The sequence below is a fragment of the Eublepharis macularius genome, chromosome 1 (genome assembly GCF_028583425.1).
Source record: "Eublepharis macularius isolate TG4126 chromosome 1, MPM_Emac_v1.0, whole genome shotgun sequence".
NCBI lineage: Eukaryota > Metazoa > Chordata > Lepidosauria > Squamata > Eublepharidae > Eublepharis > Eublepharis macularius.
Window position 1 is genome coordinate 83,639,603 of NC_072790.1, and position 63,242 is coordinate 83,702,844.

Sequence of the window (63,242 nt, forward strand, 5' to 3'; positions counted from 1 at the left end):
GGTGGTGCAACAGGCACAGTTTGGACAAGGGAGCAACTTTCATTGCCAGTCTTTTGGGTTGGGGAGCCCTTTCAGTGCAATCCTATGGAGAGTTACTGCAGTCTAAGGCCATTGACTTCAATGGGCTTAGACTGCATTGCAAGTCTGGTAAGCTGTCCCTGGGGAAGTGGATGTTGAAGGAATGGGACTGCAGCATCAGTTGGCTGGAGCTGCACACAATCAGATTGGAACAGCTAGCCTTCAAGCACTGAACAATTGGTAGGAACCTCCTAGTCGAGACAATGTCACTGCGAAAGTGCACCAACTAACAAGGTAGAAAATGATCTTGCACCCTACAGATGGAGGTGTGTCGACTCTTGAATTGGCAGAAAAACAACTTGCAGGCATTCAGTCTCAGCCTCTCCAGGGCACCTCAAACATACAAACTGACTGGCTGAGCAGGATAGACCCAAAGAAGTGGTCACTGAATCCATCTTCAGAGAGGTGGTGCATTGCTTTGGGAATGCTTGCAGAGTTCTTTTCATGACTGCAAAAAACAGCAATGTTCCCAGGTTCCCACTTCAATTCAAAACCTTTCAGGCAGTAGTATATGTTCTAACTCACCATGAACGGCCACTAATTCTCCTGTACAACTTTCTACTCTTTCCACTGACTGGCAAGCTTCTCAACAGAGTTCAGAGGGAGGGACTCTCATCTCCCCCCTTTCCTGGCACATTGTTTTATGGTCTAGACAGTATGGGAGTAATTTGGCATTGGAGGCTTCCCCCATCACTGAACCTACTACAACAGGATCCTTTTTCGCACCAGAATCCAAATGGCTACAACTAGCTGTGTGGAAATTGAAAGGAGAAAGAGATCACAGGCTTCCCCCAGGAAGTAGCGGTCACTTTCCCCAAAAGGTATTCCACCTACATTTACGAGATCACCTGGAAGACATTCCAGAGGTGGTGTAGAAGGAAGGACCTGGATCTTTCTCTGAGAAAGACACAATCCTCTTTCTTCATGATCGAGTGTCTCAGGGCTTCTGTCCAAAAGTACTGAAGAGATTATTATCAGCCTCATCATCTGATCTTAAGCTGAACAGTGACAAAAATTCTGTCTTCCAACAGCTTTATCAGACACTTTATGCAAGGAGTGACTCATTTATCTTCTTCTATTTGCAACAGGTTTCTGACTTGTAGCTTGAACATGGCACTGAAGACACTAGCTCAAGCTTCCTTTAAAGCTATAGGGAAAATAGAACTAAAGTTGTCTTCCTAGAAGCAATTATGTCAGCTAGAAGACTTTCAGAACCACCAGCAAGGGAAGAGTTATGTACCTTTCAGCAGGATACAGATATTCTCCCCTAGACCCAAACTTCATTCCTAAGATCAGCTCTGCTTTCTGTGTTAGCCAGCAGGTCAGATTGCCCTCATTTTGTCCAAATCTGGTACACGAAAAAGGAAAATTGTGGCATAAACTAGATATTCACAGTGCCCTATGCTGTCAAGAGGATGGCCCCTCTTTGACATTCAGATGCCTTGCTCATTTTTCACAGTACTCATGCATTGGGAAGGGAGTAAGACACTTGCCTCTTGGATTTGGCTGTGTTTTTTCAAGGCACATGAAGCATTGCACCTACATTTGATCACAGCAACATTGGCGGCTTTTAAAATCTTGTGCACCTGTTGATATAATATGCAGGACAGCCACCTTTTGATCCTTGTTAAGCATTATGAAATTGACCAGGCAGCCTTGGTTTAGGCTCCTTTCAGGTGCAGAGTACTCCCAACAGATGGTAGACTGTTGATCCTGAGTTCCTTCCCTACCAACATGGCTTAGCTCTGGTACATCCAAGAGAAGAATGACTTCCCCCACTGAAGGAGACTGACACATTGGACTTACCATGAAGGTTTCTTCTCTTCTGTGAAGTAATCTTCACCCACCCGGATTGGGACTGCTCAGGATTCTTTCTTCTGATCTTGTTGTATATAGCTCAGTCCCAGTGCCATAATCTTACAAATGACTTCCATAGGACGTCTGGCATGCCCAGTTGTCTAGTTTTTTCTAGTGTTCCAGTTTTCCCTTGTTGAGCTCAGCTTTGGAAGGACTAGGGAAGGCCCACCCCTACTAGTCCTCTTAAGGATAATCTTAATTAGCAAAAGCCCTGCCTTAGTAAGAGGCATTACCTATTAAGAGGCATTACCCACTGAAGAGAACACTTTTACAATAAGACCAACATTCATTCAGAATGTATTTTCTGTACCTATCAAATTTTAATTTTGAAAAAATGCTAACAATGTTCTCATTATTTTTTCCAAAAGGGGTGCAATTATGCCACAACCAGGCAAATTTCTTTATATCTTTCAATATAGTGGGAGAGAAGATAGCCAGTGTCCTTCCACCCAGTCCTATTCCCACCTCCCTCCCTCATGTGTTGTACTTCAAAAACACTGCTTGCTATAGACTGGAGGAGTGTACAATAGGACTGGGAGGGGGGCATGAAGCAGGTGGGTGAAGCCACAGCTTTATTTTCTCTCCTGTAACGTCATGAGATTTAAAAGAATGTATCTGTATTTCAAGGTGGAAACCCTAAGATAGAGAAGGGCCAATTTTAAAAATTCTCTCCTGTAGGTTAAGATTCCCATTTTACTTTATCAATCTTTAAGGCCAGTTTGTTCATATGACCTGGGTAGACTGTTTAGCGTATTATCCGTGTTTCCTTGGGCACCCAAAATAAAGAAAATGCGGATTATTTTTTCAAAAAAAATGAATGTAACTTTACAGAATTTCAGTTGAAGGACAAAGTTATCAAACACTAGGCCAAGTGATCATGACATCAGCTTAGATTTCCATTGCATTTAATGTGGGAGATGGAACTATTCAAAGGGAGAATGCATTGTTCAGACACCATCACCTCTTGAGCCTGGTGGAAGGAAGAATCCCAAGAAATGACTTGTTCCTGCCAATGGACTGATGTGGGAGAAGAACAAAAAACTTTCTAAAATGGAAGATTTCTACATTGCTCTTATTGCGTTAACATGATCTTTACAGGTTAGCAGCCACTTAGTCACTTTTTTAAGGCTAGCCATCACACAAGGGCATGCAAACAGCCAGAGTTCATTGCATTTTGCTTTATGTTTAGTGCTGCTGATCATTCTGGTTGCTGCTCTTACCTTTCTCAAACAACTCAATGTTCACCCAAATAAAAAAGATACTGAACTGATGCCGGAAGAGCAGCAGGTAAGTCTACACATTCAGCACACACCAATAAGGAAACACTCAGGAGTTGTCATATGATAGGATAATTTAAAAAAAAGAAAGAAAAGTTTTCTGTGCATCATTGTCAATTTGAAGTCCCACTGAATCATGATGTCCCTTGGCGTTTTTGTTGCTGATTTCGGATGACTTCTAATTGTTTTTTGCATTGCTGGTAGTACGTGGAAAGGCTTTTGTTTTCATCTAAAAGCTTTTTATGTTCTTGCACCAGACGTGATGTGTTTTGCTGGTCTTTTTCATCCTGGTCCAGTTCTGCTATTAGTTCTTGCCTGAAACACAAGTGGTTGAAATTAGAAGTTCAGAGAGAAAAATTCCTGTACATATTTAAAAAATTACTCATTAATGTAATGCATCACACTTCAAGCACACACGAAGTGGACACCAGGAGACCCTGGCTAGGGGAATCACAATATTTGCTGAATAATCAGTGATCTAGCTGGCAGATCCATGTAATCCGTATATATCTTATACAGCAGTCCATGCTTCTTTTGTGACTGCCTGAATGATCCCCAGAATGGAACCATTAGCTGACACCATCCATCATAATATGCTTAAGAGCCCTGACTGTAAGATAATTGCAGTGTGGCAACCTATGCATGTGCTTATAAGCCATAAAGAAGAATTAGTGTTAAGTATCTTATTCGAGCCAAAGTGACACTGGTTGCCAGTAAGAACCACCTTGCCATGTGCCTTCCTGCTACAGAAACATCATGTAGCGTGTTCCTCATCTCTTACAGCAACATCCAAGAAGTGGTGAAGGGGAGAGGAAACACAAGGCCTGACACGATGTATAAGAAACTGCATCTTATAGGGACAAAGAGCAATGGTGAGGTTTTCTGTCACATGGTGAGGTCTGCCGCAATATTAACTTGGTGCCGAAACAACTAGTCACATCTAATTTATACAATGGCATACAACGATCTACAGAAATGTAACTCTCTTCTGAGAATCACGTGGACAAACCTTTGCTTTCACCATACCACTACCACTTTTCTACAGCTCTTTTTTTAGAAGACCAGCTAAACATAGACTGAGAAGATTTTTCTGGCTCACAATGTTGCAGATTATTTAAGTTTCACCATTTTTACTCTATTCTCAAAATAGCTTGTCTTCTATGTTGAGATGAACTCTTGTTAAAATAGCAGAGACAAGAGTCACAGACTATTTTGTCCTCAACGGTCATTTCATTTAATTGATGAAGTAAGCATTCAAAACACTTGCAGCCTCTAATTTTAGATGACTGAATATCCCAAGCAGGCTTGCAATGAATTATTATTCATATGGGCCCAAAAGAACTCAATTAATTACTAGGCACAGACTGATTTACTTCTACAGTCCAGCTGACTCAAATACTCCATTGCAATCTACTAGTGAAGAAACAATGGGACCGCTTAATTTCAGTCTGCAGAGTTAATTCCTTCCCTTCTCCAACTCCTGAATAAAGTAGGAAATTGCAGAAGATGCTGCTGCTATAATCAGGGGAACTACTGCTTGACACCTGGAAAGTTCCAGCTACTTGAGCTATTGTGGAAGGCAAAGGCATTATGGAAGTCACTGAGAAGAGGTAGGTACCATCAGGTTGATAGGAAGCCTGAATGTAGAACTGCAATAGTCTCACTGGAAAATGAACACTAGACCACTGATAAAAGGAATAATACACCAGAGTCTGAGTGAAGAAACTAATCACTGTCCCAGTAGGTTGGAAATCCTTCCCTTGGGATTTTTTTGAAATAGCATCCCACATAAAGCGACATTGCCTGCATGATGTATGCATGAGATGAATTGTGATTTCCTTTTGTGGTAACTGCCCAGAAGGAGGACAACAGAAACAGGATGGAAACACTAGTATCCCTGTTGCAGTTAAACCTCACCTATGGAATATCTCCTCCTTTGAACTTGATGGACATTTCCCTTTGAATTTTGTATATTCAATTCTTCTCTTGTACATTACTTGTAACTTGAGGCACTGTCGCTCTATATTTATAAGCACTGGTCACTTTCTTACCTATATTTATTGATACTTATTGCAGATTAGCATATTGTACCTTATTATTGTACTTGAATATTGCAGTATCATTGAAAGTTTGTGACCTCTATTGTTGAATGTTGAGCCTCTGAGTTCTTTGTGGCAGTCATGTTATATGGTTCAATGAATACATGAGACTGAAGACTTTTTTCAATATTATTATTTTATTTTGACTTTTGTTTAGGTTTTTTATGGCTAGTTAGTCACGGTGCCTGTGCTGCGTTCCTTTGTGGTCTCTTCCATGATTCTCTCTTCTTTTCTCATTGAACATCAGTGAGCAGCCAGGCCTGGGTGAATCATGTAAGTCATGTGGTATCAAGTCACCTAGTTGTCTGCTGCCAGACCTGGCTCTGATGAGTCCTCCCTCAAAAGTCAAAACAGCCCTGGAAAGGGCCCTGCCTTTCCCTGATAGAAACCAAGGGTTGAAGGTCGGCAATACTGATGTGTTTGATTAGCAAAGGCCACTGATGGCATTTGTTTCTTAAACCTACAGACATTCCTTTATTTTGTGAAGTTTTAACACGCCCCCCCCCGCCAATGTATTTGTTTCTACATTATGTTCTGCGAATCGGGTGCTTTCCTCAGGTTTATAGAAAAATCTGTATTTTCTGTCCATGGCCCCATTTTAAGTATTCACAGATGGGGCTGTACTGAGAATTAAAAATATTGATAATATTCAGTCATCATGGATTCCAGAAGGACAGTCACTTCTTTGTAAAATTATAGTTGTGTGGCATGTTTTACTGTGTAGTGAAATTCACTTATGCCATTTATTTCCAAGTTAAAAAATCTTGGGTTAGGCTTTTGAGACTTTCTGCCTTTTTTGGAGACTAGGGCTGGCCGGCACTGTCTATTCCGGCCAGATAAGAGGCTTTGAGCCACAGGAGCACACCAGAAACAGCTTTTAAGGACAAACCTTCATAAAGTTTGGTACCTGCCTCCTGGCTGGTTAGTGCACAGCCTTATGGGGGTGGGGTGATTGAGTTCTTTCCCCCTTCCCTTACCTGTGAAGACAGGCCAAGGCCAAGCCTATCTTATTGGCTGAGAGTTTAGGTCAGCTGCAGACGGCTGGTCTTGAAAAAAAGAGTTGTTTCTTCAGCCTCTTAGATCAGGGGGAAGACACTTTTGCTCCTGTTCCTGCATTCTACGCATAGCCACCTTTGTGCTTTTGTCTTTGGGACGTCTGGACTTAAGAGCTAAAGATCCCTTTTGGACTCTGAAACTTGCTGAGAGTAACCTCTGGAACAAGTTCAGGGGCTTCTAGTGAATAAAGCCTAGCTTAAATAGCCTGTTGCTGTCTTGTGCTTCTCCACATCCTTCTGTGTTATTGTGTTTGCTTTTGCAGTTTTCTTTAATAAATTCCTGCTCTTGATTTGGTGTGGAGTTATTGAGAGTTGTGGCTTCAATTCAAATCCAGTTCTTTGGCCATTTTGCCACATGCTTCCCTGTTAGTTTTATTTCTGGACTCAATCTGCCAAGTGCCTACCTCACAGGGTTGACTTCCTGTTTAAAACCTAGTAGGGTTGGGAACTTGCCTCTCAGTCCCACAGCTGAAGGTTTAGAGAGGCTGGTGGCGGCTTTCTATCCTGGCAGTGAAGCTTCACTTGCCTGTTCTTTTGGAATTTTGTCATCAGCAGGTGATGGGCTGCCCCACAGGAATCCAGGCAGGCTTGCCAGAAACTGCTACATACTGAACACGGGTTATACAGCTTAAAAGCTACCCACTTATGAGAACAAAAAGAAACACATCTTACTTACTTTCTCTGCAACAGCAGTGCAATTTCTGTCTGAACTTTCATGTATTCTTGTGCCATTTTACAATGTTGTTCAAACACAGCCATAGATTCTTTTGAGTTTGGGCATGGTGCTAGAGGCTGAAATTATTATAAGACGTGTTAGAAACCAGTCTCTCAGTATGTAGGCTGTCAAAATTTGTCTGCAATATTTTTATATCAGCTTTCAGAAACATGTTATCCTATCCCCTTGAAGACATGATAGCATACTGATTCAAGCCCAACATTAGCCTACCTTGCTGAAATAAAATCTTTGTCACAAAGAATGAATTTCAGCTAATTCTAGATAATCTGCAGAACAAACACAGAAAAATAAGAGTAACTGGGATCCTTCTTCCCTGAGCAAAGCATTTAAAGATGGGCACCCTCACTTTCCCAGGCCTCTGTAATGACCCATGCAGGAGTTAATGCCAAGGGATTGGTAGCTGCTATTTCTTCAGTGCTAAGCAAGGAATAGGAGGCCCACAAAAAAGATGTATTTCTGCAGATATGCTAGAGAACTACCATGACTTTCTGAGTTGCTATATCAGAACAGCTAATGATATCATTAGGTCAACATTCAGATATAAATGCCAGGGACTACAATTTCTAGATCTTGTTATTACAAACAACAATCAATTTAAAACCACCTTTCAGGACAACTTAATGCCCACTCAGAGTGGTTTACAAAGTGTGTTATTATTATCCTCACAACAATCACCCTGTGAGTTGGGTATGGCTGAGTGAGTTCTGAGAGAGCTGTGTGTCACCCAAGCTGGCTTCAAGTGGAGGAGTGGGGAATCAAACTCAGCTCTTCAGATTAGAATCCTGCTGCTCTTAAACACTACACCAAGCTGGGTTAGTCAGAATATCTTCTTCTATCTCACATGCACTCACAAAAAATAGTAAGTGTAACAGACAAACCAATACCTCCTTCAAAGAGAGAACAAAAATATCATAATATACTGCACAGCATATTGAGATCTATGTATAAAAAAAGCATACAATTATTTACCTGCAACTGGTGGTCTAATGTAAGATATGCCATTGGGATGGAGTTGTCAGAACCATTGGTATCTGTTATGAAAATAGATATTCTGAGTTTCAACTGTTCAAAGTGATCTTACATATGGTGTATCCTTGCAACACTTCAACAACGATTTCATTAGGAGGCCGCAAAGAATAGTTTGAGATGATTAACTATTGTGTGACTCATTTATCTCTTACTACACCGTCGTGAGAAAGCCGAAGCTCAGGGAGGTGTAGTGAAATTGTAACAGATATATACTGTGTGCAATATTATATTGTTATTCAAAATCGATATATGCATACAGGGTGTTTGAATTTAACCCCGGTTCCACCTCCCTGAGCTTCGGCTTTCTCACGACGATATCAGGAGGTTTCCCTCTTTAGCTTGAGCTCTCTCTTACTACATACATATGGGAAAAGCTAGTTGTCTGTGCTAACTGGTCAAGGGTGAAGAAGTTTATAGCTGATTGTAACTATACAAAACTGTTAGGTTGTGGAAATGTAGTTATGTCGGTTGGTTATGTGAATGGTCTCTGTAGATTTATTTTAGTAACTGTCTGAGGATACTGAATATTAATATCTGAAGTGGTTTTGCAGCCCGTATGCTGCTAATGCTGGATACTGTGTTGTGCTCTGGTTTTACTGCTGCTTCTTGCTATATTGTAGGCTGCCCTGAGAGTTCTGTGGAGTCATGCAGAAGGATACTAACCCTAATGAATTAAACAAATCAAACAACTGCATTTGTTGGACCATGTATGCATGCTTTACAACAGCCCATGTGCTACTGTGGTGTAAACTGATTCCCTAGGGCAGCTTGTTTCTATGTCTAATTCTCCAATTCCATTTACAAAACAGTTACCCAATACAGGGCATTTATTCTGCTCAGTGATGATCATGAATTTAGAGTTATATATACTGCATACGTACAGTTTTTTAAAATTATAACACATTGTACACAAGTGTATATTACTATTATATGTTACTGACTAATGGGAAAAAATCAAGGCAGGCTAGTGGAATGGAGGATCTCTGCTTCATTCTGGTCAGTTTCTATCAGATGATTCAAACGATAAAGCCTTTTCAAGCTGCCCTCATAGTCTCACAAATTCTACCCTGATGTAGACCAATATCAGCAATTGTTATAGTGAGTAGTATTGTCCCTTCAGGTCTGAAGGTCATACAAAGGCCTCTTAGTTGTCATATACCCATTGCATACTGTTTTATATTCAACTATTTTGCAAAACACCTAAATGTATTGATGTCTTATTCCAAGTACTTGCTTTGTAACAAAACTGACACTCTGATGTCTAACATCATCTGCTTCAGATTTTTAAGGAGCATTGGCAAGAACTGTGCAATAGGTACCTTTGAGGTAAGCGTATTCCCTTCACCACTGAGTGCCTATCTTATACTCTGGCCTCAAACGAAGGAGGGAGAGAAAGCAATGGAGCACATGACATATCTGCTGCTGTCTGCTTGCCCCCAACTATGGCTGCTGTTGATGCTGACTCATGTTCTGGAGAGCGGGCAGGCAAGCAAGCAAGCAAGCAAGCAAGAGGCACTGGAGTTTATGTGTAAGTTTCTGATCTTTGACTTACACATACCATCAAGTTATTGATGAAAAAACGCGTCATCATCAATAACTTACCTGCAGAGTCATCGGGTGTCCATGGAAGACTACGAGTTGGTTTTTCAGAGGTTGGTCCCGAGGTAGTGATCATTCTCACACTAGGACTAGATGATCTACTGCTGTTTCTGCTTTCCTGTAAGAATAAGTTTTCAGACCAGCTGGCATGTGGATGATGCCTCCATTACCTCCCCTCAATAGGTCCTTATTTTCAGAGTACATTTTAAAGTGTACTGGTACAGTCATTTAATATAACCATTTTATATAAAGCTGTTCATCTCAAATGCTTGAAATTAGATATTCCATCCTTTTAAACGATTCCACTTTTCTATAAGACACTGCATTTAAGGAGTAGAATGCTCCCAGTGTGCCTAACCATGGGTACCCATTGGCCTTTTTGTCCTTCTTATATCAGAACATTATTTACCAGGTTGTTTCTAACAATCTAGTTAAAGCGACAGTCTCTAGGCTGATCACGGCCATTAGCCATTTTTCTTGTAGCCATAATGGGCCTGAAGTTAACAGTGGGGATTTCCAACCGAAAGAGTAAGAATGTTAATTGAAGATGTTCTTAAGAGCAGTACTTAATCATGAAGCTAAACTTTGATAAAGAAAAAAAGCATTCTAGTAGATTTATATTTCCTGCGACTGCAAAAGTCCATCAGAAATCAGTCTAGGTTGCTACAGTTCCAGATCAGCCTTGGTTCAGTTTTTAACACAGGAAAAAGGTAATGTAAACACAAAAGAAATCTAGACAGATAATTCCATATTTCAAGAGAAATAACTGAGAGGATTCTGAATTCTTGCAGCAACAAATAAGGTTAATCAAATAAACAATGAAAAAAAATCATTTGCTCCTCCAAAGAAATTAACAGTGGATACTCAATAATCAGCATAAAAGGAAATTTAAGATTACTAGTAAAGGTAACAGAACAGATACCCAACTCAATGATAGTCATCACTACACTCTGCTCAGACTCATTTTATTTATTATCCCTTTCCACCCTGTGTGGAACTTTTCTTTTGGGCACACTGAACACCTGGTATGGACAAACTCAAAAACAGGGACAGAAGAACATATTCTGCCACAATGCTATGTAGTTCAATCATCAATTTATCCTTGCCAGCAACATGGGCTGACCTCTAACAATCTCAGAGGACCTGAGCAGACATGATTGGAACAGAATCAGAGGTGGAGATCACAAAACAGTACAGGATCTGTGAAATTCGGCCAAAAAGAAGTGTACTTGAAGAAAAGAATGAGCCGAGCACAAAGCAACTCATAGCAAAATGTACATGCCCTGTTGAACAGAGAATTTATACCTGCTTGTGGGATACTATATATTGGGAAGCTTCCTCTGCCATCCCAGCCCCTACTTGCCAAGTTGTAATGATGAATAAGAGATTTCAGACCTGTTCCTTATGCTAAAAAATGTGGAGCAATGACTAGAGAAACCTGCTACAGAGTAATGACTACAGAGAAACTTGCTCTCTACACAGCACAACTTACATGCTATAGATTTAAAAAGGTACATCTAGATGTATATACCAATTTATGACTGTTTACAGTTGCATGGGAGAAATGAAGGTGATATATCATTAATGCAAAAACAGGCTGGCTACTGAAGGAAAGAGGCACTCTCGTCTACCTTGCTGATGCCCTTTTTTCAAGTGGTTGGACACAGGACCTGAAGACAATGGACTGGACTCTACAATTGCCTTACACTGTGAGAGGCCCAGGCAGCATAGCAATAAGAGTATTAGACTAAGCTCCTGGGAAGGAGATCCAGATTGAAATCCCTACTCAGGCATGAAACTCTCTTGGTGATCATAAGCCAATTAAACTCAGCGTGCTTCACAAAGCTGTTGTGAGACAAAATGTGAACCACATATGCCATCCTGAGCTTCTTGGAAGAAAGGTGGGAGAAAATATACTAAGCCTGAGCCTCTGACGCTAAGCAATTGGTTCCAGGATCTCCCCATAGATATTGATTCTGGACCACTGGATCAAGGTCTATTCTCCCAGCCTCCTCGAAGCTTGAAGGAAATTTCTCAGGCCCCCATGGATGAGAGGATTCAAGCTTCTGCTCCCCCATATTGGAGAAGACGTGCGCTGGTAATTGGAGATTCCCTACTGAGAAGGGTAGAAGGTAAAGTGTGCCGACCGGACTTGTCATCTTGAGAGGTATGCTGTCTACCAGGTGCACGCATCCAGGAGTGACAGAAAGAGTAGGAAGACTCATCAAACCCACAGATTATTATCCTTTCTTGCCAATCCATGTGGGAACAAATGATACTGCCTGGCACAGACCAGAATGCATTAAAAGAGACTATGTGACTCTGGGTAAAAAGGTGAAGGACCTGGGAGTGCAGGTAGTGTTTTTGTCAGTTCATCCTGTCAAAGGTCATGGTTTAGGAAAGGAAAAAAAGAATGCTGGAAATAAATTACTGGTTATGTAGATGTCATCAGGAAAGGTTTGTTTTTTTGGACCATGGCTTATTCTTTCAAGATGAAGCTCTTCTATTGAGAGATGGTTCGGACCTCACGGGGGTAGGAAGAAATGTTTGGTAAGAACGTTGCAAACTTGATAAGGAGGGCTTTAAATTAAATCTTATGGGGGATAGATACAAGAATTCAAAGCCTGTAACTGGAGATAAGGACACTAAAGATTTGAGGGGAGTGGCACATATGCTAGGAAGCATTAACTCACAGATAAGTACAGAAACAAAAACCTCAGGGCACATAACTCATGGATTCCGATGACTCTACACAAATGTGCAGAGTATGAGAAACAAGCAGGAAGAACTTGAAGTCCTAAGACAATGACTTATGATGACCTAATAAGGGGACTATGACCTAATAAGCATTACTGAAACTTGGTGGGATGACACTGACAATTGGAATACTAGAACTGAGGGATACAACTTGTTCAAAAGGGATAGACAAATAAGAAAGGGGGAGGAGTAGCATTATATTTAAAGGAGATATATGTGAGGAAATAGATGTATCTGAGCTTGGAAGTTCAGTTGAGAGTATCTAGGTAAAACATAAAAGGAGTAAGAAATAATAGTGATATTATGGTGGGGGTCTGCCAGGCAGAGGACTTGGAGGCAATCCTAGAACAAATTACAAAGTTCACAAAGAGCTGGGACACAATGATCATGGGAGATTTCAATTATGCAGGTATCTGCTGGAAATCTAACTCTGCTAAAAATGAAAGGTCAAATAAATTCCTGACTTGTCTTGCTGACTTCATTTTTCAGAAAGTGGAGAGGGAAACAAGAGAATCTTCCATCTTGGACTTGATTCTCACCAACAGGGAAGAGCTGGTTGATGAGATGGAAGTAGTAGGCACTCTGGGTAGCAGGGGCCATGTAATTTTGGAATTTACAGTCTTGGAGAAGGGAAAAGCTGTAGGTAGTCAGACATATTAGGCTGGACTTCAGGAAAGCAAATGTTAACAAATTTAAAATTATGCTGGGTAGAATCCCACGGTCAGAAATACTTAAGGTAAAGGGAGTTCAAGAGGGCTGGGAGTTTCTTAAAAGAAAAATATTGAAGGCACAATTGCAAATGATTCCTATAAGAAGGAAGAATTGGAAGAGCTTAAAGAAGCCAAGGTGGCTCCATAAACAGCTTTTTAAAGATATGAGAAATAAAAAAAGACTCATTTAGGAAATGGAAGGAGGGCCTTATAACCAAGGATGAATATAAACAAATAACCAGTGTTTGTAAGGAGAGTGTTAGAAAAGCTAAAGCTCAATATGACCTTAGGCTAGCAAGAGATGCTAAAAATAACAAAAAAAGGTTCTTTGCTTATGTTCAAAGTAAGAAAAAGAGCAAGGACATGGTAAGCTCATTGCAGGGACAGGAAAGTGAAATTGTAACAGGCGATAAAGAGAGGACAGAACTACTCAATTCCTACTCTTCCCTTGTGAGGGAAATAGTGCTCAACATGGCATAAACAGAACACATGATGAGGAAAGGGAGTTACATCCTAGAATCGGCATAGGGATAGTACATAAACACCTAGTTTCTTTAAATGAAACAAAGTCCTCAGGGCTGAATTGCATCCAGATGAATTGCATCCAAAGGTATTAAAAGAACTTCTGATGTAATTGCTGAGCCTCTGTCCATTATTTTTGAGAATTCTTGAAGAACAGGCCAGGTACCAGAAGATTGGAGGTGGACAAATGTTTTCCCCATCTTCAAGGGGAAAAAGGAAGATCTGGTAAGTACTGACATCTGTATCTGGAAAAGTTTTAGAACAAATCAGTCAGTTCTTGAGCATTTAGAAAGAATGGCTGTGATTACTAAGAGCCAGCATGGATTTCTCAAGAACAAGTCATGTCAGACTAACCTTATCTCTTTTTTTGAGAAAGTTACTACTTTGCTGGATCAGGGGAATGCTGCAGACATAGTTTATCTTGATTCAGTAAGGCTTTTGATATAACTTGAACTTAATAGAATATCCTTGTTGACAAGTTGGTAAAATGTGGTTTGGATCTTATTACAGTTATGTGGATCTGTAACTGGCTGACAGATCGCAACCAAAGAGTGCTTGTTAATGGTTTCTCATCCTCTTGGAGAAGAGTAACAAGTGGAGAGCCTCAGGGATCGATCACTATTTTAGGGTCAGGAAGCAATTTTCTCCAGGCCAGTTTAGCTAGGGATCTTGAAGATGTTTTGCTATCTTCTGGTCACTGGGAGTGTGGGGGGAAGGTAGTTGTGAATTTCCGGCATTGTGCAGGGGGCTGGACTAGATGACCCTATAGGTCCCTTCCAACTCTATGATTCTATGATATATACAAACAGGCAGAAACATTTCTCCAACAGAACAAGGCTTCTTCTGGTAGATCAATGATTCTCCCTCAGTGGAAGAGAAGTGTAGGTCTATGGGTGCTTCTGTATTAAAAGTCCAGTGTGATCAAGAGACTGAAATGGCCAGTGGGCTTCATGATTCACGTTTCAACATAAAATACTTTACTGGATATACATATTAAGTTGCTGACTGAGCTACAATTTTAACAGGGTTTCCTACATTTACTTGTGATATTACTGTATCCCGAATAATGTTGTGATCCACTTTGTACATAAGACACTAAAAAGGATAGGGAAAGAGTGAAGAAAACCAATATTGGTTACATCAGCCTCACAGACCGTATGATGACTAGTTCTCTTCTTTAACAGGTAACTGGTACATTTAGCTAAGCTCTTTGAAGGATTGTTTTCTAACATACAACTTATATTGCCTGTAAGTGCTTGTGGCAAAAATATGTTGGAGCAGTAATACTATTGCACTCATGGTACACCATCAACAAGATGGGCAGCTGGGGCATGCATGGCAAGGGAGAAATAGGGGCTGTCAGAATTTCACACTAGCTGACAAACTAGGTGGTTAAGTAAAAACATTCTGATGAGAGCCAAAAAAGAACTCTAGACAACTGTCCCAACTCTTCTTCCTGCTCACTCAATAGGAATCTCAACTCTTCAACTCAGGCTGTGGAGACCACAAACAGGATCTACAACAACCACAGCCACCAGCTGTTCTTATCTGTAGTAGATGCTGCTGCCCTCCCATGGTCCTATACCTTTCGAAAGTGGAACACAGATGAGCGTAGCAACATATGTGACCATCCTTAACGAAAACACAGTGATAGGGAAAGCTATGCATGTTAATTCTTGTAGCTGTTAAAGACACAGGAATTCTGCAGGAAAAGAAGGTAATCTCCACCCCCATATGGTCACAATTCAGTCTACAATAGATGCTGCAATTGTGTGTATAATTGTGTGATAGACCTTCAGCTAGTCTTCTCAATTACTTTATGTCATTCATGCCAGTTTTATCTTACACCTCTCCTTTCCCATCTCACCCTAATAACCCTCTGAGGGAGGTTAGGCTGACAGAGATTGACCAGGCCAAGATATGCTAACATGGCCAAGTGGGTATTTGACACCCAAGTCTCTCAGGATCTAGTCTGACATTCTAACCACTGTAATATATTTACTATCTCCTTCATATGTCCTCACAAGTTGAAAGGACACAATGGGTTTTCTATCAAAATAGCCAAACAGTGATGAGAATCTGCATTTTACCCATCTCTCTGCCATTAGCTTGCTAGCAAAGGGGAAGGGGAAGGTTCCAAGCCGGTCACAGTCCTCCTTAGTGCCCCACTCCCACTGCTGGAATGACAAACCAAACAGTGCTGCCAACCTGAAGTGATGAGGAACTAAGGTTTACTGGGAAAATAACCCAAACCACTAATCAACCAAATGGACAGGCATAAATGTTATGAAGGCTATGGAACATGGAAGGCATGTTAGGGCAGGAATACATCAGTTACATGAATGAAGCCATGTGCCAGCCACCTGGCTCAATTACTGCATTGCACATGCCTTATTTTTCCCAGCCTCCTTTTCCAAGACCTGTAGCTATGGGCTAAACAAAGGATTGAACCTGGGATCTGTGTATGCCAATTCTGTGGCTTTTCCATTGTTCAATAATTTATACAGATCCCTTTCATACACGTTTACATGATATGCAGATAGGAGGGCTCAAGTAAAGGGGTTGCATTATTGGTTGGGCTTCTGGGATACTACCAAACATACTGTCCATTCTGTCTTTTCCAACATGTAAGGTATGTAAGGTGCTGTTCTATGGAGGCGGCTGCTTAGGTTCTTCTACTGCTGCCTTTCCCTTCCCCATCTAAATTTACTGTTGCCAGAAGAATACCCAAAATGTAGGCTTTCCTTAAGGGACTTATCCATCTCCCATAGGTCAGATCCACACCCATACCTCTTTTTCCATTACACTGGTGCTTCCCACCAAGGCAACGCTTATTTCATGAGGCTGACTCCTCTTACCTTGCTGTTATAGTGAGCATTCTTTCTTAGCTGTCTCCCTCAAAAACTCATCTTTCATGGATACATAGATACAAACTTACTGTGTGAATCAGTCTGTGAATTCTTTGGTACCAGATCTGGGTTTTTTTGTTGTTGTTGCCTAAGGTTTTACATGCAAGCTTTGTAACTACTAGGCTATGGAGATGGTTGATTAGAACTAGAATTGCATTTCTTCCTTCCTTGTTGAGCCCAAATGTTTCCCCTCAAGGGAGCTATTTGCAGGCTGTGCCTAGATTTGCCAGGAGGTTTAGAAAAATTATCTGAACAAAGCTACTGAGCTTGTGAATGCTGGTGTCAGTTGCTATCTCTTGTGCACTAGTCTAAGGGGCATTCTGACATACTGTGAGCTTTACCTGGCAGCCTGTTTATGGCTTGTGTATATGGGAAGGATTCTGTGAACTGAACTACTGTGGCATGCTGACTGGTGCCTTCTGTTCCTGCATAATGTGGGTACATAAGCAGCATGTGTGACTGGTGGGCAGCAACAGAGTTGCTACGGTCTCTGTGGAATTGTGCTAGTGCCACTTTCTGACACTTGCTTCTGCAGCAAGTACTGTGCTTTAAACTTTGCTGCTGGAGCAGTTATAGAATCAGCCTTTTAGCACTTGAAGGGAGTTAACTCTTACTTCCCCAAAATTACAATATGACAATTGCCTGAAGGTCAACATGAAGACTAATTCCCAGTCTCTGCTGAGCCGACTGAACAGTAGTACTGAAATATCTTCTGTAGGATCATTGTGAGTTTTGAAGGCTGCATTCAAGAGTTTCACAAAGCCTCAAAGCACATTTACATGTCTGCTGCTATTCAGAGTCTGACCCAGCAAAGCACTAAACATTCTAAAAAAATAAGATGTATCAATTAAAAGGTCATTTTATAGAAACAGAATTCTAAGGTATCTAAACTGCTGTTCCAGAGAGACAGAAAACTTAACAGCACCCATCTCCTCAAAACTTCTCTAGGACCTGTAATCTGCATGCTGATATAATGGCTTTTATATGTCTGTACTTTTCAAAAATATCACTTTAGACAGCGAAGTGAAAGTCTGCATAAATACAAGTGTCTATCTGTATCCTGGCAGCTGAATTTGCTAAACACAATTTTTGGAAAAACAGAAGTTCAGAAAAAGTGCAGAAAACAGAAGTTCAGAAAAAATGAAGTTGGCATTTAACCAAGGAAGCAAAAATCAAGCTAAGATTTAGTATCATATGGCTGGCCTGAGAAGTTTAATTTTAATTATTTAAGACTTTGGCAGCACACTACTGCATATGTACCTGACATTTAATAAATATTTCAAAAGAGTAGTCTCAACAAAATTTGCAGTCTGACGTTATGCCTGGTTAACTTGGAATTAATTTCTACCCAAGTCAATTTTATTTATTTATAGTCCACCTCTGTTACTGAGACTCAAGGCGGATAACACAATGTACATTAACAATGATATATCTAATAAAAATGAATAAGATTAGAATTGTAGAGATTTGAAATAAAGCTGGGACTGCTCCCAGATAAATGTGCATAGGATTGTAGTTTTAGCAAACCATGACAAAAGATAAGCAAAAGAAAAAAACAGCAGAAAATCAATATACAAGGTTGAGGGGTTTTTTTCTTAATGCAATATAGAGCTATGAAAGAGAATATTCAGTTTCCCATCACACTTTCACAGATATTTCTTGTATCTGGATTAAGAACACTTAAGAACTTTAAAAACTTTTAAATTCAATTTTGTGATATCACATTTGAGGAGTTTAATACATCATCTTATAAAATGAAGAGCATCAATGAATGATGACAATGTTGCTCAGAACACTTTATGAGTTATAAAAAATGGGAAAGATTCTTACCTGGTTGGATTCTGTTCCAGCAACACTAAGATCCTGAATGGATCTCCGCCTCTGTTGTCCGTTGCCTGCTGACAAGGGAAAGGAAAAATGCTGAAATGCAGTCAGAGTAAGAAGGGTGCGACTATCGCAGAAACAGCTTGGAATTTGTACAGATCCAGAGAAAGACAGAGAGAGAGAGAGAAAGAGAGAGAGTGTTTGAATATGGGCAGGAGGGGGACAGCAGAGGGACAGCTGCAAAGTTTTAAGTAAAAAAAACCCACGCTGTCGTGTCAACAGAAAGTGTATCCTAATACAATAACCACTCCTACCCCATGAATAGCTTCTGCACTTTCCTTCACCATCTTCTGTCACGTGTGCTTTAACAGGCTTAATGCTTGGGGGCTGGCACTGATGACGACATCTATTTCAAGGAGGTTACGTTATGGGGATTTCTAGAGAAGGTTACTAAGATAGGATACTGCCAGCAATCTCCATTCTTTATACTGCTCAATGAAATTAGTAATCAGTATCATTTTTTTAAAAAGCCTTTCCTTCCCACCTGTCATAGCAAACACAATCCCCAAATAGTACTCAGGTAGCAATTCTCCAAATTTTCTGTTGAGAATCAAACACTTCTTCCATTATAACAAAAACTTTTTCTCTCCCAAGTTTAAAAATGACCAACCATTGATAAAGATTTAAGAATAAAACACACATCTGTAGAAGCTGCAAATCACTCAATCAAAACACTTAAAAAAGAAAACAACGTTTGGTGTGCACAATTCTGTCACTACAGTAACTTTTTTTTATACTGGTCCTGAGAAGTCAGCTCAACTACCCAAAGGGAAACACCAACACATTAGGATTAACAGCTGACAAAATACTCAGAATTCTTGGTCTTTGAAGGTTGTATTACATAACTTTAAAAAAAAAACCAAGACCAGCAGTAGCACTTACAGCAAGCATTCCAACAATGACAAGTACATGCATAAACTTCCCAGAGTCCCTCAATTCATCATTCTGTGTTTGTACCATGCAGCTTGCTTTTTATGAATGTTTCAAATTTAGCTTTACATTTGTTCAAAGCTTAGTAAAAGTTACCCACTGATTTTAAAAATGTAGGGTCTTTTTATTTTGTACATACATTTAATGGGATAAAAGGGAGAGAATGGAGACCAATCTACACAGCATAAAAAATGAATTACGCTCACCAATTCTTCTGAATACTGTTTGGTTAGTATCTTGGATTAGATCCAGTACAGGATTTCCAAGAATTCAAGGACTTCTGCGGAAACCATGACTTTCTCAGCAGTCCCTCTCAGGGCAGACCAAAAGGAGAGGAGGTCCCCAAGGAATAGGATTTCAAGGGCCTTTGGGGGTTTCTGCCAAAGGGTGGGGCTGAGGTCTTTGCTCTCACAGAAACACTGCACTGGATCTGACCCACAGTATTTTCCCTGGATTTAAGCAATCAGAAGTAGTGAGTTCATCGACATCTTCACCAATTTCTCACAAAGAATTTTATTTAGTAAGTTTAAAAAAGTATTTAAGAGAAATAAGTTAGAAGTTTTAGACAGTAAGCAAAATTTGAGAAGGGACTGTATTGTCTAGGAGGGCTGCATGCAAACCCTACTCCAACTAGACCCATAGCACACACAGCACTATTCCTGGGGGCAGGTTTTCAGGAACACCGTTGGATGCAAGCACTCTAGTGGAAGTAGCAAAGTTCTATTCCTCTCTCCATGCTTTGTTCTTGTCACTTGACATCTAAGCCTCAGCCCTGCTGCTGATATTCTGGCATGCAACACAATTCAGAATTTCTATTAAAGATACATTTACAAAGTACTGAGAGAGGCAAGTTCTCATTTCCTAAGATCTCCTACAATGGCTTCAAAGGGCTGCCCAAGTGGTCCTTCAGTTTATTACACGTAAAGTAGTTTGCAATAATAGCTGAGAATCATTAAAGTTTTTCCACTGAAGACAACAATGTAGTTGTTCAACCCAATTGTTCATTCATTGCAACATTTAAATGGCTAATGAACTTGTTCCTTACTAGCATCACTGATATAACAATGTACACATTTTATTCAACAGCTTCATTCTAAAATTAGCTCAGCTGAAATAAACTTGTAAAAATATCTGGAACACTCATTCTCATTTCAGATTAGCAACATTTGTTAATCTAAAGAATTTAGCACATATGTGACTAAAATACTGTATCACAACCACCATTTTTAAAAATAATCAGTCTGAGGTAGAATTAAATGTGAATAATTTTTCCCCCATTCAGGAAGGTTATGCTCAGTAGCATTGTAGAGATTAAACTTTTAAAATTCAGAAACCTTCAAATTAGCAACGCAAGGCAAAAGCAAGCTATTAGTTAAAACATTTTCAGCGTTGTTTACTCTTGCAGGCATTTAGCAAGCAGCTCAAATACAGCCAAAGAAGCAGAATAAATACTTGTTGCTCCTGTATTAACATGAATACGTAATCCGGAATTCAGCCATAGAACAACACACTGTAAACTGTTATTCCTTCTCACTATATTTTTACAAGCACTTTTAAAATGTCTCTCTTAACTTTATGAAAAATCCCATGTCATTAAAATACTACAGAATATCCTGTTGCACAAACGATAAAGGCTGCCATCAAGTTCCAGTAATTCTGTAATATTGGGTAACACCAGAGGGAGAGGCAATTGAAAGAAATCAAACCTTAATTGTTTGTGACATACGATAAAACATACAGATGTTCATCACAGCTGAAAGAAAAACAAGAACTAAATGAAACTCGACAAGTGGCCTAAAATCTTATACATGGAATGCAATTTTTGGTACAGTAGCCTACTTACAACTTAAACCATGGCAGTTCCAGGGAATGCACTGCTAAAAAGTATTGATAGTATCTGTGGAGGCTTTTTAGAAGGTTATTCAGAAGTTCTTAGAGTGGGCAACACTCTGGAGTTTTAATAGAAACTGTTTTTACTGATTTGCCGGTTTTGACTTCCGGTCATGGTTTGTATTGCGCTTATTTTATTTTCTCTCGTTACCAAGTTTGGGCCACAAATTGTCGATTCCATAAGTATTTAAAATAAATACGTCACACAAGGAAACCAGAGAATATTTGGTACATCTAAGCCCCATTGAAATCAATGAGACCTACCAAAGCATCTGACTGACAGAGATCAGATGCACCTGACTTTCTCTGAACTGCACCCAAGGGTAAGCAAAATTATGTCCCTTATGGATAATCTTATTCTTGACACTCTTCAGAGCTTAACAATGCTACAAAACAAGGGCAAAGGCGCTTAAATCTTATAAACTTCACTGCAATGGAAAACTGCTTATTAGTGTTCTTTTAAGATATACATAGAAAATAAAGTACTGGATTATGAAAGAATGCTATGAAAAACGGCATAACATTAGAATGCATTAAAAACAACAATTTAAAGATACAATATCTAGAAACCTGCATAGAATCTGAGCCCACTGCTCTCAGGAACACTTCCCTTGTTATATAAAGAAACATGTCTTCCCTATTTTTTCCCACTGGTTAAAATGCAATGTTGAAAAAATTATGCTACTAAGAGACTATTTTCAAGGTTAAAAACAGTAAATACTGCCAAATGGTCATGTGAAGATTTCCATGCATGAGGCAGCATTTATGAGATCCTACTTCTAAAAACAATCCCTCTTGCCAGAAAGGCTGCTCCTAGAATTCCAGAAATGACATACAACACAAAACAATAACGCCTCTTTAGAAAGGCAGGAAACACATATGTGCATCTCTGTGATGTGCATACACATAGGTCTTGTGGGTATTTACAGTGGTATTTGGATTCTGCATTGGTTACAATGCAATCCAAATTAAAAAATGGGCACTAACCTTTTTTCAGTAGAACTTTAGTTGTTCAAGTCCGCAATACTAACCAAGAATAAGAAGTTCATATTTTATTATGTGCCTGATGAAGTATGACCCAGCCTACAAAAATTTAATAACGCAGCTGTCACTCATTAAAAGGTGATAGTATTTTTCATGGTTTCAGAAACACTGCTGTTACTGGAGACACTATCTTTTGATAGGATGTAAAAAAAAAAACCTCTGACCCTCTTATCACCTGAGATTCCTTAATGCACGGCCAGCTTTGTATCCTGGCCATGGTATACGGTAGCCATTACATCTTGCCTATTTGAAATTTCTTTCAGTGTCCTTTGCTAAGCCCTAACACACCGCATAAGATTTTTTCATTGTTTTCTTATGATATGGTGAAAATTCTATGTTCTGTGGAGGGGCTGTACATAAAATGTATTAAGTTTCAATCTAGAAATTACAACTAGCTGAAACATATGCATTAGTTGTGTTTTGGATGACAAATCTACAGAAACAAAGTGATAATTTTATCTATTTTGTAGCTCACTTTTAATCATTCCACACATTCCAATTTAATGAAAAGTATAACATATGGCCTAAAAAATGAGCCTGTGCACCTTCTGGTTATTCCATAATACCAACAATTATTTAACACACTTCAAAAAAGATATTTTAAAGGAAATTGTTACACTGCCATTTTTCTATACAATAAAAAATGAACACACTTTGAAATGTCTGAAGAACTATCACTGCAATGTTTGAATTATTATATTATTTTATTGTCCAATTTGACTACTTTCTATTCATTACAAAGTTACCAAGAAAGTGCTGGGAATCGTCTTGTAAAGGCTCATCAAAACAGCCAAGCAATATTCATTACTGAATATAAATGCTATGTATACTTGTTGGTAATATTAAGAGGAACACTATTTTCCCTACAATGAATAAACTGTGCTTTCTGCGAGGCAGGTAAGACAAGCCTGTTTAGTCCCTTGACTCAGAAAAATCTTTTAGCCAAGCTAGGCCAGAATACATAATGCTTGATTTCTGTCCTGGGCAGGCACCCAGAACGTTATTCTAATGGCTGCACTTCCAGCAACGTAACTCATACGAGATAGGGCTGTCAAACTTTCAGCTTTGATAAACACTTTGCATTTAGTCTCATGAACACTGCAGAACCATGATCAGATGAAATCTATGTCTGGTATACTGTTTATTGCCTAGAAAAGCCTTATTATACAAGTTTGAACAGATCAAGTATAATAGATAACTTGTATTACACTTTACTCATATTCTAAATTGCATCAAATAATGCTTCAGCCATCCCTATGTATCCACATAGCCCTAGAAGTATTGCTTTAAATAATCTAATCTCTTAAAGTGAAATCCTAAGAACATTTTCCTGGGAGCAACCCCACTGAATAAACTTCAATAAAATTCTGAGTAGGTCTGCTTAGGATTGCACTGTTTAGTTTAAATAATGTTTGCCACTGAACAACAATTTACACAGATTCTTAAATTATTTGGTAATTTTCCTTCAGACTCAGGAACTATTTAATTCTAATTAAAACATCCAATTGAACAACAGATGCATTGATATGTCTTATCTTTAGCCAATCCTGACAACTATTCCAGAACTACTTAAAAAACCTGGCTATTAAAACATTTGTGTTGTGTTTATGCTAACCATACATTTAGGACATAACTATTGTGGAGACTGAATATTATATTAAACCTTCAGTTTTCAAAAATGTAATTAACTTCAAATGCAGACTTGCTCATGGCTTATGAAAACAACAATGCTACTTTCTCATGAACAGAACAAATGCTAGCAAATTCTTTCTATACTGAAAGCGAACTGTCTTCTTATTGGATATTTTTATTCGTTAGAGCTCCGGAGATCTGGAACAATTTTTCCCCTCCTTCTTTTAACAAAGTGCCAAACAGTAATCACTTCATAAACAGGAGCAAGAAGTATTTAAACATCTGATCATTATTCCAGCATGGATCCACTTAGTTTAGTCTGTGATACCTGGTATGATGATCTCTGGGACATCCAGAATGGTGCCAAATGAAGCAGTTTTACGATGGCCTCGTTTGGGTTTGGAAAAGGCTGAAAAAACACACACACGCATACAATACACATGCAAACAACTATAGTGGCAACACAGAAATTATTCAGAATTGCACTTCTTACTTCATTTGGTTAAACCACAGTACATGCAAAAAAGGTCATGCAGAACCTACTGCAGAGTTTCCATTCATGCTTAAAACAGTAAAGCATTCGTTAAAAGCAATACGGAGAATGAGTGTCAACAATAATAACAAAGCACAACATAAATTAGTTATAGTTAGAAAACCAAAATATAAATCAAGAAGTACAATGGTAACAAAGGAGGAAAAAACAAACCCTGCAGACAAGACAGAATTGTTCACTGTGCGTTACACAATGTACATGTTAGCAAGAAGTTTACCCAATGGTGTGGTCTGCCTTTTGGCTTAAAAAGCCTTATTCTCAAAATGAAATAGACAAGGTTTATTAATATTTGATTCTGATGCTCTAATATTAGCATATTTCAAGATTTCCCCCTGCTCTTTATTTGATTTGTTACCATTTTGAGAAAAAGCCAGATCAACCAACTTCCAGCAGTCACACAAATTAAGAGATTAAATTGTAGTACACAACTATTTGACTAAATGCATTTTTAATGTAAAACTATGCATTAAATATAATTTTACAAGTGTCACTAGTAACAAAAGGAAGAGGATGGTGGCATAGAGTCAACAAATTAAAATTCCTTAGTAGGAACTGTTTTGTGAACACATTATACCGCACATTTCTGTTCTGGGACAACTATTTCAATATGGTGTTTGAAAATCCACCAATACTTTGTAGGGGTTTGTTTTAATCTATTCAAATGTAAGCCACTAAAAGAATTCTTTCTGGCCTAAGATGTATAATTGACAAGAGTGAACTAAACAAGGGAAACTAGCCAAAGATGATTTAAGATGTTGCTTTAGCAAGCTTATTTTAAAAGCCTATTCTCTACTACTTGTATAATTGGGTACAAGTAGTATTTGGTGTTCCAATAATATAGTAATAGATGGAACAAATCTATCCTTAAACATTTCATTTATTCTAGGCACAACAGCTTTTCATTTATTCAGCAGCAGAATAAATGGTGCTATTAAAGAATCTAGTATTTGCAGATCTCCTACCATACATAGACCAACATAGTTATTGAAATCCTATCTTTAATAGAATTATTTTTTACTTTCTGAGCTTGACAATCAGAAGAGGAAACTGATACCCTCACCAAACCCTAAAAATAACACACTGCGTCTAAAATGTATATGTATTCCACTGATGTTAGGAACCCAATCTGGTATAAAACTAATGAGAACCCTAATCAATCTCAGTGCACACACATTGTTGTATGTCTCCCTATGATAGCCCGATCTTTTACACAAGTAATACTATGATTTAAGGAGCAGGAGCGTCAAAGTAATTTTAGTCATTTAACAACAGCTACATCCACTTAGAAAATTTTGGATTATTACAAATGTTTGGATTAGAACATAATAGACATCTGCCGGATATCTCATTAAAAATAAACAATAGTGTTTCATAGATAAAATGTCTGTTGAGTTGTGGTAAATAATATCAATCCTTTTTCATAATATAAAAGTGATCACCTGTAATATATAGACTGAGGGAATAGTAATGCTTCAGTTAGACTAGGCACAACTAAATGGTGATGGTTGCCTGTAACCCAGATCTGCAGATTAATGACAATGTTGGTTAAGTAAGAATAGTTATGTACATGAGTCTTAAAAACTTAGTAGGCAATTCAAATAATTCTTTGGAGACCGTAAGTATTTTGCAAGACCCCAAAAATATGAAAGCACAAAAATACTAAGTCCTTATTTTGGTAGAAAACTTCAATGTACGTTTTCCATTGCCCGACTCTAGCAAGAAGGAAATCACAATGGAAACATTCTCATGGGTAGAAGCAGGTATTCTGACCTCATTGAGACATCTCCTGCTACTGTACTATAGGAGATTAGCACTGTCAGATACTCCAGGCATTCTCCTGCCCACTGCCGGCGCCAGGGTTTCTGGCGCCTGTGGCCAGCTCCACATGCGTGTGCATGCAGTGCACGCGCACACCCCGGACTGCGTAATGACATCATCACATTATGACATCATCATGCGGCAAAGCCAGGCCCATTGGTTGGCGGGTGGCTGGGGCAGCGTGTGGAGGCTGCCCATGCTGTGCACACCGCCCCCGCCGCTTGGCATGCCTGGCCCGCGGCTGCTGCACCTGGCTGGGGGTGTGTGGCAGTGGTGGCGTCAGTGTGGGGCTGGCCGGCTTGAAGCAGCTGCAGGGCAGGCACGCCAGCTCTATGCCGCGCGCCTCCACCTCCGGCAGCCCCTCCGGCGCCCTGGTGCCCACCTCACTGCCTCAATGGTGGCGCCGGTCCTGCTCCTGCCCCTGCCCTAACCATATCTAACAGGCCAAGGTCTCTGGGAGAGGGTTTACTCAGAACACCCTGACAACAGTGATCTCCTATTATGAACAGATGTGCGTGTACATGGGGTCCCACACAAAGTCCTGATGTCATCCTTGATTTGCTCCTACCCTGTCTGCCTATTAGCATCTTCTCCTTTCCAGCCCCAATAACTCTCTTGAAATTATGAATGCAACAGAAAGAGGCAGCTGTCTATTGCTCATGTAAGTTCTCAAGTTTATTGCTATTATGCCTGCAAGTAGTATCCCTTATATCATTAACAATCCATTATAAAACCCTAAAGAACACTTTCACAAATTTAACCAAGAACAGAAGACAAAGTTAGCTTACAATCTCTACATACATCCATACTTTATCTTACTAACATTAACTTTCTTGTTTCTCCTTTAAATGCTGGGCATCAAACCAATATGAAAGTCTTGTAAATAAATTAAAATGGAAAACAAAAATAAAAATAGTTTTTAGATTGGTAGCTGTGTTCAACTGCAGTAGAATAGCAGGATTTGAATGAGTCCAGTGGCAGCTTAGAGACCAACCAGATTTTCAGGGTATAAGCTTCTGAGAATCAGAGCTCCCTTACTCAGACATAAGGAACTTCCTGTGTCTGAAGAAAGGAGGTCTGACTCTTGGAAGCTTACACCCTGAAAATCTGGTTGGTCTCTAAGCTGCCACTGGACTTGAATCCTGCTGTAAAAATAAAAAGAACATCTTTTGAAACTCCATTTCATGACTCTACTCTTAATTTGCACAATTTCAAATGGGCACAATTTCAAATGGATTCAAATCATTTCACTGTTTTAATCAGTTCTTAAAATATAGAAATGATTTGAGTCACAATGAGTGTTCAGCCCCAAAAACTATAGTCACAAATTTCCAATATATCAAAACAAAAAGAACAGAGTTAAGTGCACTTACAATTTAATGAATTTTAAGTGACTTAGGTCCACTTAACTGACAGCAAGATAATGCTTAACATAAGACATTTTAATGGAAAAAACTGAATAGTGCCTCAAATGTTTAGAGTTTTTAATTTGGGGTGTGTTGAAATAGGACACAGATAGAAACAGGAAATTACCAGTGTATCTTGACTGAATACTAAGTCCTACTGAAAGCAGAATGGGAAAGGTGCAATTTTTGTCCATTCTTACCACTGTAGAGGCCCATCCCACTCCACTTTGGTGAGTCTCCAGGAGACACTTTTCAGAGTGTGCCAAATGTAGTAGCAGGTAGGGGAAGGCATGAAAAGTCCATTCCACTTGCAGTCCTCTGTAGGTAACACAATCTTACTATTCCTTACTATTTTCTTAAAAGGAAACCTAAAAGCTTTTGTATGGTTGTACAAGTTTCTTTCATTTTCAGTTCTTATTTACATCTATCTTATTTTCACCGCATATTTAATAGTTTTATTTTTACCTGTGCTAGCAGCTATTCTTGCTTCTATTTCAGACATATCGGCACTCATTCGCTTGCCTTCTCCTGCAACAAGGGTGGACTGTTGTCGTCCGCGAACATCTGACAGACTTTCCACGCTGCTGCCACGAGATGGAGGTAAACTCAAGCGGCCAGGTTCTCCCTGTTGAAAATGTGTTTTAGAATCATTAAAAATCTAATTCTTGAAACAGATGGAAAGTGTGTTCTATGATGATACTTTGGGGGTTTTTAACTTTCTTTTGTATCTTTAATAAATGATTTAAGACATGGATCTAATTTTCTAAAAACTGTTTGCAATCATGATTTTTAAAAATACTATGTGCTAGGTTTTATAAACACATCATATTTTCATCACAAGCTTTCAGCAAATATCCCTAAGGATTTTCAAATGTTTTAGAAACCAAAATTGAGCTATTTTTACATTGCAACCCTACGCAGAATTATTCCAACCTAAAATCCAGAAAAATAAATCAGTTTATACTGAAGTAACTCTGCATAGGATTGTACGGTGACAACAAGGAGAAGATGGGCGGAAGTGAAGAGAGGGGGGAGACTTCTGAGGGGAATGCTCTCTGGATTTATGGTTGTCAAAATCTCACTCTCTCTCTGGTCCTTTCTTTTATTTGTGTAAACCGCCTCAGTCGCCCACAACGTAAAAGAGACACAAACTTGGCTGATAGTTTGTAAGCTTTGTGTTCTCTAAAAGGGTTCTTATCTGTGACCCTGAAAGAATAATATGGTACTTAATTGTGAGGTAAGCACAACCTCTTTCACACAGCTATTTTGACTTGACAGGCAAGATGCAGATGGAACATCTCTACAGAAAATAAGGTGTAACACAGTAAAGGTTTTGTGTGGAATAATCAGTATGGAATGTAAAGCTAGCTCTCAATTCACTCTCCAGAAGTTATACTCCCCCTGTCCCTCAATTCTGAGTTAAGCCTTAGTTAACTAAACACAAACGCTGAGGGGAAGTTTGATTACTTTCCCCCCAAGACAGGGGTCCTCAGTGTCTCTGGGATTGGCATGAGACCTAAATCACCAGGATTGGTTCACAGGCCTGGAGAATAAGTGGGACTTTGGGGCTGATTGCCACAATTGTACTGTTAGTATCATTGAAAGGTTAGGAATGTCTTACGATTTGATTTCTAATGCATATCTAAAGTGAGCTTCCTTAACATTCTATGTACATTCTTACCGACTGCTTTGCTGAATTTTTCATTTGTTGGGCCAATTTTGATTCTAGGCGTTTAATAGTATCATTAGTAGCAGTTCCTTGAAAATCATTTGGTTCCATGTTAGCATCACTCTTGTTACTCGTGTTTGTAGAAGTCATATCCATGAACGAACCTATAAATATCAGGAGTATCTTACTTCAATTGAGGTCAGATCTGAATTTCTTTTGTTGTTTATTACATTCTATTGCCTCTTGGTTTTAGAAACATTAAAAAATACCCATTAGACCGCACTGTGGCTATAACATATGCGCTAAAGCAGATTTACCTTAACATTTGAAAATCAAATTCAATTTTTTAAAATAAATCACTGATAAAGGCATTTTGTTTGGAAACAAGATAAAGTTTTTTGATGGATACCAGGTGGGCAGATAGATGCAAATCTTCAACATTTAAGAGACTTACATATTGTAGGAAAGCATTTCATAATAACTTTTAAGTGAAATGGATTTTGTAGGATGGTGAAGTTATCATAATGAAACTATGGAAAGGAGAGTTTACATTCCTTCTACATGCTGAAACAACTTATTGTTAACGCTTCCCTAGTTAGTTGCAACCCCATCGTACCAGTTTATTTCTAAATATTATGCATAATGGTCATTTCATTGTAATTGAAAAACAGAAAAGAAATAACTTGCCTTCACGGTATTCAAAGACAATGCTGCACCCTACTGCATTTAATAATTGTTAAATTATGTTTTTATAGCACTCTTTTTCATTGACTGACAAGACTGAGGCTAAAGCATATCAGTTTTAAATTATGCACCATCATCATCATCATCATTAACAACTTATATACCTGTACTAGTGGCAGAGTTGCTTTGGCCTTCATCAGAATACTGACAAGGATACTGCAGAGGTTCATCAGCTCCTGGAAAATACTGCAAAGAGGCAAAAGTGGAAATCTTGAGCAGTGAACATTTTATCCCAGTCACCAGGACAGAGCAAGAAAAGACACACCATGGCCTGTGTATCCCACACAGTCATTACAGAAACTTGAGGTAACTTTTCAAAAGCTTCCCTAAAAACTTGCATCTTCATTTTATTTCTCAAGATAAATATAAGGGTAACTGTTCAATTAAAACAATTTCTGTAACAACATTCGATTAATATACCACCCATCAGGACAACTTAATGCCCACTCAGAGTCGTTTACAAAGTATGTTGTTATTATCCCCACAACAATCACCCTGTGAAGTGGCTGAGGCTGAGAGAGCTCTGAAGAGCTGTGACTGACCCAAGGTCACCCAGCTGGCTTCAAGGAGAGGACAGGGGAGGGGAATCAAAAGTGGTTCTCCAGATTAGAGTCCCATCGCTCTTAACCACTTCAACAAACTGTAACATTATTTGATAGTAATTTCTGTTAACAATTCTAGGCTTGTGTGCCAGCACCATTTCCACTATGTTTCCTGAAAGCAGAACAAACAATACAATCCTAAACAGAGTTATTCCAGTCTAAGCCTATTGATTTCAATGGGTTTAGACTGGAGCAACTTTGTTTAGGATTGCACTGAAAATGTGTTGCAAGAATGGTCCACTATTGTCCTGTGAAAGACATCTCTGGATCACAACATGGATATTTCCAATGTCTATGGGAAAGTGTAGTAACTGGATTACCATTAGCTCACAGAGATGAACCTCTCAAGAGGGGAAATGTCAGTATTTCTACAGTTTATTGTTTTAAATTTATTTGGATCTAGTGAGTTGGATCCAACTGTGAGTGAAAAGTCCATGGATATTATCTGGAGTCCTCCTTCCTCCACCCCAGGAACATAATTCTTGGGATTATGAGATCTATGTGGATGAAAAACCACACAGGTTGGGGGAGGGGAAATATGGTGAGGAGAAAAGGGAATTTTTGCCCATTTCCCTCTCTTCTACAACTGCAGCATTGCTGAGGTGAGTGAAGTGGCAATTTTGTCTCCTTTCTTCCTCTATGGTCATATGGCTTTTTGTCTACACAAGTCCTGCAACTCCAGAAATCATGTTTCCAGGGGTAAAGACTGCTGGACAGAAGGGGGTACTGGGATAATTTTCATCTGTCAGTACCTGCTGCTGATGGATACTGGAATCCAAGTAACAGTCAGCATTATTAATTTATTTGTTAAGATGAAAGGCAAAGAGAGAGATTTCCATTTACCTATCCTTCACAGGCCTTGGCCTGGATATCCCAGGCTAGCCTGATCTTGAAGCTAAGCAGAGTAAGCTTTCATTAGTACTTGGATGGGAGATGACCAAGCAAGTCTAGAGTTGCTACTCAGTGGCAGACAATGGCAAACCATTTGCCTATTCATAACTACCTGAAATTTTACTTTTGACAAGAAATGTGATTTTTTAAATTTTAAGTGGGATTTTGTTCAGCAGCACAATCGGTTTCAAGACTATGAATGTGTGTCTGTAAATTGCTGTCAAGTTGTAACCAACTTATAGGGTTTTAAAGGCAAGAGACGAACAGAGGTGGCTTGCCATTGCCTGCCTCCGCATAGCAACCCTGGAGTTCCTTGGTAGTCTCCCATCCAAGTACTAAACAGGGTCAACCCTGCTTAGTTTCTGAGATGCGATGAGATCACACTAGCCTGCGCCATCCAAGTTAGGGTGATGGACAATTATTATTCTACTCACATGGGGCCAGATGAATTTATATTATTTTAACAGTGTTTTTATATGTATGCTGTAAACCACCTCAAATACTAAATATGGTGGAAAGGCAATATATATATTAAATAAAATAACATAAATAAAAACTAAAAATGGAATCAGTGTTTAGTGGTCCATGGTGGCTCTTAGCCACCCTGAATGTTCCTAGGAAATAAAATGACCTTGCAGTGCCTCCTAAAGATTTTAAATGATGGCACTACCCTTACTTCCTCAGGAGTTCATTCAACAAAATGGAAGCTACAATGGAAAAGTCATAGCCTAAGTAGGGGAACAGCCAGTAGATAAAGCCTGAAGACCATAGTTGGAGCAAATAAACATATGGGAAGAGACAGTCCTTTAGATATATGGGTTCTAGTCAATGAAAGGCTTTAAAAGTCATAACCAGCACCTTAAATTAGACTGTGAAACAAAGCAGCAACTAATGTCACTGTTTTAAGATGGGCGAGAAATTTTTTCATTGGCTAGTCCCTGGACCAACTCAGGACATTTTCAGCCAGAAAACCACAAAATGTTTTACTGTGGAAATGACAAACTCAACAGTGTGGTGAAATATAGCACAAGCAGTCAAGAGCTACAACACAATGCCTGACCGATTAATATTAATTAGATTTCATGGAAGGCCTTGTTAACGTAACCTCCATGCAAGTTTATGCCTCAACTACAGATGCTGGGGAGGAAGAAATTGAAAACTTTTATGCAAGTGTCCAAGGAGAAATTGAGCATACACCTAAACATGCTGATAATCATAAGTGACTGGAACGCAAAAGTAGGAGACAAAGCAGAATCAAACATTGTTAGAAAATTTGGACTTGGAACACAAAATGAAGCAGGAGAGTGACTCTTAGAATTCTGTGAAGCCAACAACCTGTTCATTGCCAACACATGTTTCAGGCAACCAAAGAGACGATGGTAGACGTGCAAATCACCGGGTGACCAGTAAAGGAACCAAACAGATTACATAATTGGAAGCAGAAGATGGAGAAGCTCTATTGTCTCTGCTAAAACAAGACCAGGAGCTGATTGTGATACAGATCATGAATTGCTATTATCAAAAATTAGAATAAAGCTGAAGAGAAACACTAAAAGAAACATACTGCCAAAATACAATCTAAATAATATTCCTGAAGAATTTAAAGAACTTTGCAATACTAAGTTTAACTGATCGTGAACCAGAAGAATTATGGGCTGAAACCAGAGATACTATCAAGGAAGAATGTGCAAAGGCTATTTCTGTAGCCAAAAGAAAAGAGAAGCCTAAATGGATGACTGAGGAAACTCTCAAAATTGCTAAAGACAGACAAGAAGCAAAAGGTGACAGAAATATAATTCTAAATGCAGCTTTTCAGCTATTTGCATGTAGAGACAAAGAAATCTATTATAACAACCAGTGCAATGAAATAGAAAACAACAATAAAAAAGGAAGAACAAGAGATCTGTTCTACAAGATCTGGGAAATTGAAGGGAAATTCAAGCCATGTCTCGAGATGCTGAAAGATCAGCACGGAAATACAGTATCTGATCAGGACAAAATAAAGAAAAGATGGAAACAAACTGAAAAACTATACAGAAGAGACTGAAGGATGACACATACCTTTGAAGAAGAATCTTCTGACGAACAATCAAATCTTAGAAAGTGAAGTAAAGACTGCACTCAAAGCAATTGGGAGAAACAAAGCACCTGGAGTAGATGGAATACGAACTGAGCTATTTCAAGCTACAGAAATTGAGTCCTTAATCTTAACAAGAATCTGTCAATAAATATGGAAAACAAAACAATGATCCACAGTTTGGAAACACTCAGTTTATATTCCAATTCCAAAAAAAAGGGGATGCCAAAGAGTGCAGTGACTATCAGACGATCACATTAATTTCCCATGCAAGCAAAGTGATGCTCAAAATTCTACGGCAAAGACTCTTACCATATATGGAATGAGAAATGCCAGAAGCTGGATTCAGAAATGGAAGAGGCATTAGAGATCACATTGCAAATTTATGATGGCTATTTCAGAAGAAAATTAGCCTATGTTTTGTAGATTACAGCAAAGCTTTTGACTGTGTGGATCATGAAAAAGCTATGGATTGTGTTAAAAAAAGGGAGGTGCCACAACATTCAATTGTTTTGATGCGAAACCTGTACTCTGGTCAAGAGCCTACTGTTAGGACAGAATATGAGGAAACAGAATGGTTTCCAATTTGCAAAGGTGTCAGACAAGGATGCATATTATCTCCCTACCTGTTCAACCTCTATGCAGAGTTTATCATAAGGAAAATTAGATTAGATGTAGAATAAGATGGAGTGAAAATTGGCGGAACATTAATACTTGGAGATATGCAGATGACACCATGTTACTGGCAGAAAACAGTGAAGACTTGAAACGACTACTGATGAAGGTTAAAGGAGAAATTGCCAAAGTAGGATTACAGCTGAACAAGATGACAAAAGTAATAACTACTGAGGAATTATACAATTTTAAAGTAGACAATGAGGAAATTGAAATTGTTAAAAGATTTTCTGTTCCTTGGCTCAATAATTAACCAAAAAGGAGACTACAACCAAGAAATCAGAAGAAGATTGAGACTTGGAAAAGCAGCTGTGAGAGAACTAGAAAAGATCCTTAAAGATGTTGATGTCTCTCTGGGGACTAAGATCAAGATAATCGAAATGATGGTATTCCCCATTACTACATATCAATGTGAAAGTTGGACAATCAAGAAAGCTGACAGGAAGAAAATTGACTCATTTGAAATGTGGTGCTGGAGGAGAGTTTTGAAGATACTGTGGAAAGCCAAAAAGACAAATTTATTTCATTGGATTTCTATTCTGCACTCCCCGCAAGCGGGCTCAGGGCGGATTACATAAGTGGGTCCTAGCACAAACCTAGCCTGAATTTCCCCTAGAAGCTAAAATGATAAAATTGAGACTACTGTATTTTGGTCACATGATGAGAAGGCTCTCTGGAAAAGTCAATAATGCTAGGAAAAATTGAAGGCAATAGGAAAAGAAGACCCAAAACAACATAGGTTGATTCAATAAAAGAAGCTACCTCCTTGTTTGCAAGACCTGAGCAAGTCTGTTAATGATAGGATGTTTTGGAGATCTTTCATTCATAAGGTCGCCGTAGGTCAGATTTGATGGCACATAACACATACACTCAGTCCCTGACAATAAATGGGCAGCTGGTACAATATATAACTCCATCTTCTTTAGGTATTCACCCCTCCCCCATTTTCTAACTGTCATTTGCCTTGCAACTGAAAAGAACCCTCTCTGTCTTTCTCTCTTGCCTAATTCTGCCTTAGAAACTCTGCTTCATACAATTGCCAACAAGGTTCTTTTTAACAACTATTTATTATGCAGTAGAAAGCAAATCTTTTCAGTACCTCTGACTGCTTAGCCCTTCTGATCTTTTTCTTGCTTTATTATTCACATATTATTCAGATTTTACTCTTTCACATTTGTCTTGTCCCTTTATCTCAGACTTCCAACAGTTTTCCAAACCGCTGTCTAAATCTACTATTTATATCTCTTTTTCTTTTCTTATCCATTCTAATATGCTACTAAAATAGATATTATATGTTAAACTATAAAAGATCTAATATCAAATTAACAATTACAGTATGTTTCTAACTTAATATTTTCTCCTCTTGTAAAGATCGCCCTCCCTTCCCTTATGCCAAGTTAATAGTTAATAAGGGGGGAGGGTAAAGGGTGGGGGAATATGGAAATGAGGGTATTAATTAAAAAATTTGTAATATTAAATTTTACTCACCCAATAAAAATCTTAAAAAAAAAACATTTGTCTTGTCCCGCCACCCAGTACTTTCCATGTCTTGTATACTTTCTTTTGCCTCTAGGAGCTAATTTTTGGGTCTATTATAGCAGTCTGACATATCTAAAATTAAAAGTTATACCTGCATCAAATGTGTCATTATTTTGACAATTTCCTCCATGGAAGGTCGTTGCGAGGGATCTTTTGACCAACAACGAGTCATCAAACTCTCAATGGGCTTCGGTAAATTTTTAATTAGTGGTGGCCGAGTACCTATAAGCCAAAGAATACAAAATAGTTATTTATTTTTTTTAAAATGTGTCATATAAATATTTAATACAGTTTAAAGAATTATATTTATTTCTGAAATCTGTTACAAAGTCTCATCTGCACTGAATTGATAATGCTTGATAATTCAGAAAAACAAATGCTGCTTTGTCTATACTCTTTCATCTCTATGCCCTGCATATTGGAAGATTTCACAGGAGCGAATGTAGGAATTACTTTATCTCTTTGCAATGTTATGCTGCAAAACAATGGCCAGTTTATGGAGTGGAAAATGAATTCTGAATGGCAAAGGCACTTTAACATGAGGAAAATGTTATGTATCCTCTAAACGCTCAGTGAAATATTTACCTGTGCTTTTAGATTGCCAAATTACTCCTCAAGCACTCCTGTAAAATATTCAAACATTACTTTCCCAGCCTATGGATGAAGGACACAAGCATAACACATGTTTATTATAATACAGAACCAGAAACCAAGCATCACATAGAAGATTACTTTTCTATGCTGGACCATGCCAAAGTCTCAGAAATTTTAAGCATTCTAAAGTAGCAATCTGTTTCCTTTTTAAAACCCTGTTTAAATTGCAAATTATTATTCTGGCATAAAACTACTTCTGAGCAAATACAATAATGTTCACGTTAAAGATGGATATCAAATAAAATTATTAACCTTTTAGCATACATGGCAAAGTCTAAACCTACAGATATATGAGCACTGCTTGCATTCTGAATGATGGCCAAACTAGATATTAGAACAGTACATGTTTTTAAACACATTTTCCCCTCAATCATGTATAGATGGGGCAGGATAGAGAAACTGTTTTTAAGCAGCAAAAAGAATAGTGTGGATAGGGGGCAAATCCTGCCACAGTTTCACCTCTGATGGATAATCTACTTCTCACTTGGTTGCCTAATTTGCTAATAACATAGGACTTCCACATGTATAGGTGGGTGGGTAGGAGAATATCCAGAAATACTTCTCAACTATCTCAAAAAATTTCAACTTACCATTATGAACTGCCCACATGATTCGAAAAGCAGGACCACCAATCTCATCAAAAGGTTTTCTACGAGTTATCACTTCCCAAAGAATAATACCCCAACTGAATACATCACATTTTTCACTGTAATTGCTACCTGGAAAAAGATTGTTGATACAGTGTGTGGTTTTTGTTGCTGCATTCATTGAACACTATAAAAATGACAGAACTAGAAACTTCCCTTTTTGGAATTAGTTAATTCATTGGTGTCACAGTAAATCACATTTACTTTGTACTAAATGGTTTTCAATTGCATTTTGAAAGTTTGATGGCTGTATTCATTCACATCTCACTTTTTCCAGTGTACAAAGAAGCTTACAAATACATTAAATGTGACCATTATGAAGTATGTTGACATTTTTAAAATAGTTAAGTACATCTACAGCAACTAACCTGTCCCCAGTAGTAATTTAAGCATTAAAACCTAAAATATATTGTAGTGATTTCAGTCTTTAAAATAAGCATGGATGAATGGGACACAATCCAGAAGGGGAAAAAACCCAAGCAGAACCCAGGCTCTTCTGCTAACAACAAAGTTTTATTTATTTATTTTATCACATTTCTAGACCGCTCTCCCCGTCAGACAGGCTCAGGGCAGTTTAACAACAGTTTAAAACAGTAAAAACATTATAAAAACATTAAAACATTATTTCATAAACAATTAAAATTGGCGCGTATAAAATATTAAAATATAGCATTTTCCTGCATGGGTGGTAGAAGGTCTTCAGTGGTATGGGACAGCCTAGCCGCCACCAAATGCCTGGTGGAACATCTCAGTCTTGCAGGCCTAACAAAGATAACAAATCCTGCCGGGCCCTAGTTTCCTCAGACAGAGAGTTCCAACAGGTCGGAGCCAGGACTGAAAAGGCCCTGGCTCTGGTAGAGGCCAGGCGGACCTCCCTGGGGCCAGGGACCATCAGCAAGTGCTTAGTGGCTGATCGAAGTGACCTCCAGGGAACATATGGGGAGAGGTGGTCCCGAAGGTATGCTGGGCCCAGTCCACATAGGCCTTTATAGGTCAACACCAAAACCTTGAACCGGACCCGGTACTCAATTGGTAACCAGTGCAGCTGACGGAGGATATCTGGTGCCTGAACAGAAATGGCACCAGGTGAGCCTCAAGTGCAAACAGCTTTATAAATAACCATGTGTGATGACCAGGCCCTAGGCATGGCCATCACACATCTTACCTCATACATACATTTTAAAGAGGAAAAAGGTATGGTTCTAAGTATGTTACGAAGCATCCTTTGCATGATAGTATTTGTGCTTCGAAACAAAATTCCACCATGGAATTTATCATAAAAATAAAACAATAATACTTGCACAATGCACAGTAGTAATATTATATTAAACTAGCTTGATACCCGTGCTTCACTACGGTATATAACTACTATCCAGCTACCGCCTTTCTTCAACTGTCTGCAGTTTCCTTTACCTGATTTCTACCTCAGAACACCGAGTTCCATAGCTGATCAATCAGAGAGAGGGGAGCACAAGCAGGTGGGAGGCTGCCAGCCACACAGGGAAGCTGTATCCCTTTGGGAAAACACATTTTACTCCCTTTTTCTCCCTTAGGGGGTTAATTTCTTAAAATCCCTTCTTGGTGTGTGTGTTTACATCAGGAGAGGAATGTTCTCCCCAAATTTCATGTTTGTAGGTCTAGGGGTTTGGGCTGGAGTCAGTCAGGACACTTGTGTTTATAATATATAGATTTCATCATTACTTTATTACCTTCAAAAACTTCTGGAGCCATCCAAGCAGCACTTCCCTTATTGTTGGTCATGTGTGTCTGAATATCACAAGCTGTACCAAAATCACAGATTTTTAAAACTGTCCCCCCTGCCACCAAGAGCAAACTGTTAAGGAAAAAAAAAGTTTAACAGGTTTAAAATTATATGAGAGTAGTTATACACTAAAAACAGTAAGAAGTTTAGACAATTATTTAAGATAGTTCTGGCTTAAACATACAAAGGTTTTCAGAGCTATGTACAAATGTAAACAGAAAAAACTTATTAAAGAATATGGGTGATTAACAACATTCTACTCTTCATCTTAATTTGTAACTAACAAAACAACACAGATTGCAATGGGCAGGAGTGTAAAAGAAGGGAGGTCTGATGAAGGAAAGAGAAAATTGCACCACGTTCCTGCTTTTGGAGGCTAATTGGTATCGATGGAAGGAAGGGAGGTTTTATTCCACTACCATACTGGAACTACATAAGCACTTTCCCATATAAGGTTTGAATGGCAGCCATGTACTTATACATAAACCACCCTTATACCCTTCAGTGTATCTTCAGCATTTAAAGGAACCAGGTTTTGACTCTCTCATATCCCAGCCTTGCTGATTACTACCCTTTACATTGCCTTATGCATTGTAATGGGAGATATGCAGAATGCACTCTGACTTATGCTTTTTCATCTGTGTAGCTTCACCTTGGTTCCATTTTTGGCCATACTAGAATGTGACAAGGAGATGGTTTTATATACAGTTTAGCATTGAACAGCTTTATTAATTATATTTTTAACACCCATATATAGATATATTTTAAAATCAAACTTTTATTGTTTACAGTGTCATTTAGCTACATTTTAGATAGACTTCCATTTAAGCAACAACAACAACAACCAACCCCCCCCCAACCCACTTTATAGCAGTATTTCTACAAAACAGAGAAATCTTGACAGGATATTCTTTTATTAGATATTCTACTGTTCTGAGCTTTTACCAAGCACAAGCCAGAGGCAAGAACTATTAGAGGAATCCCTGCATAACTAGTATTATGTTTTATTTTAAAAGTCTGCCATTTCATTACCATACTGCCAATAAATGATGTTCTTAAAAATTCAGTCCCATAATGTTGTAAAGGCACATACTTTATATCCCCAGCACTGAATATTTTAACTGAACACACTGATGCACACCGTATTATCATATACTGAAATTGCTTACATCCCATCTAAAAGGAGATACCATACATAAAAGTGCTCTCTAAGTGGCAGAAAATAAGTTACAAGACCTCCTACATGACAATTTTTAGGGAAGAGGCTTATCTAACTTCTGAAAACGTACTTTGGTGGTTTTAAGTCCCTGTGAATAAGAGCCTTCGGTTTCATGCTGTGAAGATATGCTACTCCTTGTGAACACTGTAAACACCAACTCATTGCATGTGCAGCAGTGTAGTAAGGCAGAGGCTCAGCACCATGAAGGACTGGAAAACAAAGATACAAACTAAAAAAAAACTTTATTGCACATTGCACAGTAGATATAATGATGGCAACGCTACTTTTGGGGGCAGTACGTGAAATACATAACAGAAACTGTTTCTTTGTTCTAATCCTTCTAAAGGGTTTCTGAACTGGAAAGTCATCTGAGTCCATGTGAGGCCAAAAGAACGGTAATCGAAGTAACAAAACTGCTCTGTTTTCAGTGCAAACAAGTGATAGATAGCAACACTAGAGACAAAATAAGGCCCATGCTCTTACAAAGTGCACCACTTACGTGAAATTAAAAAGCTTACTTTTTCTGAGAATAGTTCTGCTTCCAAAGCATTAAGAACTGAAAAATGACACTCAACATATATGATCTGTTCAGTGTTTGTGGTAAAGAGACAAACTGTTGCTTACCATCAGAACAATTCCACTTACATTTGCAATTCAGCCACTCACAGTATTCTTTCGGCAGCTTTATGAAAACATGATAAATGATGATCTAGCTGTGAAATGTGCACTTATGGTGAAAGAATCACACGGTTATTTTATCACAGCTCACCTCAACTTAACTCATTGGTTGGACAACCTGGCCATCTGAATGGGTGTATAGAACATTAGTTATAAGGATTTCAGTTAATTGAAGCTAACCAGAATACTTGGCATAACCTTATATTAGAACACTGGAATTTGCCACACATCAACACTCTGTTTTTACAAGTCAGATCTGACAGAGTAAATCTGCAAATTTTGTAAGCTGCCTTGGACAGGTTCCCTTGACTGATAGCTTAACATTTTTCTAAGTACATAAAATAAGTGCAACCTCCCATTTTGGGAAAAGACTCCAAGTGATTTAAGAAATACTCACCATTATAGAGAGAGCCTCCCTCAGCATATTCCATAACAAGACATACCTGAGTAGAGAAAGAACATTCTAAGGGAGAAAAACTCAGATTTTATAATACACATTTTCTTTAAATTTTTTAAAGTGTTCACAGGTAGCATACTACACAAAAATAGCCAAAACAGAAGTACCATTTTAGAGCAAATAAAAGTGTCAGGGTAATGTTTGCAATTAAACGACCTCTCTCTGCAAGGTTCTGTTGTTTTCACTTAATTAGAGCTAAACTTATACATTTCTTAATCAGATTTTTTCCAGAAAGTGATTTTTTTAAGTACAAACCTCCAATTTAAAGAACATTGGTAAACTGACTGGCATGACTTTGAGCCCCACAGCCAAAATCATACTGTGATCTCAAAAGCCAAAAAAAGTACAACTTACTGGGTTCAGACAAGCTCCGTATAACTTGACAATATTAGGATGGTTCACACGTGACAACTGTCGAAGCTGGAATAACAAGAATCAGAATATTAAAGACCAAATACTTGGATATAATGGTCTGTTATTTAATCTTTTTCATATATATTATAATCTATAAAAAGGTACAAAACTAGTATGCCATTATGTAAGATTTGGTATGGGTCTGGAAGCCCTGACCCGGAGAGATCAGGTAAGCCTGATCTCGTCAGCTCTTGGAAGTTAAGCTGGCTCAGTATTGGTTAGTGACTGGATGGAGACCTCCAACGAAGACCAAGGTTGCAGAGACAGGCGACGGCAAACCACCTCTGTTACTCTCTTGCCATGAAAACCCCACCAGGGGTCACCATAAGTCAGCTACGACTTGATGGCAGTCTCTACCACATGAGTCTGGAAAAAGAGTTGTAATCTACTATGATTCTCTACTTTAGCTGCTGCTGGACTTTGCATATAACAACAACATTCTATTCTATGATGGCCTTTAATTAAAAATGACTGAAACAATGACCACTGTCCTTTCCCTCTTCAAGTGCAACTTTTCAGTGGAACACTGCTACAATGACCCTTGGTATGCACAATGACATGAATCTAATAAAGAATACATTATGAATACGCAGATCCTTTTCATGTAATAAATAATAAACTTACTCTTTATTATGTCTTTAGGATAAGCAAATAAAAATTACATAAACCTAACACTGGATATGACTCGGAAGGCTAATACTGCATGGAACTTAATAATACTTCAGCCAGCTAATACTTAGGAAGTTCTGGCTTCCAAACATGCTTATTTGGAAGGAAAGTCCTTTGATTGGAACAAAATTTGTAAATATATTTAAAACTTCATTTTATGAAATTCTAAAATAGTTTGTGGTTTTGTATGGTACTTTTTGACACCATAATACCTTTGTTAAAAGATTTCTTTTGTGAGTAAACAGAAAATATTTAAAAGACTCCTCACTTCCTATAAAATAGGATAGATGACTCAGCGCTCCCATGCATAGCGTATCACAAACACATCTTAATTTCTGATTATTTATTCAGTATCTTATAAGCAGGTGGTAACATTCTCTACAGCCCTCTTGTCACTAACAGAGACCCAGCACAAACACCCACACTTTGTGTTATGTGAGGACAGAGAGTATACCTTCTTTTCTCACCTGCCCAGCATATATTTCCTGCCTCTGAGGCCACTGGGCACAGGTCACGCTAGTGCTTGAGTTGGCCATATATGTACGAAATGCACATATTCATAGACCAAACCGTGTGGCCAATTCCTAGATGCTATCTTGGGCTTTGGTCATTCTGTTAATGTTTATGCATGTTGGATTTTATGTGTCTGTCCTATTATGTCCACATATACAAATCTTGGGTTGGATTTTAATGAGAGTTCCCCAGTTGCTTTTCGCCCTCTCTCACAGAACCCTAACCATCTAGCCCTTATTTATTTACTTAATGTATTTATAGTTCACCTTTCTCATGAAGAGTCTCTCTCATTGAGAGAGATTACACAGGATAAGCTTACAACAGTACATACAAAGAGACATATAATAAGTATAGCATAGAACAATATGAGGAGATACTGAAGAAGCAACGTACTAAGAAAAGGATTACCAAAATCTGAGTGAGCACAGCATATCATGAATGTGCAGCACACTGATATGTCCTATATACAGTGGTATAATCCACCCCCTTTTCCTTTATAAAGCACCTTCCTGAACCATTTCTTATAGCACAACCCACCTATCTGTGCATAAAAACCCTCCTGAACTCAGTTTTTCAGTTTGCAGAAAGCCAGGAAAGAGGGAGCCTTCCTAACTACATCAAGCAGGCCATTCTATAAAGTGGGATCTACAATAGAGAATACGTATGTATGGGCAGTACTTGATTTTGCCCATTCGCAGGGTGGCACCTGCATAAATCTCTGCTCAGATGAGTGAAGCAGTTGTGGCAGGGCATAGGGATAGAGGCAGCCCTGCAGAGATGAGGGTCCAAGACAGAACAGGGCTTTGTACATGATAATCAAAACTTTGAACTGAACCCAGTAGCTGATAGGCAGCCAACAGAGTGACTGCAGAATGGGTTAGTGTGCATGCCCGATCTAGCTCCTGATAATAATGGAGCTGCAGCATTCTGTACTAACTGGAGTCTTTGGGCTGACTTCAAGAGCAGACCTATGTAGAGTGCCTTACAATAGTTAAATCACCCCCAAAAAATAAGCGAAGGGCATGGAACTGTCTAAAACTCTCACACAACCTAAATACTATTATTCTGAATTAAACAGAAAATCTGGAAATTTGCCAGCATTTTTAAAAAAGTAAAGAAAAATGTACCTCTACAATGAAGGCTTTTCGTTCAGATTCACTTTCTATTTGTTTAATGGCCACATCTTTTTCTCGCCATTTTGCTTTGCAAACCACTCCAAAGGCTCCTCTTCCAACAACCTGAATCAACACAAGCATAACTTATATCTCAAAAACCATTTACATGAGCGCAAAACATTATTTTATTGTTAGTGTGAAAGGAAACAGTCAAATCACACCTTTTAGGTTCTAACGTAGGTGTGTATAATTTGCAATATGCTAAACCGAACACAGACCAACACCCAGTCAAAATGTTCAGTATGTAGACCCCACATGAGTTAAAACTATGGTTCCTCCTCTTCCTCTCACATGACAGATATGATTGCAACTCAATGGGTCCCATTGCTGCCCACAGGGGAAAGAGATAGGCTTTGTGCCCGGCAAAACTGACCATTTTATATCATCAACTATCCTACATGCAGATATCCCACCTTCCTCCATAACAACTATTCACTTACTTCAGAGAAATTAAAGAGCTGCATTAGGGAATACCGTAAGAGTTGGACTAAATTTTATCCATGTTCCTGTTTTCATAATCAAATACTGCATTTCTTGGTAACACTAGAGAATAATATAAGGGAATGGATACTATATATAACATGCAGATTCTGTTTGGTAAGTAATTTACTGAGTTGAGGGGATATGTTCAGTCAGAACAATATACAATCGAGGCTTAAGAGACATCAAGCTCTTGTTGGCAGAAAACAAACTCTGGCAACTGTTGGATGATAAAGACAACATTTGCATGCAAAAGTTTGCTCAATATACTGTGCTGCTCTTAATAAACATTTTCCTCAGTGTTATATACCAATCTTACGGCACAACTTCTGGCCCAGAAACAGACATACAAACTTCCCTGACTGGATGCCCTGACTGAATTTAAATAACTTACAATACCATTCATATTTATGTTTATAATACATTATGCTACAGGATTAAGAGACTATTTTTTTCTTTCTGCCTCCTTCAAAACATGGTACAAGCCATTTGTAGGGAGAGAAATGGTCTCCCTGAACTAAGAAGCATTTGTTGTAGTCTTAACTCTCAAATACTATGGTCTGCTTTGGACACAGAAGCAAAGTAATTGGGTGGTGTGTATTATTTTCCTCCTAGTTTTAAGAAGCCCAGGGTTCAAATTGAGGCTGCTAACCACAGCCTCAATTTGAATCTGCCTAATAGGAATAATTGCAAGCAACCATACAGGGTAAATGTTAAGATATGCATAACTAAAAAGCCAAAACGGCCATCCTGAATTTTCTCTGGTCAAGTTGGTCACCTCCACTGTGACAGTATCACCTACTCTGATCGAAAAAAAGTTCATCTGCACAGTGTAAAAACCTGGCAGAACTATTCACTCAGTTGACTGATGCCCCTTCAATGGGAAATCACCCCAAGAAATCTCTGAGGTGGCACAGTGAGCTGCTTTATAGAAGTCAGCAATTCTATGCACGTTTACATCCACAGAAACTCATTCTTTCTTCATAAACTGAGAAGTGGTTGAAAATCAGAGATACCAGATCAGTCCAGACTCTCCAGAGCCACTTCATGGATCATGTTTTTCATTCACAGAATGTATGAAACTCCTGTGTACATTATCATGTGTGACAAGTCATGTGCACGTTCAGTACATATACTGGAAAGCTGTGATTAATCAGCTCCCCAGCATATATATGCATATTACACAAAAACAGGATTGTCGCATGCAAAAATTTACACACAGTGCTTTCTTCTCCATGCAGGACATACACTATGAATGAAGCAGTCTTAAAACATTTACAGTGGAGAGGATCTAGGTCAGTTATATCCATTGGACCCTAAGATGTACTCCCTTCCCTTTCTCAAGATATAAGAGAGCACAAAATGCACTTGGGACTTCAAATACGGCAACTTTAAAAAAATTAAGTCTTTAATATTTAAATTGCAAAAATATTGAATCTTCCATTAAATGGGAAGTAGTTTGTTGTGTGCATGTATTGAGATCCCTTGTAGAAATCTCAGACCTTAATGTAATCCAAGGATCAACAGAGTTTGGCAATAGTATCTTAAAAACCACAACTAAAAAAAATCAAGTTTGGGTACTTATGGAAAAAAAGCACTTTGATCACGTTCCAAAAGCCTCTCTCACAGCAATGAATAAGTACAAATACATGGGGGCATGGCGGGGAGAAACAACTTCCAAGTAGGTGTGAGCAGTGGCATAGCATGGTCTACAGCCGCCTGGGGCAGGAGGCGGTTTTCCTCCCCCACCAGGGGCACGCAAAGCCTTGCTTGATGATGTCACTTCAATGACATCATCACATGGGCACCCCCCTCCCTCACCTGGGCCTTCCCACTTGCCTCCCCACCGCCTTCAGCCCACCCGGCCGCCAGCGAAGGGGCGGGAAGGTGAGCAGCGAGGCGGCCTGCCTTCCCGCTTGCCTCCCTGCTTCCCTGCCGGGGCGCCTGGCAGCGCCGCAAAAGGGGCGAGATGCTGAGTGGCAAGGCAGACCACCTCCCTGCTTGCCTCCCCACTTCTCTGCCTGTCAGGGCACCTGGCAATGCTGGCAAGGTGAGCAGCGAGGCAGCCTGCTTACCCGCTCGCTTCCCCACCACCTTCCGCACCGCGGGGCAAAGCGGCGGGAAGGCGAGTGGCAAGGAAACCCGCTTCCCCACCGCCTTCCGCACTGCTGGGGCGCCTGGCACTGCTAGCTAAGGGGCGGGAAGGCGAGCAATGAGGCGGCTCGCCTCCCCACTTCACTGCCTGTCGGGGTATCTGGCAACATCAGCAAGGTGAGTGGCGAGGCAACCCGCTTCCCTGCTCACCTCCCCACTGCCTTCAGCACCGCGGAGAAGTGGCGGGAAGGTGAGCGGTGAGGCGACCCACCTTCCCACTTCGCTGCCTGTCAGCGTGCCGTCCGCACTGCCGGGGCACCCGGCAGTGCCAGCAAAAGGGTGGTAAGGCTAGTGGTGAGGTGGCCCACCTTCCTGCTTGCCCGCCTGTCAGGGTGCTGGGCAGAACCAGCAAGGCGAGTGGCGAAGCAGCTCGCTTCCCCACTACCTAACACAGCACCCAGCAGTGCTGGTGAAGTGGCAGGAAGGTGAGCGGCGAGGCAGCCTGCTTCCCTGCTGGCCTCCCCACTGCCTTCCGAGCATTGGGGGGCCTGGCAGCACCAGTGAAGGGGCAGAAAGGTGAGTGATGAGGCAGCCCTCTTCCTCACTCTCCTCCCCACCACCTTCCGTGCTGCTGGGATGCCCGGCAGTGCCAGCGAAGGGGCAGGAAGGCGAGCGGCGAGGCGGCCTGCCTCTCTGCCTGTCAGGGCGCTTGGTAGCACCGGCAAGGCAAGCAATATGGCGGCCTGCTTCCCCGCTCACCTCCCCACCACCTTCTGCACTGCTGGTGAAGCAGTGGGAAGGCGAGCGTTGAGGTGGCCTGCATTCCTACTTGCCTCCCCGCTTCCCCGCCTGTTGGGGCGTCTGGCAGCGCCGGTGAAGGGGTGAGATGGCAAGCGGCGAGGCGGCCCACCTTCCCGCTTGCCTCCCTGCTTCCCTGCCTTACAGAAGCGGCCCCGCTCGCCTCCCCTGCACTGTCGGGGCGGCCAACAGCACCAGCAAATCAGCAGGAAGGTGAGCAGCGAGGAAGCCCACTTCCCCGCTCGCCTCCCCACCGCCTTCCGTGCCACGGGGCGCCCTGCAGCACCAGGGAAGGGGTGGGAAGGCAAGTGGTAGGCCGCCCACATCCCCACTTACCTGCCTGTCACAGCACCTGGTAGCGCCGGCAAGGCAAGTGACAAGGGGGCCTGCTTCCCCGCTCGCCTCCCCACCGCCTTCTGTGCCACAGGGCACCGGGCAGCACCAGGGAAGGGGTGGGAAGGGGAACAGTAGGCCGCCGGCCTCCCCAATTACCCACCTGTCGGAGTGCCTGGCAGCGCCAGCAAGGCGAGTGGCGAGGCAGCCTGCTTCCCCGCTTGCCTCCTCACCCCGCCTGTCAAGGTGCCTGGCGAAGGGGCGGGAAGGCAACCAGCGAGGCGGCCCGCCTCCCAGCCTGTCTGGGCGCCCAGCAGCACCAGCAAAGGGACGGGCAGGCGGCAGCCGCAAAGGGGCTCTCCTGGGGGGGGGGAGCCACGGACCAGGCACCCCCTCAAAATTTTGCACCAGGGGCGACCGCCCCCCCCCCGCACGCTACGCCTAAGGGTGTGAGCCCCAGCACCTCTTCGAAATTAAGCCTCAGGATATGATTTGCATGGCACTGCTGATGAGTTTTATCTGCGGATCCCAAGTCTGCAACCCTATGAAAGATTAAGTCCGTTGAAGCAAGGGGGAAGGTGCGATGTCTTTTGAGTAAACATATTTAGGATCCAGCCACATATATTTAGCAAATATATTTAGGCTCCCTTCCCTGCATCCCTCCCCACGCCCCCCCCAAGACTACCTAGGTGTTGCCCCCCCATCAGTTCAGGACTCACCTCTTCCACCTCAATCTCTTTGTAGTCAATTTCTTCGAAGTTGAGTACTGGAGAGGTTTCGATCATGTCAGCGGAACTAGCAGAAGACATCCCTTCACTTGCCAAGGAGTATGGGTCCGTGTGTACGTACGTGGGAGAAGGGGGAAAGCCTGGTACAGGGGAAGGGGAAAAGACCCGGGGCAGGGCGATGCTGGGGGTGAATCCGAGCTAAACTGCTCCTCCGGCCCTCCCCTGCTCAACAGCAGCAGGGAGAGGAGGGTCTGGCGGGGTTGCCCCCTGAGGCACGGAAAGGCCTCATACGAGGCTCTTCCGCCCGGGCTTTATTGGACCCGCCTCAAAGCCCAGCCCGCAGGGGCACGGCTCGACATCCTGCGCCTCGCTCCTCTCTTTGCGTCTGCAGGCCGCGGCCTCCGCCTGCTCAGAGCCTGGGACTTGCGTCGGCGGCCGCGCACCCCCCAGTAGAGGAGAGGGGGGTGAATGAGCAGGAACGAAGAGAGCCGCTCAGAGCTCGACCCTCGGCAAAGCAGCGGCATTCGCCGCGGCTGGCATTGGGACGCTGCGGAGGAAGGGAGAAGCCGGGAGACTCCCTCGCGGGCTCTCCTTGAGCAGCAGCTACTGAGGCAGCCCAACCAGGGCCATGGCCTGGCAGCAGCAATAATAGTAGTACCAGCTGCTCCTCCTCTTTCCTTCCGCCTTTCGCCGCCTCCCTTTTTCCGGAGCTCTCCAGCCGGGTGTCGCCTGCCTACTTTGCCGCCTCCCAGAGGCCGCCAGGGGAATGGGTGGCAGGGCGCTGTGCCTGCCGCCGTCGAAAGCCTCGCGGATTGAGGCCGTTTTCCTCTGCTAGCTAAGGGCCAGGAAGATGGCGAGCCAACGTTTAACTAACCTTGTTCATTAGCAGGCACATGCAAGGGACAGAGAAAGAAGGAAAACATATGAGCAGAGTTTCAGTCCAGTGGCATCTTAGAGACCAACACGATTTTCAGTGTATGCGCCTTGGAGTCTCAGAGCTACCTTTTTCACATACAGCTGTGACTCTGGAAAGCTCATACCCAGGATATCTTGTTGATCTCTGAGATGCCACTGGACTCAGTCCTGCAGACCAACAGGGCTACTTACGTGAAACTATCTCTAAGGGGGGAAAAGGTATCTCTGACCCCAGGTGGAGCTCCGATGCCTTGAACAGTTGCATGACAGGCAGCAATGGGAGAATGGATGCTTTCTTTCAACACTGGCTTGAAAACGCTTCACTGTTTGAATTCTGGTCTGCCGAAGGTAAGGTAACCAAATTGGAGGAGATAGCAACCCAAAGATAGGGCAGTTTCTCAGGACCAGGTAAAAGCTGGAACAGATCGGAAGGGCTGGTATGGGCAGTAAACAAATAGTGATACGACAAAAAAACAGTGGGATGTGTTAAAGACACTGGAGAACAATATTTTAGAAATGAAAACATGGAAATATCATGCTTTTATTAACCCTTTCCCTGCGCAAATGCTCCTGGAACACCACAGAATGGGCACTAAAGGAATGCTAGTACCACAAAAAAACATGGGAAGTATTAAAGACACTGGAGAATAAGATTTTGAAAATGAAAACACTGAACAGGCATGCTTTTATTAATCCTTTTCCTGCCAAAATGTTCCTGGAACAACACCGAACAGTCTGGAACGGGCACTAAGAAATGCTACTACCACAAAAAACAATACTTCTAATTGGGCACAGCAGAACAAGATTTTAGAAATGAAAACGTAAATATCAAGCTTTTATTAACCCTTGCCCTGGCAGTGAAAGGGTTAATAAAAGCATGACAGTTCAGTGTTTTCATATCTAAATATTGCTGTCCAGTGTCTTTAATGTTTCTTGCTGATTTTTTGTAGTACTAGCATTTCTTTAGTGCCCATTCTGGCCTGTTTTGTGCTATTCTGTGAGCATTTTCAAAGGAAAGGATTGATAAAAACAGTATTTCTAATATATTGAACTTGGGACATATTAAAGGGACACCAATTGACCATAGACAATACATGATTGCCAGAAGATAATCATGCTTGCCCCTAGGGAATAAAATAAATACCACGCTTGCTCATAGGGAATAAGGGAGAATAAGCTTGCCCGTAGGTAATAATGGGTACAGCAATTGCCTATAGGAAATAATGGAGACCATGCTTGCCCATAGGGAATGATGGAAAGCATGCTTGCCCACAGGGAATAATGAGAACAGTGATGGTCCACAGGGAATAATGGGAGCAGAGGTTGCCCATAGGCAATAATGGAGACCACATAGGAAATAAGGGAGTCCATGCTTGCCCATAGGCAATAATGGAAATGGCACTTGCCCATAGGGAATGATGGAATGCATGCTTGCCCACAGGGAATAATGGGGACAGAGATTGCCCATAGGGAATAATGGAGGGGACGTTTGCCCACAGAGAATAATGGAAAGCACACTTGCCACAAGGAATAATGGGCACAGCGATTGCCCACAGGGAATAAAGCCTATGAGATGGTAGTGAAGATGATGAAGAAAGAATTCTATGCTGCTTTCATTGCATCCACAAGCTCCCATCCAGCACAATTGTCTTTCGTCCGGGCCTGCAAGACAGATTTGTTCCGCTAGGCGTACAGTGGTTGAGGCGAGCGTCTTTTCCCTTTCAATTGGTCTCCCACCAGGGGGGATATGATCCCTCCCGGTCTATTGAACATCAAACAGCTTGCCACCTGCCCCCATGGTTTTCTTGTATATAGATGGATTGTGCAATAAGAATGCTGCCATATTTTACTGAAGTGTTTTATATTTTTTTCTGTGATCCACTCTGAGCCTCAGGGAAAGCAGAATATAAATGTAGTAGTAGTAGTAGTAGTAGTAGTAGTAGTAGTAGTAGTAGTAGTAGTAATGGTGGCAGAGATTGCCCTTAAAGAATAGCATGATGTGGCATGATGCAGTCAAAGGGAGCAACTTGCCCTGTCCTCTGAACACAGAAGCAGAGCCATGTATATTAGGGGTACATTTCCCCCCCCCCCACCATTATTTACAGCCTTGAATGATTCTGCTGATACCAGATGTCTTGAATCTACCATGAGTGGCTCAGGGGCTGATACTGTCATGATCACTAATGACATAACTCATATATCCAGTACAAGACACCAAGAATGACACTATGACACTATTGACTCTCTCTCACAGGCTGTAGTTTCCTCAGAAACTGCGGCAGGTGATTCCAATGATAGTGTGACTGTCTAGGGATCACTCCCATGCACTGATCCAAAGCCCAGTCAGAGACGAGGTCACGGTTTCCCCTCCTGTTAAAGATCAATCAGGGAAATATGTAGGGTTGCCAGGTACCCCTCACCTCCCGTTGGGAGGGTAGTAGGGTTGCCAGGTACCCCCCACCTCCTGTTGGGAGGGTGGAGTCCCTGGCACTTGTGTGCTGCACGAGATCCTCTTTCACCCCGGAGCTGGCATAATGTCACTTTTGTAAGTGACGTCACCATGCTGGCTGCGTGATCACTCCCGCACTCTGCACGGGGCTCAAATTGCCCCCAAATGAAGCACGTGAATGCTCTTGCAGGCAGCACAATGATTTCCAGAAGTGATGTCACTGCGCTGGTTGGGAGTATGCGCTATGCGCGTGCTCTTGAGGTGCCTGCCAGTGGTGGATAACCTCCAGGAGCTTGCCCCCTCCCGCTGATTGGCAGACAAGGGGGCAAATCCCTGGGAGTTTACCCACCACTGGCGGGCACCGGGAACCCTAAAATATGGTGTGTCAGAATTCTGACATAAACGTGGTGTTTCCAGGTACCTGTTCAACCATTGAAAATACTTGTTACTTGGGTTTGGGCATGGGTGGATCCAGTTTAAATTTGATCTACCACTCTGATAAGTTTGCCAGGATGCCAAATTAAAGTTTGGGTTAGGATGGGGTGGAGAATGTAAGCCTGTACTGGAAAAAGGGTTTGTGGCCTAGGTCTAATTAGTAGACTGCAGATATTTAGATAGACTTTAGGCTAGACCAGATTAGCAAATAGCTGATGTGTACATAGATTTGTATTAATTTGCAATAACATAAAACAATAACATAAAATTTTATGTTACTGTTTATAGTTTAAATAAAGAAAAATTCCACCAAAAAAAGAGACTTTTATTAATGTGCATGTTTAGCATAGGCTCATAGGCCATGTGTTTGAAAGGGGCCACCAGCACTAGGAGAAGTGGTGTGAAGCAGGACTGGAGAAGCTGAAAGGAAAGGGGGAGGAAGAGACAGACACATGCTTAGGTAGTGCTCTCTGACAGGCAAAGCTTGTTTCCAAGCTCTGGATCCAAAAAGACACAGAGATAAAACTGCTGGTTGGGAAAAATTGAACACTTGTCCCTGGGAGAGCAGCAGTAGCTAGTAAGAGATGAAGAAGCTGGGAAAAGCAAAGAGCAGGAATTACAGAAAGTGGAACTCTTCACTGACTCACTGAGGTCATCACGCTCGTACAGAGCTGTCCCGCTTTATTTTGGAGGAAAGGGGAACTGCTCCTAGGGCAACACATTCATCCAGCATCTTCATAAGAAGAGTTCCTACTATTGCAAGAAGGCCTTCTGGATATCTGGGACTCTGTTCCAGGCATAGCCTCTGGATAACCCCACAGTACTGTCTGTGTCTTTTACACAAATGGATTGTGAATAGGACTCTGCTCTGGGGACACTGGTTAAAGAACCAGTATTGATAGCTTTGGGAACATTTCTCACAATTGCATTCTGTTATATATAATAAATTGGATTTACATTTAGAATTTGTGAACATTACTCTAGTATTTGAACCTGGCCACCAGGACTCAGGGGGTTACACATACATTATATAATACATAATCTATCTCTTAAATCTCCAGAATTTTACATAGCTTTTTTAAAGAGTAAAAGAACACTTATTTTTAATACATAATGCAGATCTCAATCTTTCAGGCTGCATGCCAAATTTTCCATTAGAATCAACAAATGATAAATGGTGAAGCAATTTTCCTATATAGTTATTTATGAAACAGGAGTGTTTGTGCAGTTATTTTGCCAGCTATTAACATTTCTCAAATTTCATGTCAAGCGTTTGTAGCAGTCATGTGCTTATTTCCCCCAAATTTAATATTTTGCATTTGTGAAGCTAAAAACTGGAAGGCTGTTAATTCTTCGTTAATTTTTGGCATATAGAGCAGTCATCCTTCTGATAGCCCCTAATCCCCCATTCCTGCTTGATAGGACAGTGGGAGAAAATGTGGAAAAATCACTTTCACTCTGTTTGTGACCCTGGAAGTGACGTCATTATGTCCAGGCAATGCTGTAGGATTCCACTGAAACCCTATGGTTCCTAGATCATCACCCTGTCACAAGATCACTTCTGAGGCCACACTGGAAATGACAGTGTGCCACCAGAGTAGGGCTGCCAGACCCCCGTTGGGGGTGGGGGATCCCCCACCCCCGCCCCTACTTACCTGGCCGGCGGGGGCGCGCACACCTTCCATGCATGCCCCCCTGCGGTAATGCGCACCCCTGCGCATAGCAGCCGCCAGGATCAGGCCTGTTTTGGCCTGGATTGGGGCCCCTGTGTAGCGCAGGACCATTTCTGCGCTCCGCAGGGGCCCACAACAGACCCAATCCACGTCAAAATGGGCTCAATCCACGCCAAAAAGGGCGCAGATTGGGCCTGTTTTGGTGCAGGTTGGGCCCGTTTTGGGCCCCTGCGGAGCACAGGAATGCTCCTGCGCGCCACAGGGGCCAAAAACGGGCCCAATCTGCATCAAAATGGGCCCAAACTGTCAGGTTCTGATTGCGTTTAAGCCAAAGAGACTCCATTTTAACTTTGTCAGTATATCAAGTGTGCTTTTTGCAGGTGGGAAGACCACTGCTGGAAGCCTTGCAGAGGGAGAGGGATTGTTATTGTCTACATACCTCCGCCTTCCTGCCCTTGAGAAACTTTCCTTTTCTCACCCTCGGGCCATTTGTTTTGAGAACTGTGGGGAGGATGGGGCCTGAGGGAAACTGCTTATTCTGTACCTAATCCTTTGCTTGGCATTCATAACAATTCTACAGTTCAGCTAAGATCAATGTATCTTAGAATGTGTACTCTATTGGTTGACTATCTTCAGTAAAGCCTTTTGAAATCAATGGACTTTTGTCTTATTGCAAGAGGTGGGCTGAGTTGCAACTTTTAGCAAGCCACAGTCTGACATTTTGTTACGAATCACCTGTTCCAATGCCTTGGCCAGAGGAGACGGATACCAAGGCCGTGCCCGACAGGGACCCTTTGTTTGATCCATATGTCTCAAGCCCGGGAGGAGTGGAACCTGCTACAACAAGTCAACCCGTTCCGGGGGGAACGGAGTCTGGTCCTGCTACAGTGTATCCCCTTGTAGCCACGAGAGCTGGCACCCAGGACGTCCATAGGGAGTTGGGAGCTCGACCACGGTCGGCGGCGGAACCCCTGATATCCCTGCTTACGCCGAGGCAGTGGGGCTCCAGGCCTAGGGAAACGAGGGAGAGGAGAGCAAGTACGATGTTCTCCCGGTCGCTCATCGACATGAGACGGACAGTCGGTTCGTCTATGGAAGAAGGACCTAGCATCATTTGGGAGCTGCCCAAACAGTCCAGAACGCCGATTGAGGTGTGGGCCAGCAATCAACCCTGGTTTGTGTGGAATAAAGAATCAGATCAACTGGAGAAGTGGGACCCCTGAGGGGCCGACAATACCCAGGACTGGGAGACCACTCGACGCAATCAAATGAGTTGGGACTATACCGAAGTGGCTATGTGGAACATGCCACAGACGGGGCAGCGAGAGTCGGCTGGTCAAAATTGGCAGCAATTACAGGGCCGTACTCAAGCTATAGATGCGGGAATTTCAGCGGTAACGGGACTAGCTAAAGGAATCCTTGCTGGAATATCGGAGGAAGAGGAAGCAGCAGGTACTACAGGAATGGGTGTGATACAGCCCTGGTCCCGAGCTACCACATCCTCTGAGGAATATGTGGATACAGTACAGTGTACAGGTGATATGCCCCAGGAATTACCATACGAAGATGTCGATACATTGGTGCCAATTCATGTCCAGAGACTGGAGGATAGAATCGGGACAATGGAGGAAAGTCTGGCTCATGCAGTTCATCTGCTGTCGGTGCTAGTCATGGAAGGAAGAAATGAGGGACAGCAGCAATTGACTGGTGAGCATCCTGGAGCTTCGGTGAGCCAAGGGGTAGCAGCCCTACAGCAACTTGTGCAACAATGTTTGGTGCCTGTTCAGAGGGGCTCCCCCATTTTGACGCCAGCCCAGGGTCAGGTCCCTCCTCAACTCATAGAACTACTGATAGCACCAGAGGATGATCGACAATGGCCAGTGACGCTGCCGCCCGACCCTCCATTAGGACCACCTGATGTGTGCCAGACGACCTCCCTCAAGGACCCCCTCCACCTCCTCAAGACGACAATCGTCAACCAGCGGGACCCCCGGAAGAAAGGGGCCAAGAGAGACCTCGGGAACTGCCTCGACCGTTACTCCAACCACGAAAGCAGCCACCTCCCTTGCAACCTCAACCGCAAGAACAACCTCCAAGGCTCCCGCCGCCGCAGGAGCAACCGCCTCATCATCCCCTACCAAGAGGTCCAGCACCGCAGCCATTTTGACCCTACCAAGTGCCTCCAGGCCCGCTACATCCTCCTCAGCCGAGGCCCCGGCGAGTACCGCCCGCACAACCTATCCCGAGGTTCCCGGATCCACAGCCAAGACCGAGGCCAGTACCCTTACAGTATTACCCTTTACCAGCTCCAACCCCAGTCGCTCGACAACAAGAGTTACCGATGGGGTGGGTGAAGTTGGAAGCTACGTTTGACGGAGATCCTACAAAACTAGGATTTTTCTTAGTACAAGCTCTACAATTTTTCAACCGTTGGGGACATTTGTTCGAGGACGAAGCGAGTCAAATCGAACATCTGGGATCCTGATTGCAAGGAAAAGCGGCAGAATGGTATGTAACTTTATGTGAGTTGGGGGTCCCGGAACTAGACACCTTGCAAGGCTTGGTGGCGGCTCTTAGAGCACAATATGAGGACCCGTTAGAAGAAGATAGAGCCCGTACGGAATTACAAACCATAAGGCAAGGCAATCTGTCTGCCATAGACTATGTTACCAAATTCCGGCAATTAGCGGCTAAATGCCCCAGATGTGAAGAATCAACTAAAATAATTCTGTTTAAACAAGGCATGAATCCTAAATTGCTGGACCGGGCACTCATGCAAGACAATCCCCCGACCTTATTGGGTTGGATACAATTGGCCTGTGAGGTGGAAAACTGCATGCAGGAAATGCGTCTTGTAGAGCAACAGCAGGCGACTGGGCACCGAAGAACATCGGTTATTGTTCGAGGGGGAAGAGGAGTAGGATCTGCAGCCAGAGGAGCGAGAGAAGCTAGATGGCGACAAGGATTGTGCTTACATTGTGGTCAAAGCAGCCTTTACGCAGTGCAATGCCCACTCAGGCCTGTGCAACGAACTCCGCTCCCGCCTGTGTGTACAACCTCTGCCGCCCTTCCCCCACCATACCCCCCAACGCCCGCTCCCAGATCTTCTAGAGGATGAGGCGCAGCACGCAGAAACCCTCTAGAAAAAGGATTGGAGTTAGAAGAAGTCATGGATTTAGACTCATCAGCCTTAATAGGAGAGGAAGAACCAGTGAGCCCGAATTTGGGAAACGAGATGGATCTGTCATAAATGGACCCAAACGGCAGATCAAAAACCCTTCCATTCCAGTGGTGGAAAGACCAAGAGGGTCCATTTTATTCATGCCTGTTACATTAGTCAATCCAGATAGAAAAACATATTAGTGTACAAGCGCTCATTGATTCTGGATGCTCCAGAGATATCATTGCACCCGCTCTAGTTAATGGACTAGTGCTCTGAGTAAAAGACCTAGAAATACCTGTCATCTTTGAACAAATGGATGGCTCTAACATGAACCCAGTAACCACTGAAACTGAACCTGTAATCACTGGACTGGGGCAACATTGGGAGATGAGATCGTTTGTAATTAGCCCCACCGCCAAATACCCTTTAATCCTGGGCAGCCGATGGTTGTGGGATCACAACCTAGACATTGACTGGCCGGTCGGGAGCATCACATTTCGGCAAGACGGCTGCAGAAACCACCGATGGAACCAAAATTGGGGGGGAAAATCCTCCTCGGATGGAGGAAGCCCTGTTAACTAAAGAAGAAATTAACCAAATACCAAAAGAATATCGAGCATTTTTGCAAGCATTCACTGAAGAAGAGGCAAACGCCCTACCTCCCCATAGGAGGACAGACTGTGCAGTAGAAATCCTTCCAGGAGCCACATTACCCAAAGGGAGATTATATCCAATGAGTCCCTTAGAAAGAGAGGAGCTACGCAAATTTATTGACACCAACTTGGAAAGAGGATTTATCAGGCCAGCTAACAGTCCTCACGCAGTGCCCGTACTTTTTGTGAAAAAGAAAGATGGACGACTAAGACTGTGTACTGATTTTAGAGGCCTCAATGCAGTGTCTTCCACAAATGCATATCCAATTCCACTCATCAGAGATCTTTTCAACGTCATGGCCCAAGGTAAGATCTTTACAAAATTGGACTTAAAAGATGCTTACTTCCATGTTCGTATAAAAGTAGGGGATGAGTGGAAAATCGCGTTCAATATGCCTCTAGGACAGTATGAATACTTAGTTATGCCATTTGGCCTGTCTGGAGCACCTTCGGTTTTCATGTCCATGATCAATGAAGTTTTACATGATTTCTTATATAAAGGGTGGTCGTTTATCTAGATGATGTGTTAATTTATTCAGAAACAGAAGAGGAACATGTGAAATTAGTACAACAAGTATTAACCACTCTCATGTACAATGAACTACCCATTAAACTGTCCAAATGTGAATTTCACAAAATAGAACTGAATTATTTAGGATGCTGCATCTCCAAGGACGGGTTAAAAATGGATCCAGCCAAAATTCGAGCAGTACAAGACTGGCAACCCCCCACTACATGTAAAGAACTGCAATCTTTTCTGGGGTTTGCCAATTTCTATCGAGAATTCATAGAAAACTTTGCCCAAATAACACTTCCCCTCACAGAATTACTGAAAACAAAAAATAAAGGGGAACAAGCTAAAAAACCCACATCTAAATTGATGTGGACTCCAGAATTCCAAATTGCTTTTAACCTTTTAAAGCGGCAATTTGTTTCAGAATCAGTATTGCAACATCCTGACGAAACTCGCCCATTCATTGTACAGGTAGACGCCAGCGATACGGCAATAGGCGGAGTCCTTCTACAAAAAGGAGAGGACAATACCCTTAAACCTTGTGCCTATCTTTCACGAAAGTTTTCAGAATCAGAACGAAATTGGGGACTTCCGGTTTGGGATCATGGTGGTCTGACGCAGCTCTGAGAGCGGAGCTGTCCGAACCGCTGTTTGTGAGGGCTAGTGGGGTGCTAGATCGCCCGTGGCCCCCTGTTCTCAGGTGGAGAACAGGCATGAACGCTCAGGATCCAGAGGGTGCATTGATCTCGGCTGTGGGGGGAGATCTGCACAACGATCGCCCACCCAGCCTTGAGGTCCCACTCGATGAAGGATGGCAAAGATCTCTGCAGCGGCTTTGGAGTCATTGAATTGACATAGGATCACCGTACCCAAGCTTCAGTAACTAATTTGCACTAATTTGGAATATTTTGAGTACTGAAACAGCTATTACAACCCGCAAATAGAACTATTAAGGTAAAGATTGCTCTCTCTCTTTCCGAGAAGAAATTTGGTAAGAAGAACTGAATTAATTTGGAAGATAAAGATTGCTAAGTTTTAAGGACATATTGGCTGTGCTCCGGTAAAGTGACTGAGTTAAAAAGAATTTATTTAGAAGAATTAGAGAGGAAAAAGTAATGACTGTTTACATACCTGCGGTCTAAGAGAGATAGTGAACTGTGGGAAACTTGAAAAAATGCGAGAACCGCTGTGTGGCTGTGATGGAGCAGGAAGTGCGTCAAAGCAATAGAGTAACAGGCTGGAAGCGGTGGTTAAAGGAAACCCGGAAAAGGAAGAGCGCCATTTTGGAAAAGGGAAAGGGCAAGACCTCAACTTAAGCGGAAGTGGGACATCTTGGAGAAGGATAAGGGCAGAAGCTTCGAGTTAAAACCATAGAGAAAAGACGCCCGCCATTTTGGATATTGGAATTGTTTAATTGGAGAAGAATTTGTTTTAAATAAAGGACTTAACTTTGAAAATAATAAATTACTTTCGCCACGGACTTGTGGAAGAGAGCAGACTCGTGGGAGCGAGGTAAAGCCAGCCCCACGATGTCGAAGAAGGAGTGGCAGTCGGCGCTGGAGAGCTTGGACAAGAAAGTGGCGGATGGAAATAAGGAGATTAAGGACATGATAAGGGATATGGCGAAAGATTTCAAAAAGACACTTAAATCGGAGGTGGCAGAAGTAACCAAGAGTATTGATGAGGTCAAGAAGGAGTTACAAACGACGCAGTTGAAAGTGAAGGTAATGGAGGATGAAGTTGATAAATTGTCTGCTTCTTTTAAGATAGAAACCAAGGGTTTGCAAGGAAGAATGACCGTGATGGAATGTAAACACATGGAAAGACAACTTAGATTTCGCGGAGTCCCAGAAGCAGAGGGAAAGTCAGCCCAAGAGCAGATATCAGAAATACTTGCAGAATATTTGGATAAAGAAGTGGAAGAAATTGCAGCTTTATTGGATGTGGCGTACAGAATCAATTCAAAATATGCAGCTCAAAAAAATTTACCAATGCTGCAGCAAAAGGGCAATTTAGAATTGTTACAAAAGGAGACCAAATTCTTTATACAGTATAATTTGAATAATACTGTTCCAACTCACAAAGTTTGGGATACTTATAAGGCAGTTATCAGAGGAGTATTGATGGACTTAAATGCAAGGGATAAAAAGAGAAAAGACGAAAAAAAGAAAGAAATTGTGAAGAATATAAGAACTAAGGAGGTACAACTGCAGAAAAGACCAGGGAAAAAGAAATTATATCAAGAAATTAAAATTTTGCAAGAACAATTGAAAGCAATGGAGAATAAAGAGTTGGAATGGGAATTGAAGAAATTGAATCAAAAGTCGTTCGAAGGAGCAAATAAACCCGGGAAATATTTAGCGTGGCAGTTGAAAAAGAAAAAAGAAAAAAAGGTGATAACTAAGATTCAAGAAAATGGAACGACATTGACTGATCAAACAGTGATTAGTAGAGCATTCTTTAATTTTTATGCAAAACCCTATCAAAGGAAAGAAGTAAACTTGGATGCTGTTGAGCAATACTTAGATAAAGTTAAATAACCATCGATATCAGAAAATTGGAAGGAAAAGCTGAATGCAGAAATTACAGGTACAGGTAATTACAAGTAAACAGGTACACTTGAGAATGCCTTTAGGACTTACTGGTTCTCTACTCCAGATGGATCTAGCCATTGAAATTCGAGCCTGCTTCCATCTGCATTGCCCTATCCTAGTTCCTCTTCAGTGGTCATACAACAGTGTGACGGAATTTAAGGAGAGTGTTCCAAATTGTTAAGAACATCTTTGTGCTTAGGTAGTGGTTACTATTTTATCTACTAATAGCCATGTGGCCCTGAGCTATGGATATTTAAACCCAGAGATTGGAGCCATGAACAGATAAGACAGATCTTCCTGCACACCTGAAAAATGCCCCAGGTTTCCAGAAGAATCTGAAACCTAAAAAAATAGAATAAAAATTAAGGGTTTTAAAAAAACCCAAAATAATAAAAGGAGCACCTTTAGCTTTAACTAGATGCCCTCAGTGGCTGTTGCTAGGCAACCATAACAGTTTAGGCAGTATTTCAGGCTTGGTTTCTGTCAGAAAAGGGGAAGGTGAGGGGGCAGGGCTGTTTTGGCCTTTGAGGGAGGACTCAGGTGGGCCAGGACCAGAAGCAACCACTGGGCAACTTGATACTACATGACTTGCATGATTCACCCAGGCCTAGCTGCTTGCTACTGTTCAACAGCAGCCCCCTCCCCAGCCAGTGTAGCATAATAGTTAAAATTTCATAGTAGGATCTGGGAGAACCAGGTTCAAACAGCCGTTGTGTTACAGAATCTCACTGGCTGACTATTATCCAGTCACACACTGTCAACCTAACCTACCTCTCAGGGTTGTTGTGAGGACAATATGGAGGCAATGAGAATGATGTAAGCCACTTTGGTTCCCCATTGTGGAGAAAAGTAGTATATAAATGAAAATTAAATACAGATGAAAATGGGGGGGGGGGTGTTGTTTCATGGATTTGAAGGAAGTAGAGAAAGATGAACATATGTAGGTTGCCAGGAAGAAGGAAAGAGGAAAGCGAAGCTGAAGTTGGTTCCTAGTTCCCAGTTCCTTATTCGCAGTTCCTAGTTCCTTATTCACAAAGGCAAATAAAAATATTGTGGGGAAATTGAAAAGCTCTGAACCCCAAAATGAAGTTTGCAGGGGCACATATTATACACCTCCAGATTCAGAAGACTCAGCACTCTAAGTGGACCTATACTGGGTCATCCTACAAAACCCAGATCTTGAGTAAACAGCTTGAAAATAGGATGTCCCCAGAACAATTCAATAAGAAGAAAGGGGCGGCAGCTGCAGCAGAAAAAAACTTTGGATCACCCCAAATCACACAGCCCTGAACTCCAGAGACTGTCCCCTACAAGAGGACATGCTGATCCAGTCTCTGGTTCCGGAGCTGAGGCCTCCAATTTCACCTTTCTCTGGGAACCGTGTATTAGACATTGTGGTCAATAAGGAACTGGGAAACATAAGAGCCCTCTGCACCCCCAAATAATCGTTGGATCACCCCAAATCGCACAGCCATGAACTCCAGAGACTGTCCCCTACAAGAGGACGTGCTGGTTTTGATCCAGTCTCTGGTTCCAGAGTTGAGGCCTACTATTTCACCTTTTTCTCAGAACCTTGTCCTTTACATTGCTGTGAAAAAGGAACTCAGAAATATAAGAGCTCTCTGCACCCCCTAAATAATCTTTGGATCAGCACAAATCAAACAGACATGAGTTCCAGAGACTGTCCCTCACAACAAGACGTGCTGGTGCTGATCCAAGCTCTGCTTCCAGAGCTGAGGCCTCCTATTTGGCCTGCCTCCCAGAGCCTTCTATCAGACATTGCTGTGAATAAGGAACTGGGAAAATAAAAGCCCTCTACAAAACAATCTTTGGATTACCCCAGCTTCAGAGACTATCACCTACAAGAGGATATGTGCTGGTTGTGATCCAGCCTCTAGTTCTGAAGGCCTCCTATGTGGCCTGCCTGCAAGAACCTTATATTAGACATGGCTGTGAAGAAGGAACTGAGGAAAATACAAGCACTCTGCACACCAAAGCTATCTTTGGATCACTCCAACTCACACAGCCCTGAACTCCAGAGACTATCCCCTACAAGAGGACATGTGCTGGTGCTGATCCGGTCTCTGGTTCCGGAGCTAAGGCCTCCTATTTGGCCTGCTGCCAAGAACCTTTTATTAGACATTGCTGTGAAAAGGGAAGTAGGGAAAAGATAAGTCCTCTGCACCCTAATATAATCTTTGGATCATGCCAGATCACACAGACCTCAACTCCAGAGACTGTCG

General features: G+C 41.4%; 1 protein-coding gene across 4 annotated transcripts; it reads right to left on the bottom strand.

Moving 5' to 3' along the window:
- Nucleotides 1-2,823: 2,823 nt before the first annotated feature.
- On the bottom strand, nucleotides 2,824-49,262 carry MAP3K7 (mitogen-activated protein kinase kinase kinase 7). 4 transcript variants are annotated; one of them, XM_054974396.1, is made up of 17 exons: nucleotides 48,595-49,262; nucleotides 44,123-44,233; nucleotides 41,754-41,819; nucleotides 41,340-41,385; nucleotides 40,335-40,473; nucleotides 38,993-39,117; nucleotides 37,227-37,355; nucleotides 36,074-36,204; nucleotides 30,303-30,384; nucleotides 29,467-29,618; nucleotides 28,251-28,410; nucleotides 24,337-24,417; nucleotides 18,459-18,523; nucleotides 9,734-9,848; nucleotides 8,072-8,133; nucleotides 7,043-7,158; nucleotides 2,824-3,527 (listed from the first exon to the last, which is right to left on the bottom strand). In XM_054974396.1, exons 1-17 carry the CDS (start codon nucleotides 48,682-48,684, stop codon nucleotides 3,347-3,349), a joined length of 1,851 nt encoding a protein of 616 aa, XP_054830371.1. In that variant the 5' UTR covers nucleotides 48,685-49,262; the 3' UTR covers nucleotides 2,824-3,346. The 4 variants fall into 4 exon arrangements, with proteins under 4 accessions (XP_054830371.1, XP_054830365.1, XP_054830381.1 ...); XM_054974390.1 differs by having other exon boundaries at nucleotides 18,459-18,526; XM_054974406.1 differs by lacking the exon at nucleotides 24,337-24,417.
- Nucleotides 49,263-63,242: the final 13,980 nt, after the last annotated feature.

What these genes read in the sequence shown, in the direction of transcription:
- MAP3K7 (XM_054974390.1), bottom strand. Translation starts at nt 48,684, where the DNA reads ATGTCTTCTGCTAGTTCCGCTGACATGATCGAAACCTCTCCAGTACTC. An exon ending in GGCTCCAGAAGTTTTTGAAG is followed by an intron (nt 37,356 to 38,992) that starts GTAATAAAGTAA and finishes ATCTTTTTCCAG; the next exon opens with GTAGCAATTACAGTGAAAAA. An exon ending in CCCAGAGATCATCATACCAG is followed by an intron (nt 18,527 to 24,336) that starts GTATCACAGACT and finishes TTCCCTTGTCAG; the next exon opens with CAGGCAACGGACAACAGAGG.